This window comes from Urtica dioica, chromosome 1, assembly GCF_054948205.1.
Source record: "Urtica dioica subsp. dioica isolate 48M chromosome 1, U.dioica_male_clone48M_v1_H2, whole genome shotgun sequence".
Taxonomy (NCBI): Eukaryota; Viridiplantae; Streptophyta; class Magnoliopsida; order Rosales; family Urticaceae; genus Urtica; species Urtica dioica.
This window is the reverse complement of record NC_142756.1, coordinates 20489025-20561113: the sequence shown is the minus strand read 5'-3', so window position 1 is coordinate 20561113 and position 72089 is coordinate 20489025. Positions and strand designations below refer to the sequence as shown.

Below are 72089 nucleotides of genomic sequence, written 5' to 3'. Positions count from 1 at the left end.
ACTTAGCTTCCAGTTTAACTATTCCTATCGATGTGATTCGTGACAGTGACCTCATGGACCCAAATGAACAAAGCTTGAGCTAAACACTTGGACTCAAAAGTTCACAAACCTTTTCCAAGTTTAGCTTAATGCCAACTGACTCCACTAAAGAGCTGACACTGAAAATCTCTCGGTTCAAATGAATTTATTTTCTACTCAAGAATTCGACCTAATTATGATGAGCGGATCCATTGAATATTATCTATGTTTACCTTTCATGAATGTCATCAGCTAGTCGGGATTTACTAAATTACCATTTTACCCTTCTAGCTGTTATTTCCTCAACTCATTTGTCGCTTGTGAATAAGTTAGAAACAATGTATTGACGAGGAGCTAACAAGTCACATTGTTTCATCCAAAAGAGTCAGGACTCAATTTGGACACTGGCCAGTTCATTTATTCACACTCCAAGGAACAAAGCATGAGGTGACATACATTGCATTTCAGCAATCTTGTACATGAATTCCATATCTATGAGAACTTCACAAAGTTACTCATGACAGACTCACAACTTAGTACTTCACCAATAGGCCTTGTTCGGAATCACATAGTGAGTCCGAACTTTGACTTTCTCAAATGAGAATACTAAGGTGTGAAATGGCATGTCTCATTTCAGGATTAAGGTAAGCATGATGCAATTCATACATAGTGACTTCGAGACATAAGAGGTTAAATGGTTTGTTCTTATATTGTCTCTAGAAGTGCACTGGTCAATTCAGTACCTTCGGAAGACACCTAGAAGAACTATAGAGTCCCCAACTCTCAATGCCTCATAACCAGACATCATAGATTCTTCTAAAAATCGTACTGAGGTCAATAGTCCTTTGACCCTAAGATTGCGAATATATCGTTTTAAGCAAACTACGAAGAGTTTGTTCATGCAAATCTACATTTGTCTCTTCGTAAGTTGTTAAGTTTGTTTATGGACTAAAAGACTAAGGTCTTATCATAAAGCTTCAAACAAAGAAAGAATGAATGAACGTTTCAACTTTATTAATGAATGAATAGGCAATTACAAGCAAGAGTCTTCGTAAGACTATATGACATCAAATGTACATAAATAGACACTACTACTCTTCTTGTGGGCACCATTGACAACAGGCGTCTTAAGTGCGCCATGTAGGCGTCTTAATTGCGCCATATAGGCGTCTTACGTTGCGCCATGTAGGCGTCTTACGTGCGCCATGTAGGCGTCTTAGGTTGCGCCATGTAGGCGTCTTAGGTGCGCCATGTAGGCGTCTTAGGTTGCGCCATGTAGGCGTCTTAAGTGCGCCATGTAGGCGTCTTAGGTGCGCCATGTAGGCGTCTTACAAATTTTTTGGTGGAGCGTGTTCTTTTGAGGGTTTCCTTACCATTGCTAGCCCCCCCAAGTTTTAGGGTTATAAGTTTAATTTTTGATAACCGGAAAACTTGCACAAAACGAAATTTGAAATGGAAAACTTGAGTTTTATTACTTTTGCGAAAAATTTGCGAGAAATTTAAAATCCTAAAACATTGGCTCGTAGGCCTTATTGCAATTGGGAAATAAAAGCGATAAAAACGTGGGGAATGCTAGCTACTGGTAGTACTGCCTCAAGTGTTCCGCATTCCACGGGTGGCGAATCGGAGTTCTGTCCGTGTGCACGATGTAGTATGTCCCGTCGTGAATGACTTTTCGGACTCTATAGGGACCTTCCCAGTTCGGGCCTAAGACGCCGGCGCCTTGGACGTGTGTATTCTGGAACACTCGTCTGAGTACAAGGCTTCTGACGGCAAAGGTTCGCTTTTTGATCTTGGAGTCGTAGTATCTTTCGACATTGCGCTTCTGTGCGGTGAGGCGTCTGAATGCTTCTGACCTCTTTTCGTCGATCATATCCAGCTCCAGGCGCATGGCCTCGTTGTTGTTTGCTTCGTCGAACGTATCGACTCGGAACGTGGGTATCTCGGTCTCGACTGGATCCACGGCCTCGACCCCATATGCGAGGGAGAATGGAGTTTCGCCGGTGGCGTTTCGCACGGTCATCTTGTAAGCCCATAGGATGAAGGGCAATTCCTTGGCCCAGGCGCCCTTTCTATCTTCGAGCTTCTTTTTAAGATTTCCCTTGATAGTCTTGTTGACTGCTTCGACCTGTCCGTTTGCCTGAGGGTGACGCGGCGAGGGAGAAGGTCTTGCTGATCTTTAGCTGATCGTAGATATCTCTTACTCGCGTGTTGTCGAATTGGGCGCCATTGTCGGCCACAATCGAGGCGGGGATGTCGTGCCTGCATATGATGTTTTTCCAAATGAAGTTTGTCGTGTTCGCTTCAGGTATTCTGGCAAGCGGATCGTCCTCTACCCACTTAGTGAAGTAGTCAATGGCGATAATGGCATACTCGTATTGCCTTGGCGCTCTAGGGAGCTTGCCAATGATGTCCACGCCCCACTTAGCAAAGGGACGTGGGACAATGATGTTGCTTAATGGGGTCGGAGGCTGTCGCGGAATTTCCTCGAAGCGCTGGCATTTGTCGCAACGCCTTGCCTATTCGCAAGCATCTCGCTTCATGGTAGGCCAGAAATAGCCTTGCTTAAGCGCTTTGAGCGCGAGGGAAGTTCCAGCGGCGTGGTTCCCACAGATGCCTTCATGAATTTCACGGAGGACTTTGGTCGACTCAACGCTATCGAGGCATCGGAGCAGCGGTGTTGAGTAACCGCGCTTATATAGTACGCCCTCACGGAGCGTGTATTTGGATGCTAAGGCCCTCAACTTATCGGCTTCTTTGCGGTCTTCGGGGAGTTCCCCTCTTCGCAGAAACTCGACAATCGAGTCCATCCATGTTGGCTGAGATGCCACCTCTATGGTCCCGATTTCGTCTCAAGAGACGGATGGCCGTGGGAGAGATTCAATGGGTACGTTCCCCAATCCGTCTTCGTCGATGGCAGATCCAAGGCGAGCAAGTGCGTCAGCCTCTAAATTTTGTTCCCTTGGGATTTGGTGAATCTCGAACTAAGAGAAGGCATCGAGTTTGGAGTTTGGCTTAGCCAGGTACGCAACCATATTAGGTTCCTTGGCGGTGTAATCTCCTTTTACCTAGTTTACGATCAACTGCGAGTCGCAGTGTATTCGAAGGTTATGGGAGCCGAGCTTCTGAGCTAGTTCTATCCCCACAATGAGTGCCTCGTATTCGGCTTCATTGTTGGAGGCCTGGAAGCCGTAGTGCAGGGCGTAACGCAATTTTTCACCGTCGGGGTTAATAAGGACTATTCTGGCGCCAGCCCCCCGAGCATTAGATGCTCCATCTACGTATAACTCCCAGATGGGACCCGTCGGGTCTACCTTTCTTTTCCGAGTTAGCGCATCATCATTTAGATCTTTTCTTGCTCTTCCCATATCGGGAGTATAGGAGAATTCTGCCACGAAGTCGGCTAAGGCCTGCCCCTTTATAGCCGTTCTTGGGTGGAACTCAATCCCGTACTCGCTCAATTCTTGGGACCAGATCGCCATACGAGTCGATGTTCCCTTTTGAAGAGCTTTACCGATCGGATGCTCGGTTCGCACCGCGATTCGGTGAGCTTGGAAGTACGACCGTAGCTTCTTAGCTGCCGTTACGAGAGCCAGAGAAAGTTTCTCTATCTCGGTATAGCGCTTCTCCGCGTCAAGTAAGGCTTTGCTCACGTAGTAGACCGGCCATTAGACCTTGTCTTCTTCGCGGATAAGAACAGCACTTACAGCTCTTTCAGAGACGGCGAGATATACGTATAGCATCTCGCCCTCTCTTGGTTTAGAGAGGAATGGTGGGGACCCAAAGTAAGCCTTCATTTCTTGGAAGGCATCTTCGCATTCGTCCGTCCACTCAAAGTTGTCCGCCTTCTTTAGAGCTTTGAAGAACGGTTGACACTTGTCAGTGGCTTTAGACACGAAGCGTGTCAGAGCGACGACCCGACCGGTCAGGCTTTGTACCTTTTTGACTCATCTTGGAGACTTCATTTCAAGGAGTGCCTTGATTTTTTCGGGATTCGCCTCTATACCTCGTCGGCTGACGATGTATCCGAGGAATTTCCCGGATTCAACCCCGAACACACATTTGTTGGGATTGAGTTTCATTTTGTATCGGCGGAGGATCATGAACATCTCCCTTAGGTCGTGTACGTGATTGGTTGCCAGTAGGCTTTCAACGAGCATGTCGTCTACGTACACTTCCATTGTCTTGCCGATTTGATCGGCGAAGATCCGATTTACCAAGCGCTGGTATGTTGCTCCCGCGTTCTTAAGGCTGAAAGGCATGACCTTATAACAATAGAGACCTCGATCGGTGACAAAGGTTGTCTTAATTTGATCGGGCTCGTGCATTCGAATTTGGTTATAGACCGAATAGGCGTCCATGAAGCTGAGAAACTCATGGCCAGCCGTGGCATCCACCAGTTGTTCGATACGCGGGAGTGGAAAACAGTCCTTAGGGCAGGCTTTGTTAAGATCTTTGTAGTCTATACAAATTCGCCACTTCCCATTACGCTTTTTCACCATTACCACGTTGGCGACCCACTTGGGGTACTTAGCCTCTCGAATGAAGTTTGCGGTGAGGAGTTTCTCGACCTCTTCATTTATGGCTAGGTATCGTTCAGGGTTGAACGTTCGTCTAGCCTGCACTTTTTCGGCGACCTTTGGGTCGTCGTTCAATCGGTGCACTATTACCTCGGGATCAATTCCGGGCATGTCCGCATGAGTCCACGCCAAGACATCCCTGAATTCTCGGAGGAAAGCAGTAAGCTGAGTTTTGATGGCGAGTGGAAGCCGGATGCCGACCTTTACAACCTGATCAGGCTTAGATTCGTCCAGGACGATCGGCACAAGATCATCGGAGGTTTCCACCATGAGTCTTTCGACTTCATCCCGGGGGTCAAGTTCTCCGAACTTCCTTGCGTCCCTTGGGTCGCATGGGTAATTGTCTTCCAGTTGGAAGATTGTGTTGACTGTTTTTCCCGCGGATTTACCATCAAATCCTTGCACGTAGCATATTCTGGCTTGGGATTGGTCTCCGGCCATAATGCCAATTCCCTCCTCGGTGGGGAATTTCACCAGTAGGTGGTACGTGGAAGTGATTGCCCTTAGCCGGTTCAACGTGGGTCGCCCGATGATTAAGTTATAGGGCGACTCCTGATCGACCACTAGGAATGGGACCATGTGAACGGCCTCAATTCCTCCAGGGGTCCCAAAGGTGACCGGCAGGTCGATGATGCCCTCGGTCATAACCTTTTCCCCATTGAACCCAAACAAGGGCGTTTGGGTCGGAGTCGGGCGCAGCCCCCCGAGTTTCATGCACTCTAGGGTGGACTTGAAAATTATGTCGGCAGCGCTGCCGTTGTCGATGAGAACCCTTTTCACCAAGTAATTGGCCACTTGGGCTTTGAGCACGATTGCGTCATTGTGCGGATGCACAACTCGCTTGGCCTCTTCATTAGTGAAGTACATCGTCTCGTGAGGCACGGACGGAGGTTCTTCATATGTGAAATTAACGTGCATAGCAGCGTCTTCTTGATCCACGGCCCTAAGGAACTTCTTCCGTTGTTGGGCTGAATCTCCATCTTGTGGTCCTCCCAATATGGTGGTTACCACGTGGAGCTGTAGATTGGCGTTGGCAACAGCCGCGGTTCGGTCGGCAGAAGCGGCTGTTCCTCCTCCCTGACCAGACTGTTGTCTATTCGTGGTGGGGCCCGCAGCGCTAATCATGCATAACACGAACTCTTTCAGCTCACCCCGTTGGATCAAAGCCTCGATTTGCCTTTTAAGGTTGTAGCATTCTGAGGTCAAATGACCGTATTCCCTATGGAACTCACAATATCTAGATCGATCGCGAGTTGCGGGATCCTTTTTCATAGGAGCCGGGGGCGTGAACTTGTCACGTGCTAGAGCCAGGATCCGTTCTGGCACCGTGTTCAGCGGTGTGAACGACGAGTACCCTTTGAAGTTTTCCGCAAGTCGCGGCTTCTAGGGTACAGGGGGTTGGTTATTAGAAACCTGGTTTCCCTTGTTTCGCCTTTTACGAGGTTCGTTTTGCTCGTGGCTAGGTTCTTCCCGACGTCGAGAACTGTGATTGTTACTCTTGCGGCCGTCGAGGTAATCTTCGACTCCCATGAAGGTCTTAGCTCGAGTCATTAACTCGGCCATGGTAGAAGGAACACTACCGACGACTAACTTGAGGAAGTCACTTATGCGCAAGTCTTCTATGATAGCGGCAATTGCGTCACCGTCATCAAAGCGGTCGACCTTGTTTGACTCTTCAGTGAATCGGGCGAGGTATCGTCTAAGAAACTCGCCACTCTCTTGCCTGATTGACCACAGGTACATCTTGGTCTGCTTTTGGACCATAGACGTAGCAAACCGTGCTAGGAACATGTCCTTCGGGTCTTTGAACGAGTGGATGCTTCATGGCATTAAGTTCTTGAACTACTCAAAACCGGGTACGGTGAGGGTTAATCTACAAGCCTGGCACATGGCGCCAAGAGAAACACCCTGCATCGTCATCCAGGTTTCATAGTGCTGGATGTTGTAAGCAGGATATGCTTTCCCATCATATGGAGTGAGGTTCGGGAGTTTGAAGTTCCCCGTACAAACCTCAACCAGTATCTGAGCCGTGAAAGGCAAGGAATTCTCCTCAACGACCCCATAGGTGCTTCCACCTATTTTATGTATTCTCGGAGATCTCGCACCTCATTTCGAAGGTTGTGGATCTTAGTGACCACATCGAGACCGGTCATTGGAGTCACCCCTTGTTCGGGAGAAGTCATCTGTCGCCTTTCGTTAGACCCTTGCCCTGCGCGGCGATTCCCGTTAGTTGGGGCTGCCACAGGATGTTAGTTCTAGAGCTTAGCCGCTCTCTCAGATCGTTGCCACGCCCGATGCGTTGAGCAGTGAGGCGGTCCCTAAGGTCAGGGCTGGTCGTACGAAGGCGCAGGCTTCGTCTGCGATGGCGCGCTCTCCGCGTGCCCTGACTTTCTGCAACATTCTCCCTTAGACCTAGTCGGTCGAGGGCTGAACGCCGGGAATTCCCCTCTTGGGAAGCTGGCGGCGCGTCGCCTGTCCGGGGTAAGGGATTCGATGGACCGGCTTCAAACACGGTGGGGGGTCCCCCGTCCTTTGTGAGAGAAGTCTCGATATCCTTCGAATCACCAGTGCCCTCTTTGTCAGGGTCGCGATCGCGGCTTTCCTCGTTGAGGTTCTTAGGATCCCTGTTGGGGATTACTGTTTCATGCGCAGGTTGCTTCGCAGCCTGTTGGCTGTGGTACCTTGCGTTCCTCGCCTTTAGCTGGCGGATACTCTTGTCCAGTTCCATGATGCGGTTGTCCCTGCTATCAGGAGATGGAGATGGTGAGCAGGTCGAGCTCTCTTCGTGGAGCGACTCTTCGTCACCATGCGCTCGGGAGCGCAAGAAGTACTTCTTGGTCCCAGTGACGTTATCGGGGTTGTTCCCGCCCTCAGAACGCACGGGTGGTTCGATACTCATCCTTTCTCAAGTTAGAGGAAATAGAGTTTGCAGAAGAGAAGAAGAAGATGAACAGAAGGGATTTCGGGCTGAACAGGTCGCGAAGTCCCCTCCTTCTAGCGCCAAAATGTTGTCGCACGAAAATGAACAACTATTGAAAACCTCGGGCGGTTCGATCCAAGGCCGGAACAAGTGATCGCACCCGGGCCAAGAATGTGAACTCGAAAGTCTCGAGCTAGGTTTTCTCCGATCAACCCGCCTCTCGGGAGAGGTAGGGGGTGAGGAGGAGGAGTGACCGTGCCTTGGGTGTCGGCTGCCTACGTACCCGTTTGTGGGATCAGGTCAAAACGTAGTTCAGGCGTGTAAGACGCAGTATGAGGCATAGAACCTTGGTGGAGAAGCGTACTCGACGAAGGAGACGGCGCGCGGAGGAGTACTCAGCGGCGTCTCAGAACTTTCGGAGATCGCCTGTGCGTCTAGCGTGTTAGACGCGTAGAGGGACTCTAGTCGAGAACCTTAGGGGCGTGCTTGAGCACCGAGGGTCGTACGGTCAGAGGGAGCGACGTCTGGGAAGTTCCCGTGAGTGCTTCGGAACCTCTGAGAATGAGAGAAACTGGTGAGAATGCTTCAGGCCAAAAATGGCATCAATAGAAGCAGAGGAGAGTGAGAAATCGAGCGTATTGATAGGAGATGAAGGGATGGCTTCCCCCTCAGTGAGAGGGGGTTTATATAGGTGTTTGGGAACCCTAAGGGGGTCCTTTGGCGCCCATGTGGGACTAGGAACGCGCCCCTTTTCAAGAGGAGGCGCACAAAGGAGCAGCGGCGCACGATGCGCGGCGCACGACCCGCGGCGCACGGCGCACGACGCACAACCCGCGGCGCGCGGTCTGCGCCGCTCAGCGCGCGGCGCGGCCTTGTCCGGGCGCGGCGGGCGGTCTGCGCTGCTCAATGCACGGCGCGGCCCTGCCGAGCGCGGCGCGCGCTGGGCTTCGTCTTTGCGGGCTTTTCGCGATCGTCTCGCTTCCGGGCCCGTTGAGCTATTGTGGGCGTGGTATTTCGGGTTTACGACACAAATGTTTGTTCGACAAATAGGACTCGAGTCGAGGCTCGACTCGAGGAGCCGACTCAAGGCTCGACTCGAGGAGACTGACTCAAGGCTTGACTCGAGGAGCGAGGCTTGACTCGAGGACACTGACTAAAGGCTCGACTCGAGGAACGGAGCTCGACTCGAGGAGACTGAATCAAGTCTCAACCCGAGGGGCGAGGCTCGACTCGAGGAGCCGATTCAAATCTCGACTCGAGGGGCTAGGCTCGACTCAAGGAGTCAAGAGTTTGGGCGAGGGCTTGAAGGCTTGCCACTCTTCAGGACCTCCGGCCTGACCATCGGCCCTTTGAGCGACGTGCCTTCTCGGCCTCTCGGGTTTTCCGAAAACGACCGACAACAGAAACCTTCTCACCAGTCGCGATGCTTAAATCCATGCGCATACTTCTATCCATTGATGCAGCTCTCGACTATGAGTTCTGGCAAATCGATGTCAAGACCGCATTTCTAAACGGCAATCTTGACGAGCGCATTTATATGGCTCAACTAGACGGTTTCGTGATAGAAGGTCAAGAGACCAAGGATTGTGAGTTTCTTAATTCCATTTATGGATTAAAGCAAGTATCTAGTTCATGGAATATTAGATTAGATGAAACTTTGAAGAGCTTCGGTTTTGAGTAGTCAATAAATGAGCCATGTGTTTACAAGTTAATACACGAGGGAAAAGTTGTGTTTCTGGTTGTTGTCAATGGTGCCCACAAGAAGAGTTGTAGTCTTTATTTTGAACATTTGATGTAATAAAGTCTCATGAAGACTCTTGCTTGTAATTGCCTATTCATTCATTAATAAAGTTGAAACGTTCATTCAATCTTCCTTGTCTGAAGCTTTATGATAAAACCATAGTCTTTTAGTCCATAAACAAACTTAACAACTTACGAAGAGACAAATGTAGATTTGCATGAACAAACTCTTCGTAGTTTGCTTAAAACGATATATTCGCAATCTTAGGGTCAAAGGACTATTGACCTCAGTATGATTGTTAGAAGAATCTATGATGTCTGGTTATGAGGCATTGAGAGTTTGGGACTCTATAGTTCTTCTAGGTATCTTCCGAAGATACTGAATTGACCAGTGCACTTCTAGAGACAATATAAGAACAAACCATTTAACCTCTTATGTCTCGAAGTCACTATGTATGAATTGCATCATGCTTACCTTAATCCTGAAATGAGACATGCCATTTCACACCTTAGTATTCTCATTTGAGAAAGTCAAAGTTCGGACTCACTATGTGATTCCGAACAAGGCCTATTGGTGAAGTACTAAGTTGTGAGTCTGTCATGAGTAACTTTGTGAAGTTCTCATAGATATGGAATTCATGTACAAGATTGCTGAAATGCAATGTATGTCACCTCATGCTTTGTTCCTTGGAGTGTGAATAAATGAACTGGCCAGTGTTCAAATTGAGTCCTGACTCTTTTGGATGAAATAATGTGACTTGTTAGCTCCTCGTCAATACATTGTTTCTAACTTATTCACAAGCGACAAAGGAGTTGAGGAAATAACAGCTAGAAGGGTAAAATGGTAATTTAGTAAATCCCGACTAGCTGATGACATTCATGAAGGGTAGCATAGATAATATTCAGTGGATCCGCTCATTATAATTAGGTCGAATTCTTGAGTAGAAAACAAATTCATTTGAACCGAGAGATTTTCAGTGTCAGCTCTTTAGTGGAGTCAGCTGGCATTAAGCTAAACTTGGAAAAGGTTTGTGAACTTTTGAGTCCAAGTGTTTAGCTAAAGCTTTGTTCATTTGGGTCCATGAGGTCACTGTCACGAATCACATCGATAGGAATAGTTAAACTGGAAGCTAAGTCAAAACAAGAACGAAAATTGTCGAAAGGGTATTTTTGTCTTTTGAGACATAAGGATGAAATGGATGTCAATAAATTTTGAAAAGTTCATTTGATGACTTAATGTCACTCGGCCATAATATGATTAATTGGGCCTTGTGAATTAATTTCGTTTCATAAGAATTTTATTGAAAATTCTTAATGGGCTTTTCTCATGTTGTTATGAACAAATGAAGAAGCTTCTAGAAGCTCCTTCTAGAGACATGTTGGGCGCCCATAATACCCAAAGAAAGAGAGTTTATTTTGTGCATAAATGTATATAGATACTTGCCAAAAGAAAAAGAGGAAACAAATTTGCATAAGGATGCTAAAGAATTTCGGCCAAGTAAGAAAAAGGCAAGGCAAGGCACATAAAAGGAAACAAATCCAAGCCTTCTAGAAGGCTGCCTTGGCCGTGTGGAATAAGAGGGAAATGGGCAATATTTGCTCATGAATATGTGATATTCTATAGAAGAGGAAACTACCTTATTGAAGGTGAGACCTCTCCTATAAATAGGAGCCTCATTCCACACATTTCATTCATCCAAAGTTTTAGAGATTGAGAGCTTCTCTCTCTAGACTTGGCCGCCCCTTCCTCTCTCTCTCTCTAGTTTATATTTTCGATTTTTCTTGTCTTGGCACCTAGGTCCTCACTCGACCAAGTGTTTAGCTCTACGACTTCGAGACTTGTTCTTAAGTCGTAGTGTTTAAAAGTGCCCACTCACTGATTCCTTCTTTTCGAGTGATTTAGTGATAGAAACTTTCGTGGTTGCTCGAGGTGCCGAGGAAAGAAAGAGAGACGTGCTGCGAGGGGAGACGAGCGTTGCAACTTTCCAAAAGCTTCTACAAGGTTCAAGCTTCAAGAAAGGTTAGTAACTTTAATAGCTCATATTAGTTTTTATTTACATGTACATGCTCTTGTCTAGGTTAGTAAAAACTAGTTTTACTTAAAAAGAAAATTTTTAAAATTCCGCCGCTTAACGAAGCGTTAAACTTTTTCTTAAACCCTAGATCGATTCCAACACTGGTATTCTATGTTGACGATATATTACTCATAGGCAATGATGTGGGTAAATTATCTAAGGTTAAAATCTGGCTAGCAAAGCAATTGGATATGAAAGATCTAGGAGAAGCCACGTACATTCTGGGGATTCAAATCTTTCTAGATCAGAAGAACCGGACTCTATCGCTCTCTCAAGCATCTTATATTGATAAGGTGATAGATCGCTTCTCGATGCAAGACTCCAAGAAGGGCCACACACCCTTTAGCCATGGAGTCTCACTCTCTAAGGACCAATCTCCCAAGACTGCACAAGAGATTGAGGACATGAGAAAAATTCCTAACGCCTCAGCCGTGGGAAGTCTCATGTATGCTATGCTTTGTACTAGACCAAATATCTTCTTTGCAGGTTGTGTAGAAGCCGTTTTTAGTCCAACTCTAGACTTGAGCACTGGATTGCTATTAAGCATGTTCTTAAGTATCTTCCGATAACTAGGAACTTCATGCTTACATATTCAGGTACTGACCAGACTATGACGGGATATACCGACTTCGATTTTTAAAAGATTAAGGATTCAAGGAAATCAAGTTCAGGTTCTGTGTTCATCCTAAATGGTGGATCTATTGTTTGAAGGAGTATCAAGCAATCTTGCATTGCTGACTCCATAATGGAAGCAGAATATGTGGCTGCTTGTTAAGCATCCAAAGAGGCAGTATGGCTTATAAAATTCCTTAAGTATTTGGAAGTCGTTCCAAAAGTCGACAAGCCCATGACATTTTAATGTGATAATAGTGGGGCTGTCGGTAACTCAAAGGAACCTCGAAGTCATAAGCGCTCTAAACATATTGACAGGAAATACCGTTTGATTCGAGAGATCGTGAAGCGCGGAGACGTGGTGGTGAAGAAGATCTCGACGATGGACAACTTGGCAGATCCATTCACAAAGGCTTTAGCCAACGAGGTCTTCACTAGCATCAGGACGGATTAGGCATTAAGGACTACTCACATCTCTTCTAATCAAGTGGGACTTTGTTGGCATTGGTGCACACAAGAAGTGTAGTAGTCATAACTTGTATACATTTGATGTAATGAAGTCTTACGAAAACTCTTGCTTTGTAACTGCTGAATAATTAATAAAAGTTGAAACTTTCATTCATTTTTCCTTGTCTGTTTGAAGCTTTATGATAAACCTTAATCTTTAGTCCTTAAAAAAACCTAACAACAAATAAAGAGTCAAATATAGATTTGCATGAACAAACTATTCATGGTGTTCTTAAAACAGCATATTCACAATCTAAGGATTAAAGGGCTATTGATCTCAGTATGATTGTTAGGAAAGTCTATGATGTCTGGTTATGAGACATAGAGAGTTGGAGTCTTTATAGTTCTTCCTAGGTATCTTCTGAAGACACTAAATTGACCAATGCACTTCTAGAGACATTGTAAGAACAAACCATTTAACATCTTCTGTCTCAAAGTCACTATGTATGAATTGCATCATGCTTACCTCAATCCTGAAATGAGACATGTCATTTCATAGCTTACGTACTCTCATTTGAGAAAGTCAGAGTTCTAGATTCACTATGTGATATAGACAAGACCTATTGGTGAAGTACTAAGTTGTGAAGATGTCATGAACAACTTTGTGAAGATCTCATATATATGGAATTCATGTACAAGATTGCTGAAATGCAATGTATATCACCTCATACTTTGTTACTTGGAATGTGAATAAATGAACTGGCCAGTGTCAAGATTGAGTCATGAATCTTTTGGATGAATCAATGTGACTTGTTAGCTCCTCGTCAATGCATTGTTACTAACTTATTCACAAGTGATAAAGGAGTTGAGGAAATAATAACAAGAAGGGTAAAATGGTAATTTTATAAATGCCATCTAGTTGATGATATTCATGAAGGTAAACATAGATTATATTCAATGGATCCATTCATCACAATTAAATAGAATTTTTTTAGTAGAAAATATATTCATTTGAACCGAGAGATTTTCAGTGTCAACTCTTTAGTGGAGTCAGTTGACATTAAGCTAGAACTTAGAAAAGGTTTCTGAACTTTCGTGTCCAAGCATGCTAGCTCAAGATTTGTTTATTTGGATCCATGAGGTCACTACCACAAGTGATTAGAGTAGGATTGGTTAAACTAGAAGTTAAGTCAAAACAAGTTCAAATGTTGAAGTAGACAAGTTTTACGAAAATAGTCTAGAGGGTAATTTTTTCCACGAGGATATAAGATGGTATGAATGACAATAAATAAGTTTTTTGACATTGTCATATGATAACAATGAAATAGTCCACGCGGCCACAATGAAGGTATTTAGGCCTTGAGGATTGAATTTCATTTCATGGAATTTTACGTGAAAATTCTACATGGGTTTATCTTATATTGTCATGAACAAATAAAGAAACATCTGGAAGCATGTTCTAGAAGCTAAATTTCATGCATACCATAGACAGAAAGAGGAAATTATTTTGTGTATTGATGTATGAAGATACTTGCCAAATGAAAAAAGAGGAAACAAATTTGCTCCATGATGCAATAGACTTGGGCGGCCAACTAGGAGAAAAGAGGAAACTTGTTCCAACCTTGGTATTTTGATAGGAATGGGAAATAAAGATTATGCTCATGAATATTTGATATTCAATAGAAAAGGCAATCCCTCCTTCTATGAATACTCCACCTCATTCGCGATGTTGAAGATAAGTTCTTTAGACCTAGTGTTTTATTTTAGCTCGTTGGCTCCAAGACAAGTTCTTGAGCCGCAGTGTTAAAAGTGCCCACACACTAAATCCTAACTATACTCGAAAGGCTATACTCATAGAAACGTTCGTGGTTACTCACAGGTTCAATAAGACTCAAGGGAGGCCAACTTAGCGGGGAGACGAGCAATTCAACCTTTCCAAAGGGTTCTCAACGCTCAAGCTTCTAACGAGCTTGGTACCGAGTATAAACTCATAGTAGTTTTTAAATTTTAAATTATACGCTCATGCACTTTGTCTAGGTAGTAAAATCGTTTTACTTTTTTAAAGAATTTTTTACATTCCGCCGCTTGCTAGAAGCGATAAATTATTCTTAATCCTAGTCTTTTGTTGTTCCAAAGGTTATAGCAGGGTATTTGTGTAGCCTTACGGACAACAAGTGGTAGTTAGAGTGTGCACACATTAGTCATGCTCTAGAACTACTTAGATTTGCATCCTGCATTCGTATTTGCTTGTTTGCACGTCACGTGATATCACATGACATTAGTTTGCTTTTCTTTCCTAAGTTAGGTTCCCACATGTTGAGTCAGTCGACTCATAGTTTTATGACCCTTTGTAATGTAGAGAATGGCAAAGGCGGCGATTTGAATGACGGAACTGAAGATGAAGACCGGACGTGTATTTCTTAACCTATGGGCTAATGGGAACTCACCCCAGATCAAGCTCTTCTATAATAGTATCTTGTTGAACCGTTTCCGTAATCTAAGCTCCTAAACTATCTCCTATAAATATACGTAAAACCAGGAGCTTGTAACTATATAAAAGAATCGTTGGGAGACTTAAGTTCGAATTGAGAATAACGAAAAATTTCCCCGAGTTTTACATATAACCACTTTTGATACTTATGTATTATCGTATTATGTTTGATATAAGTACTATGGTTATTATATTTATTTAATTATGTATCTGCTTGATACTATATATTGATGTGGTGATTATATGATATTCGACTTGATCGACGTCACAGCTCGTGTGCAAGCGGGCGCTCGCAGGTCGTGACAAGTTTTGTGGTATCAGAGCTTAGGTTTAGCCTTTTCTATAGACTTGAGATACGTGTTCTGGTGCAGATTTTGATGTTATGCTAGTGCTTATCGTTGACCTGTCTCTTGATAGGTACGGATGGCGCAACTGGAGATTCACTCGTATCACGACGCATTGCTGTGTATTCCTCCCTCTACTCAGATTTTCTGTGGATAGGGGTACGCTGACTTGGACCCACTGGATCGGCCTCACCATCAAATGGATGGGCCTCATTTCCATGCCTTATAGGTTTTGTACGAGTGTCGACCCCAGACTTCTGTCAAGATTGGTAGACGTTCTAGCTTGTTATGAGAGGAGTTGTCGTGCCTTAGGGGCACCAAGATCAGTGGGAGGAGGTCGCTCATGAGTTTTATTATATATGCTTTGAGTCGATCCGCCAGTACGAGGATCGCTTTGCGGACGAGATCGTTGGCGCTTGTCCGTTTCAGCTCGAGAATTAGGAGCAGTAATTAATTTTCTATCGGGGTATACATCACGAGTTCCGGTACCCAGAACTATTCCGTGACTATCCTTCGATTGCTGTTCTACGACACCAAGTCGAGTTTCTGGCTGAGACCCGTGGTGGTACTCGAGTACCCTTAGCACGCCAGCGGTTCCACCACCAGTTGTCCAACCGCCAGTCGCTCCGCCCGTCATTGAGGTGGATTCTAATGATGAGGATGAGGAAGTCGACATGGACGAGGGTGATTTTGAGGTCGATGTGTTGTCAATGGTGCCCACAAGAAGAGTAGTAGTGTCTATTTCTGTACATTTGATGTAATATAGTATTACAAAGATTCTTGCATGTAATTGCTTATTCATTAATAAAAAGTTGAAACGTTCATTCAATCTTCCTTGTCTGAAGCTTTATGATAAAACCCTAGTCTTTTAGTCCATAAACAAACCTAACAACTTACGAAGAGACAAATGTAGATTTGCATGAACAAACTCTTCGTAGTTTGCTTAAAACGATGTATTCGCAATCTTAGGGTCAAAGGACTATTGACCTCAGTACGATTGTTAGAAGAATCTATGATGTCTGGTTATGAGGCATTGAGAGTTGGAGACTCTATAGTTCTTCTAAGTATCTTCCGAATGTACTGAATTGACCAGTGCACTTCTAGAGACAAGATAAGAACAAACCATTTAACCTCTTATGTCTCGAAGTCACTATGTATGAATTGCATCATGCTTACCTTAATCCTGAAATGAGACATGCCATTTCACACCTTAGTATTCTCATTCGAGAAAGTCAGAGTTCGGACTCACTATGTGATTCTGAACAGGGCCTATTGGTGAAGTACTAAGTTGTGAGAATGTCATGAGTAACTTTGTGAAGTTCTCATAGATATGGAATTCATGTACAAGATTGCTGAAATGCAATGTATGTCACCTCATGCTTTGTTCCTTGGGGTGTGAATAAATGAACTGGCCAGTGTCCAAATTGAGTCTTGACTCTTTTGGATGAAACAATGTGACTTGTTAGCTCCTCGTCAACTACATTGTTTCTAACTTATTCACAAGCGACAAAGGAGTTGAGGAAATAACAGCTAGAAGGGTAAAATGGTAATTTAGTAAATCCCGACTAGCTGATGACATTCATGAAGGGTAGCATTGATAATATTCAGTGGATCCGCTCATTATAATTAGGTGAATTCTTGATTAGAAAATAAATTCATTTGAACCGAGAGATTTTCAGTGTCAGCTCTTTAGTGGAGTCAGTTGGCATTAAGCTAAACTTGGAAAAGGTTTGTGAACTTTTGAGTCCAAGTGTTTAGCTCAAGCTTTGTTCATTTGGGTCCATGAGGTCACTGTCACGAATCACATCGATAGGAATAGTTAAACTGGAAGCTAAGTCAAAACAAGAACGAAAATTGTCAAAAGGGTATTTTTGTCTTTTGAGACATAGGATGAAATGGATGTCAATAAATTTTTTGACAAGTTCATTTGATGACCTAATGTCACTCGGCCATGACTTGATCATTGGGCCTTGTGAATTAATTTCATTTCATAAGAATTTTATTGAAAATTCTTAATGGGCCTTTCTTATGTTGTCATGAACAAATGAAGAAGCTTCTAGAAGCTCCTTCTAGATAAGAAATGGGCGCCCAAATACCCAAGAGAAAGAGAGTTCCTTTTGTGCATTAATGTATGAAGATACTTGCCAAAAGAAAAAGAGGAAACAAATTTCCCATACTTGTATAGGGAATTTCGGCCAAGGCAACCAAGAGAGAAACAAAAGAGGAAACTAATCCCTTGTGGATGTGCATGAGGTGGGCGCCTATCTTGGATAGGAATGGGCAATAAAGATTGCTCATAAAGGCTTGGAAAATAAGAGGAAACTACTTCTTTCCAAGGCAAACCCTTCTCCTATAAATAGGACCCTCATTCCTCTCATTCTATTCATTCCACATAAGTTAGAGATTGAGAGCTTCTCTCTCTAGAACTTGTGGTTGCCGCCCCTCTTCTCTCTCTCTCTAGTTTCTTTTCGATTTTTCTTGTTTTGGCACCTAGGTCCTCACTCGACCTAGTATTTAGCTCTGCGACTTCAAGACTCGTTCTTAAGTCGTAGTGTTTAAAAGTGCCCACTCACTAATTCCTTTATTTCGAGTGATTTAGTGATAGAAACTTTCGTGGTTGCTCGAGGTGCCGAGGAAAGAAAGCGAGACCTGCTGCGAGGGGAGACGAGCGTTGCAAACTTTCCAAAAGCTTCTTCAAAGTTCAAGCTTCAAGAAAGGTTAGTAAACTTCTTAGCTCATATTAGTTTTTAATTACGTGTACTTGCTCTTTTGTCTAGGTTAGTAAAAAACCGTTTTTACTTGTAAGAGAAAAATTTTAAAATTCCGCCGCTTACCGAAGCGTTAATTATTTACTTAAACCCTAGATCGATTCCAACAGGATGAAGACCTAGAGGAAGACCCAGAAGAGGATCCCGCAGATGACGACCTAGAGGAGGACTCGCCTCGGATCGCTCCGGTTGCATGAGCATAGAGGACGCGAGTGGATAGTTAGTCAACAACAATAGAAGTACCCTTTTTGTTTTGTCTTGGAGGGTTATAGTTCTTCTTATTGGAACCCGTCCGACTAAGCCTCGGAGAATGCTAGTCTCTTTTGGGAGTCTATAGCGATAGCTACCATGTGATGTGTAGATGGAAGTTGTATGCAGGTTGTAGATATCTTTTGACTTGGTGTAGATATGAGACGTGAGTATGAAATCTCGTTTTGAGTTACGGTGTGTTGATATGTTTTATGTTCTTGCATTCTCCATGTTGTGACTTGGATGTTGACCATGCCCCTCTTCTATGTGTAGAATTGAGAAAGAATGGGCCCTAGACGAGACCCGTCTAATGTCGAGAATGTTACAGCGACGGATCTCGCGGAGATCAGACGCGCGCCGGAGAGACAAGCAGCCGACGTGACTCAAAGAGATGAGATGAATTAGAGGTCCTCGCAATAACTAGATGTGCATAAACGCACGATCACAGAGCTCCTAACAAGGTTGAATGCGCCGCCTCAACAGTACCCAGCCCCTCCAGTTCACGGAGAACGGCGTGAGAATCCACCGCCAATATCTGTGGATCCTCTTGAGGAGCGCAGTTTTTCAGATTCATAACGTCGTTCCTCCAGTGGGCGTGCCTATGTACGAGAGGTTTCGTGAACAGAAGCCTCCAACGTTTGACGGCCATGTTGATCCAGCCGCGGCAGAAAACTGGTTCAAGAAGATTTATCAGATCTTAAACTACATGCAGCTGTCAGATACAAAGAGAGTGGCTTGCGCCGTGAATCCACTCGAGATGAGGCTAGGGGCTGGTGGGAGGTGATGGCGTCGTCTGAGGATTTCCACTCGAGGACGTGGATCCATTTTCCTCAATCTATTCCACGGGAAGTATCTGTTGTCAATGATGCCCACAAGAAGAGTAGTATTCACTACTTATGTACATTTGATGTAATAGAGTCTCACGAAGACTCATGCTCATAAGTGCTGAATAATTAATCAAAGTTGAAACGTTCATTCATTCTTCCGTGTCTGTTTGAAGCTTTATGATAAACTATAGTCTTTAGTCCTTAAACAAACCTAACAACAAATGAAGAGTCAAATAGATATTTGCATGACCAAACTCTAAATGGTTTGCTTAAATCAATCTACATATCAAAGGGCAATTGATCTCAGTATGATTGTTAGGAGAATCTGTGATGTCTGGTTATGGGACATTGAGAATTGGAGACTCTATATTTCTTCCTAGGTATCTTCTGAAGGTACTGAATTGACCAGTGCACCTCTAAAGATAGAATACGAACAAACCATTTAACCTCTTATGTCTCGGAGCCACTATGTATGAATTGCATCATTCTTACCTTAATCCTGAAATGAGACATGTCATTTCATAGCTTACGTATTCTCATTTGAGAAAGTCAGAGTTCGAATTCACTATGTGATAACGGCCGGCTCTTGGCCTCCCCTCGGCGCAAGGCCGGCCCAGGGCCGTCACTCGGCTGATGGTTGGCCCTGGGTCGCCACTCGGCTGGCCTTGGGCCGTCACTCGGCCAATGGCCGGCCCAGGGCGGTCACTTGGCCAATGGCCAACCCAAGACCGTCACTAGGCCGATTGTCGGCCCTGGGCCATCACTCGGCCAATGGTCGGCCTAGGGCCGTCATGTTGTCAATGGTGCCCACAAGAAGAGTTGTAGTCTTTACTTTTGTACATTTGATGTAATAAAGTCTCACGAAGAATTTTGCTTGTAATTCCTTATTTATTAATAAAAAGTTTAAACGGTCATTCATTACTCCTTGTGTGAAGCTTTATGATAAAACTTTTGTCTTTTAGTCCATAAACAAAGCTAACAACACATGAAGAGACAAATGCAGATTTGTATGAACAAACTCTCCATGGTTTGCTTAAAACGATATATATTCGTAATCTAAGGATCAAAGGACTATTGATCTCAGTATGATTGTTACGAGAATCTATGATGTCTGGTTATGGGACATTGAGAGTTGGAGACTCTATAGTTCTTCTAGGTATCTTCCGAAAGTACTGAATTGACCAGTGCACTTCTAGAGACAAAATAAGAACAAACCATTTAACCTCTTATGTCTCGAAGTCACTACGTATGAATTGCATCATGCTTACCTTAATCCTGAAATGAGACATGTCATTTCACAACTTACGTATTCTCATTTGAGAAAGTCAGAGTTCGGACTCACTATGTGATTCTGAACAGGGCCTATTGGTGAAGTACTGAGTTGTGAAGATGTCATGAGTAACTTTGTGAAGTTCTCATAGATATGGAATTCATGTACAAGATTGCTAAAATGCAAAGTATATCACCTCATGCTTTGTTCCTTGGAATGTGAATAAATGAACTAGCCAGTGTCCAAATTATGTCTTGACTCTTTTGGATGAAATAATATGACTTGTTAGCTCCTCGTCAATACATAGTTTCTAAATTATTCACAAGTGACAAAGGAGCTGAGGAAATAACAGCTAGAAGGGTAAAATGGTAATTTTGTAAATCCCGACTAGCTGATGATATTCATGAAGGGTAAACATAGATAATATTCATGGATCCACTCATTACAATGAAGTTAAATTCTTGAGTAGAAAATAAATTCATTTGAACCGAGAGATTCTTAGTGTCAACTCTTTAGTGGAGTCAGTTGACATTAAGCTAAACTTGGAAAAGGTTTGTGAACTTTTGAGTCCAAGTATTTTAGCTCAAGCTTTGTTCATTTGGATCCATGAGGTCACTATCAAAAATCATATCGAGTAGAAATAGTTAAACTAGAAGCTAAGTCAAAACAAGAACGAGACAAGTTTTAAGAAATTGTCTAAAGGGTATTTTTGTCCTTTTGGACATAGGACGAAATGAATGTCAATAAATTTGTTGACATTGTCATATGATGACAAATGGTTTAAACCACTCGGCCATATTGATAAATTTGGGCCTTGAGGATTAATTTTAGTTCATAGAATTTTGCTTGAAAATTCTTAATGGGCTTTTCTTACATCGTCATGAACAAATAAAGAAACATTTAGAAGCATATTATAGAAGGCCAATTTCGTGCATACCATAGAGAGAAAGAGGAATTTATTTTGTGCATTCATGCATGAAGATACTTGCCAAAAGAAAAAGAGAAAACAAATTTCCTCTAAGGGGAAATAAAGTGGGCGGCCAATATGGGTCAAGGGAGGAGCAAAAGAGGAAACAAATCCAAGACCTTCTAGAAGGTGTTGGACGTGCAAGGCAAAAGGGAAAAAGAGGAAATAAGATTTACTCATGAATGCTTGTAAAAAGAGGAAACTACTTCTTTCCAAGGCCAACCCTTCTCCTATAAATAGGACCCTTATTCCTCTCATTTCATCCATCCCACATAAGTTAGAGATTGAGAGCTTCTCTCTCTAGACATTGTGGCCGCCCATCCTCCCTCTCTCTCTAAGTTTTCTTTCGTTTTTGTTTTGGCACCTAGGTCCAAATTTGACCTAGTGTTTTTAGCTCTTCGACTTTGAGACTAGTTCTCGAGTCGTCGTGTTTAAAAGTACCCACACACTAATTCCTTTCTTTCTCGAGTGATTTTAGTGATAGAAAATTTTGTGGTTGCTCGAGTTCCATAGGACAGAAGAGAGACGTGCTGCGAGGGGAGATGAACGTTTCAACCTTCCAAAGGCTTCTCAACGTTCAAGCTTCTCAAAGGTTAGTGAACTTATAATGCTCGTTTATAATTTTAAATTATATGTACTTGCTCTTTGTCTATGTTAGTAAAATCGATTTACTTGTTTTAAAGAAAATTTTTAAATTCCGCCGCTTGCTCGAAGCGTTAAACTTTTTCTTAACCCTAGATTAATTCCAACACGTGGACGGCCTTGGGCCGTCACTCGGCCGATGGCCAACCCTGGATCGCCACTCGGCCAGCCTTGGGCCATCACTCGGCCAATGGCCGGTCCAGGGCCGTCACTCGGCCGATGGCCGGCCTTGGGTTGTCCCTCTGCCGGCCCGGGCCCGTCACTCAGCCAATGGCCGGCCCAGGGCCATCACTCGGCCAATGGCCGGCCCACGGCCGTCGCTCGGCCGATGGCCGGCCCAGGGTCGTCACTCAGCCGGCCTTGGGCCGTCACTCAGCCAATGGGCGGCCCAGGGCCGTCACTCAGCCGATGGCCGGCCCTGGGTCATCACTCGGCCGACCCTGGGCCGTCACTCGGCCAATGGCCGGCCCAGGGCCGTCCCTCGGCCATTGGCCGGCCCAAGGCCATCACTCAACCGATGGCCGGCCCTGGGTCATCAGTCGGCCGGCCCTGGGCCGTCACCCGGCGATTGGCCGGCCCAGGGCCGTCACTCGGCCGGTCCTGGGTCGTCACTTGGCCAAGGGGCCTACAAATGCTCCTTGGTCGCCTTTAAATATGAGGCTCAACCCTTCGAGTCAGGTATCTAAAATGGAGTGCCGAAACGCTGCTGAACTCGTACTTCACTCGTTTCTCTCAAGCGTCGGCCCTCTAAACACTAAACCCTCTATCTTCCACCTCAAGCCTCCTAATGTTGAGCGTCGGAGAGGTAAACAGAGGCACCACCTCTGTTTCCCCTTTGTAGTTCATCATTTCCTTCTTTTCCATGACCCACGATGGACGTGGCAAACACCATTCATAGCTAGAGAGAACTCGGGACACCGAGTTTGAGACGCTCGAGGCGGAAGCGACCACTTTGTCTGGCCTTGGGTCGAACCGTTTGGGGCTCCTAAATAGTTGTCCGAAAACGAGCGACAACATTTTGGCGCTAGAAGGATGGGGAGTCTCGGCCTTGGCGACGCCCTCCCTTCCAGCATCTTTTCTTGCAACTGTTACGACTCTCGAAAGATGAGTAAATTCCCAACCACTTATGCAGCCACCCGAGCGACTGGCTCGAGGTACGGCCTCAGAAACCTCGCACACTGCCTAGGAGGGCAGCCTCGTCATAACGAGAGCCAGCCCTAGGACCCGGCGGCCAACCCCGAAGCCGTCCTCCGCGTGGAGATGGCTCGGAGGCTCGCCGAACTCCTAGACCGCCCCGGCGTGGACAACACGCTTATCGTTGACCTTCTCAGCTACGATGTCGAGGGTGGTCCAAGCCATGGCGACTCCGACCCCGACTATGAGGGGGGGTCTAGGACTGACGAGGCGACCCCTAGCCTCATACGCTCCCGGTCCGAAAGGATGAGGGATGCCTCGGTCGGGCCAGCACCGTCGACGCGCCAATGCTCCCGCTCCAATTCTCGGGGGTTTGCCCCCTCGGGCTCAAGAGGCGGCCGGACACGGCCCCCCACCGGGGAGAGAGCCGCCCCCAGAGATGATGGGGACGACAGCCGGGATGCTCGCTGTTGTCGCTCGTTTTTTGACAACGATTTAGGAACCGGAAGTGGTTAGGCCCAAGGCCGGACCAAGTGGCCTCGCTTCAGCTCGAGCGTGTCGGAATTGGTATCCCAAGTCGTCCCTTAGCTGTTGGTGATGTCTATCTCGTCCGAACACCTGAAAAGACAAGAAGAGAGGTGTGAACTACAAAGGGAAAACAGAGGGGGTGCCTCTGTTTACCTCTCCGACGCTTAACATTAGTAGGATTGAGGTGGAATATTGAGGGTTTAAGTGTTTAGAGGCCAAGGATGAGCGAAATGAGCGAGGTACGAGTTCTACAGCATTTCGGGACTCAAAATTGGATTACCTGGATCAGGGGAGAGACCCTTGTATTTATAGGCGACCAAGAGGCGTTCTGAGCAACCCCTTGGCCGAGTGGACACATTTGGCCCGGCCATTGGCCGAGGCAAGCCTTGGGCCGGCCAATGGCCGAGTTTAGCCTAAACTCGGCCATTGGTCGAGGCTGGCCCTTGGGCCGGCCAATGGCCGAGGATAATTTGGCCCGGCCATTGGAAGAGGCTGGCCCTTGGGCCGACCAATGGCCGAGAATAACTTGGCCCGGCCATCGGCCGAGACTGGCCTTTGGGCCGGCCGATGGCCATGTATAATCTGGCCCGGCCATTGGCCGAGGCTGGCCCCTGGGCCGGCCAATGGCCAAGGATATCTTGGCCCGGCCATTGGCCGAGGCTGGCCCTTGGGCCGGCCAATGGCCGAGGATATCTTGGCCCGGCCATTGGCCGAGGCTGGCCCTTGGGCCGGCCAATGCCCGGGTATGGCTTTTGGCTCGGCCATTGGCCAAGGCTGGCCTTTGGGCCAGCCAATGGCCAAGGATATTTGGGCCGACCATTGGCCGAGGCTGCCCTAGGGCCGACCGACGGTCGGGGCAAGTCGCCCGTGGTCGTTTGACGTCGTTTCGCCTTTGTTCGGCCGCGATCGGGGTCGGGCCGATAACACTCGCCGGGCGACCTGTTCAAGGGTTGCCTCGCCCCGCGAAGCGCAAATGGGGGACCTGAGGTAAGGTTTGACGGCTCAGAGGAACTCCCGAGGAGAGGACCTCCGTCAAAGGCTCAACTCTTGGCCGACCTCAAGCCAACGCCTGGGACCAAGCGTCCAATGGACGTCAACAGACGACTCCCGCGGCACCGGCGGTCAGGCCGGCCAACGGGCTTGACATGGTGACAATGATACAAAGCCTCTAAAATCAAATCATCGAGATGAGGGAATCGGGAGGATAGAGGCCGTATGGTGGGATCGTGGAGTAGGGAATTTTAAGCTACCATTCATCCCTCCTTACGACGGACGGACGGACCCGAACTTCCACATCCAACATTACAAGACGTGGATGTCAATGCAGGGACAGTCGGATGCCACCCTGTGCCAAGCATTCAGACTGACCCTCATCGGGTCGGGATTTGAGTGGTTCTGAAGCCTGAGGCCGGGAAGCATCTCGGCCTTCCGAGCCTTGCGAGAGGCCTTCCTCGCTCGGTTTGCCACTCTAGTGGCACATAAGAAATCAAAGACATACCTCTTAACCATCCGATAGGGGAGAGACGAGACCTTGAGGCAGTATCTAGCTCGCTTCACTAAAGAATCCAACAAGGTCGAAGGATTCGACGACATGGACGCCATCACGGTGATCACGGAGGAAGCTCGCACGAGCGACTTCCTCAAGTCTATTTTCGGAAAGGTCTCGAGGGATATGGCGGAGCTCATGTCGAGAGCCCACACTTACATGGGGATCAAGGACTACCTCGATGGCCGAGACAGTCAGAAAGCTGGGGGACAAGGCGGTCGCCGTTGCGATGATCAAGACGGGGATCGTCCCGACCCTTGAAAGAGGAGGAATAAGGGAGGCTAGGCCCCTAACGATCGCTCCCTCCCCGGGCCAAGGCCCTCACATGTTGACAGCTTCCGGAAGTTTTCAGCTTTCACCCCCCCTCAACACTCCGCAAGACCGGATCCTGGCTTTGCACCGCGACAAGCTAGGAAGCCCCGCTCCTCTCACGAAGGATATCGCGAAGCGGGATCGAAGCAAGTTTTGTGAATACCACCAAGACCACGGGCACCTGACGTCCGAGTGCTACCAGCTCAAACATCAGATTGAAGCCCTTATCCAAGATGGGAAGCTGAAGGAATACGTCCTCAAAATGTTCGGGACGGCCGCAGCGGGCGGAGAACGCCCGTGACATGAAAGGAAGGGTCAGACGACGGTAACCGTCAATGACCGAATGGCGAAAAATGAACCGGAGAGCTCACAAATGCACGTTGTGGGCTCGATAATGGGAGGGCCAGAGTTTGGGGACTCAAGCACGCAAAGAAAGAAGTATGTGCGGGAAGTCTCTCAGGGGAAGATAGCTCATCATATCAACTACACGTACGAGGTTCCACCTCCGGCCCCCTTTGAATCCATGTTCTTCACCAGCCAGGAGGCAGTGCGTGTACTCCACCCGCACAATGACGTGATAGTCGTCTCGGCCCCAGTCGCTAACAACCTCATCCGGAGGATCCTGATTGACAATGGCAGCTCGGCCGACATCATTTTCAAATCAGCTCTGGATAGGATGAAGCTTACCGAGCTGAGACCGACCCCGATCTCGACCCCACTCTTCGGCTTCTCCGGGGAGAGGGTCATGACAGAGGGCACCATCGACCTCCCAGTTTTCTTCGGGACTCCTGGGGGGATCGAGGTCACCCACATTGTGTCTTTCCTAGTTGTGGATCAGTCGTCCGCTTACAACATCATCATAGGTCGCCCAACTCTCAACCGGCTGAAGGCCATAACTTCCACCTTTCATCTGATAATGAAATTCCCGACTGAGAAAGGAATCGCCATAATGTTGGGAGACCAATCGATGGCAAGAATGTACTACATCCAGGGGTGGATGGTAAGATGAAGGGAAAGATGATGAGCACCGTCTTCCAACTCGGGGACAAGTTCCCATGCCAGATCGAAGAAGGAGGCCCCTACGAGGAGTTTGACCAAAGGGACGACGTCGAGCGTCGGAAGACCTCATTCCCATTGTGCTGGACGACGCCAAACCTGACCAAGTAGTCAAGATAGGCGCCCAGCTCCCGACCGAGATCCGACTCCAACTTGCGGCCTTCATCCTCGAGTTGAAGGACGTCTTCGCGTAGATACACGCCGACATGCCGGGGATCGACCTGATATAATGGTCCACCGCCTCAATGATGACAAAAGTGTGACCGAACGCGTCTATCCGAGACGAGTGTTCAGTGGGGAGAGATACCAAGACATTGGTGAAGAAGTTGACAAACTTCTCGCCGTCAACTTCATAAGGGAGGTGGAACACCCCTAGTGGGTGTCCAATGTCGTCATGGTGAAAAAGTCAAACGGGAAGTGGCGGATCTGCATCGATTACAAAGATCTCAACAACGTCTACCCGAAAGACAGCTTTCCTCTATCGAGAATTGAACAACTCGTGGATGCCATGGCAGGCCACGAGCTGCTAAGCTTCATGGACGCCTATTCGTTGTACAATCAGATCCGCATCCACGAGCCGAATCAAATCAAGACCACCTTCATTACGAACCGCGGACTCTATTGCTACAAGGTCATGCCTTTTGGCCTCAAAAATGCGGGTGCCACGTACCACAGGTTGGTAAATCGAATGTTCGCCAACCAGAAGGGCAAAACAATGGAGGTCTACGTGGACGACATGCTAGTCAAAATTCTCAAAGCCCACGACCACATTCGAGACCTTAAGGAAATGTTCACGATCCTGCGGCGCTACAAAATGAAGCTCAATCCCAACAAGTGTGCTTTCGGGATTGAGTCCAGAAAATTCCTGGGCTACATGGTGAGCCACCGTGGGATCGAGGCTAATCCCGAAAAAATCAAGGCGATCATGGAAATGAGGTCGCCACAGAAGGTCAAAGAAGTACAAAGTTTGACGGGAAGAATCGCTGCCCTAACATGATTCGTGTCAAAGGCCACCAATAGGTGCTAACCATTCTTTTAGGCATTGAAAAAGCCTGATGGATTCGTGTGGACGGAGGAGTGCAAAAAAGCGTTCAGAGAAATGAAGACATAATTCAGCTCCCCTTCCTTCCTTGCAAAACCGAAAAACGGTGAGACCTTGTATGTCTATCTCGTGGTTTCCGACAGGACCGCGAGCGCGGTCCTGATACACGAGGAAGATAAGGTCCGGTGGTTAGTCTACTACGTTAGCAAGGCGCTCCTCGACGCCGAGACTCGATACTCGGAAATCGAGAGATTGTCCCTCGCCCTTGTCATGAGCGCGAGAAAATTGCGCCCTTACTTTCAAGCACATTCGATCGTGGTCCGCACGGGACATCCCATCGAAAAGGCTCTACAAAAAGGGACCTCGTCATGAATGGCCATATGGTCCCAAGAGCTGGGTGAGTACGGGGTCGAGTTCCAACCGAGAACCACTATCAAAGGCCAGGCCCTCGCCGACTTTGTGGCGAAATTCACCGGCACGTCCTCAATAGACGAAGACAAGGAAGACAAGGAGAATGACCACGATGGGTCATCAAAGAAAAGGACCAATGACCCGATAGGGCCGGTCTAGAGAGAACTCGGGACACCGAGTTTGAGACGCTCGAGCCCGAACGTGACCACTTGGTCCGGCCTTGGCTCGAACTGTTTGGGGATCCTAAATAGTTGTCCGAAAATGAGCGAAAACATACAAGGTTGCTGAAAAGCAATGTATATCACCTCATGCTTTGTTCCTTGGAATGTTAATAAATGAACTAGCCAGTGTCCAAATTGAGTCGTGACTCTTTTGGATGAATCAATGTGACTTGTTAGCTCCTTGTCAATACATTGTTTCTAACTTATTCACAAGCGACAAAGGAGTTGAGGAAATTATAACTAGAAGGGTAAAATGGTAATTTTGTAAATCCCATCAAGTGCACGCCAACAACGTACTTGATATGGTCATTACGAGTTCTTAGTTATGTCGTTTGGATTGACAAACACGCCAACAACGTTCATGAATTTGATGAATCCAGTATTTGAGGACTTTCTGGATAAGTTCGTGATCGTGTTCATCGATGACATTCTCATCTAATCGAAGACTAACGAAGAGGATGAGCAACATCTGGAGCTAGCGCTAAGCAGGCTGAGGGAAAAGATGTTAGGAATTCTTGCCCACAAGAGATAATGAATATATCATAAATGATTACTAAATAGAATAATGGTTTACATTATTATCAACATATCATTCATGGGTTAAGCTCTGAATATCAGAATCAATAGCAACTATCATCCGTAGCCTCTGTATTAAACTGAGTCACGTGCTGGGCACCTGAGTTCGAGCGGTGAGCTAAACGTGGTCGTTGACGGATACACGCCTGGACAGTTGTGTCTAAAGTCATATATGTGAAACACTAGTGAAGGTTGATCATGACGTGCGAGCATTCAGCACTTGTGGTAAGTGCACAATCCGGACATGCTTTGGTTGTAGATGTATCGTTGAGGTACCGTTATGACACACTAACTGAGGTCGCTATGATGGTCACTGTGAGACTTGATCTAAATCCTGAAGTGATCATGGACACTGGATCATGTTATCGCGCTCTTTGACTCATTCGCTAAAAGCCTACTATCATGCTAATCACAGCTTATGTCTAGGGAGTTTCGGAGCATGATTCGAGTGGGAAGTGGTTGACAGATACGGAATCTAGCCTTCCTGAAAGAAGGTCAATGTTCACTCACCTAAGGGTTGATTCCAGAACCGATAGATTTTCGGCACTTCCAAACTATGTACGTTCGGAAGAATCTTTAGCTCGGGAAGCAACAATGCTTAGGGTATATAAGCATCAAGAAAGATATAACTGATTAATTGACCTTTCTCGATACGGGTTGAACCTGGAGGATCTTGATCACGTACTGACTAGATCAGTGGACACTCGTCATGATAAGTAAATATAATTATAGTATAATAGAGAGTTCAGTCTTGGCGTACCTAAGTGGAGTCTAACCAAGATTAGACAAATCAATGTGAAAAAGAGAAATGACTTTTTCTTCTTTTCATCAGATTTGTTAAGCTTCTATTACTAGGTCCATAGTCTCCAATTCGGCTTCGATAAGACGAATAAAGAATCTCTAATAGTAATTGTTGGTGATTATTGCACCTTAAATAACCAATTAAATGCGGATAATAATAATTACACTAACAAGAGCTAATTATTAACATGGTTATTAAACAAGATCTAGATTACTAAATTAGTTAAACATAAAAAAAACGTCATCAAGAACCATATCAGATAAAAGACGAGTTTAAGAAAACTTATAGATTTTGGCTCACGAACCGAAAGCTTTCACAATCCGTTTTCGTCTTGAAAGTACAAGCCTCCACACGATCAGATCTGGAACTCCTTCAAGGACTCGATGTGATGACACCAAAGTCTTCCGAAACGTAATCTTCGAGGAGGATAAGACAAAAGACTGGGCTTCGTTATATCTCATTAGATCTGGAAACGGGGTGTTTCCGATCTTTTTCTCTTATTTCTAAGAATGGAATTGAAGCAATTCCGAGGAGATTACGGAGAAGCAAGCACACAGCCACAAAGGAGAGTGTGTGGGCGTTTTTAGCTATTTGGCTAAGTTAAAATTAGCTTCTCAGTAGCCATCTATATATAACGGTTTAAAAGGTATCTTTATAGAATGTTCCAGATATTCTAATAGATTATATTACCTTTTATTGTGTTCACACTAGTGGATTAAATCTCAGCCCTTGGATCTCAACAAGTGAATCCTATTTTTTTCTCATCCGTTAGATCAATATCTAGGATTTTATTTTATACACTAGTATAAAATATTTGCTGTTAAGAAAATTTAGGAAAATATATTCTCATAAATATTCTCCTTATATTTAGCCTGAATATTAGGAGAAAATGTAGGACAATCATATCTCCTATATATTCTCCTATATTTTAAAAACAGAAAAAATACCGGTTGTTAGCCAACTACAAAAGTCGCCTACTACAGTTTAGGGAGGCCCAAATTTTTGCTTTTTCAAGGCCCAATAGATTTAAACCCATATAACACATATTTACTTATCCAACAATAAATATAAAGTTTATTTACTTGATCTAGCAACAAATAAACAACATCGTCATAAATATTTATTTAATTCCCAAAATACCTTTTTTGGAATTTAATGTTGCAATTACTATTACAGCAAGTGAGATTATAATAATAAAACATACTATTATATTAACGTTCTTATCCTCCTTTATCGAAGCCGAATCGGGGATGATGGACCTAGTAGTAGAAGCTTAACAATCCCGATAAAAGACAAAATATTTCTTTCTCTTTTCGAATCAAATTGTCTAGTCCCTTACAATACTCTACCGTGTAATCCAGGACTAAACCCAACTTTGATACTAGAATTATATTTACTCATCGTAATGAATGTCCACTTATTTAGTCAGTACGTGATCATGACCCTCCAGGTTTTTTGTCACGACCCGCGACCTCTCGTCGGCGGCTCACGGGCCGAGACGGTGGGGTTACGTCTCAGATTTTAACATCAATATATAACAATATATCTCATATCAGCGGAAACAGAATCAAATCAACATAATAACCATAATACTTATATTAAACATAACACGATCATATATAAGTACTATAAATGGTTATACGAAACCTGGGTAAATTTTTCGCTGTTTAACTTTAGGAATTAGAGCCTTATAGCGACTCTTATTTATACACAAGCTCCCTAATTTTAAGTATATATACAAGTGATAGTTTGGGGATCATAGTTTACGAAAGGGGTTCAACAAAATATAGATATTATTATAGAAGGATTTGAACCCGGTGAGTTCCCATTAGCCCAAAGGTCAAGAGATACACGTCTGGTCTTCATCTACGACTTCCTTATTCACATCGGTGCCTTGCCCTTCTCTACATTACCAAGGGTCATAAAACTATGAGTCGATTGACTCAGTAAGTGGGAGTCTAACCTAGAAAAATAAAAGCGACTAATGCCATGATATAACATGTGACGTGCAAACAGGCACATAAGAATGCAAGGATGCAAATCTAACAAGTTCTAGAGCATGACTGATGCGCGCATACTCTAACTAATACTTGTCGTCTTTAGGGTTACACACATCCCCCGCTATAACCTTCAGAACGACAAGAGACCAGCCTTAGACTTCGAGCAGCAGTCGTCCGGCGGCCTAAGAGTTTTAACATCTGTCTGGGATCCACTAATGGTACCACTTCATTCGACGTCGGCGCCACCCCCAGGCCCTCATAGCCCGTCAAGGTCTTTAGGCCTTCATAGCCTGGCAACAAAGTCGGGTACGACTCTTGGTCGACTCCCCGCTCTTCAGGCCTTCATAGCCTGGCAACAAAGTCGGGTACGACTCTTGGTCGACTCCCCGAGATATGAGTACTCAGCGCCATCCCCCAGGCCCTTATAGCCCGTCAGGGTTCATTTCCATTTGGTACCATCGACACATCAATTCTTTAGTGTTCGGGTACTCTGTAGCACTCAGAGTACACACCTATGCTACTTACAGGAGAGCGACTCGGGTTAAATCCCGAAAGAATTATCATTCCACTTTTATGCTCGTTAGTGTTTTAAGTTGAAGACTCGGAATATGACTCCCGATACTTCTACCCTCGGCTCGAATCCGAGAGTCCAACATGCTCTCCTGTCACCTCAGATCTAGCTAAACTCTATGGTTAGCAGAGGGATCTAACTACATCAAAGTAGCAACGTGGCTGGTTCAAGTTAGCATTTGAACCTATGGGTATAAACCCAACTAAATTTTCCAAAAAGAGTGGCTGAAGCCTTAATCTTTGGTGTTTATGTCTTTTAAGGATTTTCCTACTCTTTTATTATTAACACGTAAATGCACGTAAACAGGATTATTCCCTTGGTAAGTAGTTGACTTATGTCTCCACACTTACCTGGGATACTGTGATAGAAGCTCGAAGACCTCTGGCGATGTCTTTCTTTTCACGTTCTCTGAGATACTTGACACTTGCCGAAACGTCTAAAGAACTAGCATCCGAGGTTGAAAGTCCGTTAGTTATTGGATTCAAAATTACTTGAAAAATAAAGGGTCCAGTGTCGGGATTAGATTTGAGTCGGTTCGGAATTCGATAACGAGTTACTTCCTTAAATCTAAACTCTTATCAATTTCCAAAATTCCAAATCCGACATCTCGACTCAAAAACCTGAACCCAAACAAGTCACACGACCAAACACGAATCCAACTAACTAGTCACAAAATTCTTAGACTTGTCATTAAATCCACATTCCAAATTCAATTCTCACGTCTCAAAATCCCTAACAAACTAGAATATCTCAACATCACAAAACAACCAAAGAAAATTACCTAGCCAAACAAGTCTCACGGCCAAACAAAAGAATGCTCACGGCCAAAGGCACACACATGGCCCAAAATATTTCAAACTCACGTTCATAATTCCAGCTTCAATACCCTGTTTTCAAAAATTCATAACTCACTCAATTCTCAACGGATTTACACGTTCTTGGTCATTTTAGAAACCTCATGACGTCTATTATCCAAGAAAAATATCAACAAATCCAAGTTAAATTGGTACCGAACTGCCCACGTCAATTTACAGAGGCTGTTCACAGCGAACTCAAAATCCTCAAATCATTCAAAATCGACTCAATTACACAAATCCGAGCTAGGAACATCATTAACCAAGTCCAACAACCAAATAAAACCCATCAATTCCACTGATTTTAGCTCGGATCAAAAAGCCCCAAATCAAACTTCTCAAAACCCTAACTTGAGTTTTCCAATTCAGCCATATCAATTCTTACCTCTAATCTGCTCTCCGGTGTGTTCTCACTTTGTTCCCGGTGTCCTTTCTCGGTCAGCGGCCACGGCGGCTCGACGGCGGCGAATCTTCTCCTCGGCGAGGCGCGCGCGCGGTGGCTGGTCTCGGGTTGGTATCGCGCGAGGAAGATGAAGGTGAGCGAGGAGAGGAAGAAGAAAAGGTGAGAAAATGGTGTTGAGGGTTGATCGGCTGAGAAAACTCGAGTGTTGTGGTGTTGCCGAATTTTTTTTTTTTCCTTTTGCAGGTGAAGCTCGCGTGGAGAAGATGAAGTGAAGATTCCTTATATATATGTTTTTTTTTTTCTCGCGTGGGTTGGTGTGGTTTGGCCGACCAAGTGATATACATCACTTAAGATAAGATTTCACTTCTTTGATTGATGACGTGGCCAACCAATCCTTATCCTATTATTCACAAACCAATCTATTTTCCTTGTTTTCTTTCAAATGGGTCCCTTAAAAATCATTACAACCAAGTCCTCTTCATATAATTATTTAATTAAACCCATAACCGAATGGATTATAATTATATGATTCGAACCGAGAATTTTCTCGTTCGTTCTAAATTAATTAAAATATATTTAAGGTTTCTCGGAATTAATTCTCGTTCTTGAGAATTTATTTCCTAAATTAATTTCCGGAATATTTCCTCGGAAATAATTTATTAGTCGAGATAAACTCGATAATTCCTTTATTTATTCCGAGATTTCTCCTTACCTTAATATATTTTAAATTAAGTCGAGAAACTTATACGTCCATCATTCACTCAAACATAATTGTAACAAACGGAAGCTCGTTTATTTTATTCATATCCACAAGCTGAGCATTACAAAAGTTTGTATATTACATTTTTCATGTATCGAGATAGGTCAATTTGTTCAGTTATACCTTTCTAATTACATATAAGCCCTAAGCATCGTTGTTTCCCCAGCGAAAGATTCAACCGAACGTAAGCCAACTTCGGAAGTGCGAACACTCAATCGGTTCTGGAATCAACCCTTAGGTGAGAGAACATTCACCTTCTTTCAGGGAGGCTGGATTCCGTATCTGTAAAACACTTTCTCTTACAATCATGTCCTGACTTCCCAAGACACCTATTTAATCAGCGTCTAACTAGCCTTTAATGTGGTGAGTCAAAGAAGTCGGTAAAATGATCTAGAAGTCCATGATTACTTTTGGATATTAGATCAAGTGTCACTGTGACCATCATAAACGGCCTCAGCTAGTGCATCATAACGGTCCTTAAACGACGCATCTATCCAAACCAAAGCATGTCCAGGTCGTACACCTTCTGCAAGTGTATAATGCTCCCACTGAGTGATCAACCCTCACTCATGTTCCACATATATGACTTTAGATAAGGCTTTCCAGGCACATATCAGTCATCGACCAAGTTTTAGTTCACCGCCCGATCTCGGATGCCCAGCATCCGATTCAATTTGATACGGAGACTATGGATGGTAGTCGTTATTGATTCAAAATGTTATCAGACCTCAATCCACTAATCATATGATGCTAATAAAGTAACTATTTATCTTATTAAGTAATCATCATCTTCTAGTGGGTAATATTCCTAACAATAATAAGTTTCATTATTATAGATCTCAAAGCTGTAATGGTGATTGACAGCGTTAAATTCAGAAAGTGGGTATTTGCTGAATTAATAAAGTATTTATAGTAGAATTATTTATTTATTGTTTGATCAAGTAAATAATCAATTAATCCATTATTTATTTATTGTTGGACCATGTAAATAAATAATTAATTGGGTTTTAAGCAATTAGGCCTTGCAACATGTGAATGTCGAATTTTTGGAATTGGCAAGTAGGAAGTCGCGCAAATCCACGTGCCATAAAATTCATTTTCTATTTATTAGTATTTACCAATATTTTCTCTTTAAATGTTTAAATTAAGGAGAGAGAATAATATTTAAAAGGAAATAAGATATTGTCCTTAATTCTCTCTCATGAATATTTAGAGAGAATATATTTAAAAGAAAATAAGATATTTCATTTATTCTCTCATTAATAAATATTCTCTATTTAAACAGAAAATAAAATCTCATAGATGTTGATCTGATGGCTAAGAGAGAAAGTAGGATTCATGAGATGAGATCAAATGTGCTGAATTAAATCCATAGTGTGAACACAATAAAATGAAATAATATATTCTGGTAGTTACCATGAATATCTCCTCGCACTACTATAAATAGAGGTTCATGAGAAGAGAAAAATAAGGTTTTTGAAACAGCAAAAATTCGCCCATCCCCCAGTGTTTGCCGTGCTCTCTCTCTCTCTCTCTCTCTCTCTCTCTCTCTCTCTCTCTCTCTCTCTCTCTCTCTCTCTCTACCCCTTGCAATTACTCAATTCCGTTCTTAGAAAAAAAAAGAGTGAGATCTTGAAACAACATTGTTTCTAGATCCAGTGAGATTGTAGAGTGTGGTCTCACGCCGTCTTTCTTTATTCGCCCGGAGATTACGCCTCAGAAGACTACGGTGTCATCAAAAGGAGTACGGGGATCTGAAAGCTTGAAGAAGGAGCTCTAGGCGTTTTGAAGATGGATTGTGAAAGCTTGAAGCTTCAGTTCGTGAGCCCAACCCGTAAGTTTTCTATGAATTTTATTCTTTGTTCTTATCAGTTTCTTGACATGTTTGAATGCTTTCATAAATTAATTAATAACTATATCTAGATCTTGTTAGATAACCATAAAAATTAATTAGCTCTTGTTAGTATAATTAATAAATTTCGCAACTTATATGCTTATCAAGGTGAGCAAATCACCAACAAAAGCGATTGTACGCTAAGCTCTCGAATTGTGAATTTTGGTTGAAACATGTTGTATTCCTCGGCATGTTGTCAGTAGCGCTCGTATCATGGTAGATCCTACCAAAGTGGAAGTGGTGAGGCAGTGGAGTCAGCCAAAGACGGTCAGTGAAATAAGGAGTTTCTTGGGTCTTGTTGGCTGCTATAGGAAGTTCGTGGTGGGATTCTCTAAGTTGGCCATACCTCTGACTCAACTAACTTGTAAGGGACATAAGTTCCTCTGGACCGAGACATGTGAAAAGAGCTTCCAAGAGCTGAAGAACAGGCTGAAAACCGTGCCAGTACTCACCATTCCACAAGGAATTGATGGATTCGCCATTTACTGCGATGCGTCTAAGCAAGGTTTGGGCGCACTTTTGATGCAACATGGGGAAGTCATCGCATACGCCTCGCGACAACTGAAAAATTATGAGACTTGGTATCATACTCATTATCTAGAGCTTGCCGCGATAATGTTTGCGCTCAAGATATGGCGACATTACATGTATGGAGTCAATTGCGACATCTATACAGATCACAAAAGATTGAAGTATCTCTTCACTCAGAAGGAGTTGAATATACGACAAGTACATTGAATGGAACTCATGAATGACTACGACTTCGATTTGTATTATCACCCTAGTAAGCCCAATAAGGTGGCTGATGCTCTCACTCGTAAGTCTATGGGATCCTTTGCAAGTCTGATGGAAACGTCTCTCCATCTGAAAGATGATGTGCAGCAATTGGAGCTTCAGCTAATCACAACCAAGTTAGCCACTCTCAGCATATGTCTAGTACTGCTCAAGCAGATCAAAGATGGTCAGTACGCAGATGAATATTTTATTGCGAAGATATTTGATGTTCAAAACGGTAAATAGGGTGACTTCAAGTTGGATGAGAACGGGGTTCTAAGGTGCAACAGAAGAGTTTATGTGCCATCCAATGAGGAAGTTAGAAAGCAGTTATGAAAGAAGGTCACGGGACACCGTATTCGGTACATCCATTTGTGACAAAAATTTATCAAGACTTGAAAAAGATCTATTGGTTGCCATGAATGAAGAAAGATATGGCAAAGTTCGTCCAGAAGTGCCTAACTTGCCAACAAGTCAAGGCAGAACACCATTAACCAGCTGGAATGCTGTAACCATTTAAGATTCCATAGTGGAAGTGAAAGCAGATAATGATGGATTTTGTGTCAGGTTTTCCAAAAACCACAGGAATGAAGCTGACGAGAGCACGTTAGTTGGACCTGAGACGTTAAAGCAAACCACTGAAGCGATTAAGAGAATCCACGCTCAAATAAAAATGTCCCAGAGTCATCAGAAAAGCTACGCAGACAATTGCAGGAGAGAAAGTTTTTCTGAAAGTCTCACCAATGCGAGGTATGATGAGGTTTGAAAAGAAATGAAAACTCAATCCGAGATATGTTGGACCTTTTGAGATCCTTAAGCGTGTAGGCAAAACAGCTTATCGCTTGACATTACCGCCGTCTATGTCCAACCTCCACAATGTCTTCCACGTATCCATGTTACGAAAGTACGTGTTTGACCCTTCGCATGTGCTGGAAGAGCAAGAGGTTGAGATCTCTCCTGAAGTAAGATATGAAAAGCCAATCATTGCGATTATCGATCGCAAGGAGAAAGTTTTGAGAAACAATACCATACCTTTGGTCAAGATTTTGTGGAAGATGCACGTTGAAGAGGAAGCCACCTTGGAGCTCGAGAGTGAGATGCAAAAGAAGTACCCTACTCTGTTTTAAGTTTCAAGGACGAAACTCTTTTAAGGGAGTAGGGATTGTAAAGTATGAACTTTTAATTCAAGTTTAATAAATGACCTTCCGTTGTCGAAATTAAATTCTTGAGTGAATTATGGTCCTATAAGTTTATCAAATTAATTTAAAATATTTTAAGGTAATGGAAAATCTGGGCATAAATAAAAGATTTATCGAGTTTGTCTCGAATTATTAATTATTTTCTGAAGAAATATTACGGAAATTAATTTCATAAATAAATTCTCAAGAACGAGAATTATTTGCGAGAAATCTTAAATATATTTAAATTAATCGAGAACGAACGAGAAAATTCTCGATTTAATCATATAACTAAAATCCGTTCGGTTACGGATTTAATTAAATAATTATGTGATGAATGCAAGGAAAAAAATGCCGTTTTCGTTGCCGTTTCGAGACTCCTGATTTACGGAAAATCGTCATGCCGATGGAAAATCGAACGGAAAAAATGTGGAAAAGGGCAAGTGAAATGTCGTTTTCAAATGCCGTTTTCCATAGAAAACCGACGTGCCGATGGAAAACCGAACGGAAAAAATGTGGTAAAATATATTTAAAATATATACATATACGTATTTTACAATTTTAATTTCATTTATTTATATATAGTGTATTTTGTTATATATGGTTTGATTTTACAAATAATATAATTATTTATAAATTATGTTTACATGATACAATAAATTAATTATGTATGCAATATATGTTGTAAACTAAAATTATTCATATAGTAAAAGTCTAGAACAACTAAATTGACCGATTTAATAGTAAAAAAATGTAGTATGACATTTGTATATTCTCTGAATCTTATAAGAATTTAAATCTATTTTTTATGATAATTATTACTAATAGCTTATTATATACATATATTAATATTCATATCATTTTAGAGAGTTACAATAAAAAAATGAAATGAGTTGGGCTAGACTTACATTACATTTCAGGGGCTGATATTCATTTATTTGTAAAGGAGAAGTAAATTTGATTGGGCCACATATTATAAAATTGATTGGGCCAGACTAGTTTTAGGGGTTAATACAAAAACCTAATCATTTCTCATACACACGCCGACACAGACACAGAGCCGACTTTAAGCTTCGGCATCAATGGTGTCTTTCACATGTAAATTCCGAATCTAGGGTTTCCAAAACGACTTGGAAATTCCTTCAAATCGGTGGAAATTCGTCGACATATTGTTGATTTATACCTTCAGCGTGACGAAAATGGTGGAAAGTCGCTGATAGACGTGGAATTCCTCCGACACCCGAGTCGTCTCCTCCACATCCGCGAGTCGTTTTTTTTTTCTTTTCCTTCGAATTTCTTCGACTTTCCCGGATAAGAAGATGGTTTTATACAAAGTTTGGAACGACAACTACCGGCATAAAACGACGGAAACGAAATGTCGTTTCGTGGAAATTCCAGCGACATCAAAGATGGAAACGACAACTTTCTCTTCCGCTCGCCGTTAACCCATGGAAATGGAATTTCCAGCCGAAATTCCTGGAAATCCGGTGACATTTGATTCCTTGGATGAATGATATAATTGTAACAATATACATGACCTATTTGAAAGGAATTTTGAAATGGGGGTTAGTTTGAGGTTCTGAGAAGAGAATAATTTATTGAATAATTTCGGAAAACTTATTCATATAAATAAAAATCTTTTTTTATCTCTCTCGTCCTGATTCCATCTTCGACCTTCTTCTTCCTTCCTTCGTCTTTGGTGCGCGATTTCTTGGAAAAGAAAACCTGACAAACCAAAAAAAATATAAACGAACAACAACAAGAGCAAAGAACAACCGCGACCACCTCAATCATCATCCCTTCCATCTTTCGTCTTCTTCTTCCTCGCTCAGCCTTCTCGCTCGACCCAGCCACGCCACAAATCGGGAAAAGCGTGAGCAAGCCCTGGCATGAAACGGACAACGCACGCGAACCCGGCCACCGGAGAATAACGAGTGGACAACCGTGAAGCTATTGGAGGTAAGGATTGACGTTTATTCCTCCAATTTCCTCTTCGAATTCTTTCTAGGGTTTAAAACCCCTCTTTCTCATTTTCTTCTCGGCCGCGTGTTTCGGGAGCTCCGGCGAACGTCTCGGACGGTAAGAGGAGCTAGGATTTTGTTCGAGTAGTTTGATTCCTCAAGTAGAGGTAAGGATTTTCTCTCTCAGTTGAAGAATTCGGGAATTAGGGTTTATGAAATTGGAATTGGGGCTTTGTGATTCTGAGATTGATTTGATGATTCTTGGATAGATTTTATGCTCGGATTTGTGAGTGAAATTGATTCCTCCGATTTTTTTTTTAATTGGAATGATTTGGTGATGAATTCTGGTTTGGCCATGTGAGTATGCCCGTGTGCCTTAGAAAAGAGATTTCTAGATTTTGTGGTTTGAGAATTCAGTGATGATTCGATTTTTTTGGCTAAGAATTTATTGTGTTGTTTGAGGTTGTTTCCTCTTGTTGATGGTTGGCCAAGACTGTTTGTTGATATGTTGGCTTTGTTCTTGGCTTATTGGCTGATTTGTTATGTTGGGTCGGATTGGGTTCGGCCAGGCTATGACTGGAGTCACTCATTGATCGGAGTTCGATCGAATTGTGAATAACTTAACCGGATCTGAGAATTTTATTACGTGTCGTTTTGGTTTGAATTTGGTTAATGTGATTTGACGAATTAGTGTTCGATATTCGTTTAGTTTTTTTCGGTTTGGAAATTACTTGGTTTTTTTTATTGAGGATTATGGTTCGTCGTTTAGTGTCGGAGTCTCATAAATCTCTTGGATCACGAAGTGAGACCGAGAATTCAGATTTTAGGATTCAAGTCGGAATTTGGTATGATAAATTAACTCGATGCTCGTTTTTTAATTTCGCAGCTTATTCGCATATCGAGTCGAGATGAGCAAGAGTCGACGCAATCGAAAACATCGAAGCCGGAAAATAAAGAGTTCAGAAAAGAGTAGATCTCGGTGTAACTCGTGATTCGTATTAATCGCTTTGTAGCGTTTAGAACTCTTGAGTTAGATCGTCGACCTAACTATTTGGATTTATTTTAAATAATTGTTAATTATTTATTTTAATTGCGTTCGGGAATTTAATTTCAGTTGTTATTTTGGAATTCTCGGTTTGTATGATTTCGGCTTGATTATTTATTTGAGACTCGTTGAAAATAATTGTTGGATTTTATTTCGTTCTATTTCTTATGTACGAAAGCGTACGGGTCTTAAATAAGGTTAATTTCCGAAAGATCGGAGGAGTAATAAATTAAATTCTCAAAATCCGAACCGACTCTCTACGAATCCCGACAAGGAACCTTAATCTTTTCAACATTTCTGAATGAATAACTAACGAAGTTTCAACTTTGGATTCTAGTTCTCTCGACGCTTCAGGACGTGCCAAGAGTCTCGAGAAGCACGTGAGGTAAGGCAAGTCCTCAAGTCAATAAGTTTTCCGACGAGCTATTCCGGGTAATTGCGGAGACCTTTGTCAACTACTTACTGTTGTCGATCGTTTTCGGAAAGCCCGGAAAGCCGAGAAAACACGCTGCTCGAAAGGAGGTCCTGAAAAGCGGCAAGCCTTTCCTCGCAAGTCGCCAGCAAGCCCTCAATCCTTCGAGTCGAGCTTCGCTCCTTGAGTCGAGTCGCTCTCCTCGGGTCGAGTTTCGCTCCTCGAAATCGAGTCATTCTCCTCAAGTCGAGACTTGTTCCACGGGTGAAACCGAGGAATATTCTCTTCGAGCCGAGCCTCGGGTCATTCTCCTCGAGTCGAGAATCGCTCCTTGAGTCGAGCCTCGAGTCACGAATCAAATCCCACTCGTCGAATAGATGCTTTCATATTTCGCGCGACAAGCGCAATATTCGAAGCCCAAGACGTCCCAACGAATGAAGACCGCGAAGGCCCACGAAGACGCAGCCAGGCGCGCGCCGCGCCCAGTGCGCCGCGCACCGCGCCTGGCTAAGGTCGCGCCGCGCGCAGTGCGGCACATCCCACGCGCCGCATGTCGCGCGCCGCGCAAAGGCTGCACGCCTCCGCTTGACGGTGCGCGCGCCCCTAGTCCCACATGGACGATAAAGGAGCCTCTTAAGGCCCTCAAACACATATGAATACCCGCTCTCATTGAGGGGGAAGCGATCCAATAATTTCCTATCGATACGCTCGAATTCTCACTCTCCTCCGCTTCTCTGGATGCCATCTCTGGCCTAAAGCGCTTCTACAAGTTTCTCTTGTTCTCAAAGGTTCCGAAGCACTCTCGGGGACTCCCGGACGTCACTCCCTCTGATCGAACGCTGAAGCTAGTGCCAAGGCACGCTCCTAGGGTTCTCCACTCAGAATCCCCTACGCGTCTAACACACTAGACATGTTTGCGATCTCCGAGGTTCCGAGACGTCGCCGAGGACTCCTCCGCGCTCCGTCTCATTCGTCGAGGACGCTTCTCCTCCAGGCTCCGCGCCTCATATTGCGCTACACATGCACTGAACAACGTTCTGACCTGATCCCACACACGGGTACGTAGGCAGCCTATACACGAAAGGCACGGTCACTCCTCCTCCTCACCCCTTCCCTCCTTTGAGAGGTGGGTTGATTGGAGAAAACCTAACTCGAAACTTTCGAGTTCACACTTTTGGCCCGGGTGCGATCACTTGGTCCGGCCTTGGATCGAACCGCCCGAGGTATATAATCGTTGTTCATTTTCGTGCGACAACATTTTCGCGTTAGAAGGAGGGGACTTCCCGACCTATTCAGCCCGAAATCCCTTCTATCCATCTTCTTCTTTTCTCTTGAAGACTCGACTTTCTCGGACTCGCGAAAAGATGAGTAGTCAGCCACCTGTGCGTTCTAAGGGCATTAACAACCCCGATAACGTCACTGGGACCAAAAAATATTTCTTGCGCGGTGACGAAGAGTTGCTCCACGAAGAGAGTTCGACCCGCTCACCATCTCCATCTCTAGATAGCAGGGACAACCGCATCATGGAGTTAGAGGAGAATATCCGCCAACTAAAGGCGAAGAACGCGAGGTACCACAACCCACTGGCTGCAAAGCGACCTACACATAACACGGTAATCCCCAACGGGGATACTGAGAACCTCAATGAGGAAAGTCACGACCGCGACCCTGATTACGAGGGTACTGGCGATTCGGAGGATATCGAGACTTGTCTAACAAAGGACGGGGGACTCCCCGCCGTGTTTGAAGTCGGTCCTTCGAACCCCTTCCCCAGGACAGGTGACGCACCTGCGGCTTCCCAAGAGGGGAACTCCCGACGTTCAGCCCTTGACCGACTTGGCAAAGGGAGAGTGTTGCAGAAAGTCAGGGCATGCGGAGAGCGCGCCGTCGTAGACAAAGTCCGCGCCTCCGTACGACAAGCCCTGATCTCAAGGACCATCTCACTGCTCAAGGCATCGGATGTGGCAATGATCTGAGAGAGTAACTGAGCTCCAGACCCAACATCCCGCTGACAGTCCCGACTAATGGGAACCGCTGCAAGGGTCAAGGGTCTAATGAAAGGCGACAATTGACTCCTCCCGAATAGGGAGTTACTCCGACAACCGGTCTCGATGTTGTCACTATGATCCACAATCTTCGAAATGAGGTACGAGATCTCCGGGAATACGGGATAGGCGGAAGCACCTATGGAGTTGTTGAGGAAAATTCCTCGCCTTTCACGGTTCAGATATTGGCTGAGGTTTGTACGGGGAATTTTAAACTCCCGGACCTCGCTCCCCATGATGGAAAAGCAGATCCTGCTTACCACATCCAGCACTATGAAACCTGGATGACGATGCAGGGTTTCTCCCCTGGCGCCATGTGCCAAGCTTTTAGTCTTACCCTCGCCGGCCCCGTTTCGAGTGGTTCAAGTGACTTCCTCAAGTCAGTCGTTTGCCGTGTCCCTTCTACCATGGCCGAGTTGATGACTCGAGCTAAGAACTTCATGGGAGTCGAAGATTACCTCGACGGCCGCAAGAGCAATAATCAAAGCTCTCGTCGTCGAGAAGAACCTAGCCACGAGCAAGGCGAACCTCGTAAAAGATGAAATAAGGGAAATCAGGTTTTCAATAACCAGCCCCTTGTACCCCAGAAGTCGCGACTTGCGGAAGACTTTAAAGGGTATTCGTCGTTCACACCGTTGAACACAATGCCAGAACGGATCCTGACCTTGGCACGTGACAAGCTCACGCCCCCGACTCGCGATCGATATAGATATTGTGAGTTCCATCAGGAATACGGTCACTTGACCTCCGAATGCTACAATCTTAAAAGGCAAATCGAGGCTTTGATCCAACGGGGTGAGCTGAAAGAGTTCGTATTACGCATGATCAGCGCTGCGGGCCCCACCACGAAAAGACCACAGTCTTGCAAGGGAGGAGGAACAACTGCTTCTACCGACCGAACCGCGGCTATTGCCAACGCCAATCCGCAACTCCACATTGTGACCACCATACTGGGAGGTCCGCAAAATGGAGATTCAGCCCGACAACGGAAGAAATTCCTTAGGGCCGTGGCTCAGGAAGACGATGCCATACACATCAACTTTACATATGAAGAACCTACGCCTGTGCCTCACGAGACGATGTATTTCACCAACGAAGAGGCCAAGCGATTTGTGCATCCGCACAATGACGCGATTATGCTCAAAGCCCAAGTGGCCAATAACTTGGTGAAAATGGTTCTCATCGACAACGGCAGTGCTGCTGACATAATTTTCAAGTCCGCCCTAGAGCGCATGAAGCTCGGGGGGCTACGCCCGACTCCGACCCAAACGCCCTTGTTTGGGTTCACCGGGGAAAGGGTCATGACCGAAAGCATCATCGATCTACCGGTCACCTTCGGGACCCCCGGAGGCATTGAAGTCGTTCACATGGTCCCATTCTTAGTTGTTGATCAGGAGTCGCCCTAAAACTTAATCATCGGGCGACCCACGTTGAAATTCCCCACTGAAGAGGGAATTGGCATCATGGCCGGAGACCAATCCTAGGCCAGGATATGCTACGTGCAAGGAGTCGATGGTAAGTCCGCTTGAAAAATGGTCAACACAATCTTCCAACTGGAAGACGATTACCCATGCTACCTAAGGGACGCAAGGAAGTTCGGAGAACTTGACCCTCGGGACGAAGTCGAGAGACTCAAAGTGGAAACCTCCGAAGATCTTGTCCCAATTGTGCTAGACGAATCTAAGCCCGACCAGGTTGTAAAGATCGGTACTCGACTTCCACTCGCCATCAGGAATCAGCTTATTGCCTTCCTCCGGGAATTCAAGGACGTGTTTGCATGGACTCATGCGGACATGCCCGGAATTGATCCGGAGATAATAGTGCACCGATTAAACGAAGACCCAAGAGTCACCGAGAAAGTGCAGGCTAGACGAACATTCAATCCCGAGCGATACCTGGCTATAAATGAATAGGTCGAGAAACTTCTCACCGCAAACTTCATCTGAGAGGCTAAGTACCCCAAGTGGGTCGCCAACGTGGTAATGGTGAAAAAGCCTAATGGGAAGTGACGTATTTGCATAGATTACAAAGATCTTAACAAAGCTTGCCGTAAGGATTGCTTCCGCCTCCCGCGCATCGAACAACTGGTCGACGCCACGGCTGGCCATGAACTCCTCAGCTTCATGGAGGCCTATTCGGGTTATAACCAGATTCGAATGCATGAGCCCGATCAAATTAAGACAACTTTTGTCACCGACCGAGGTCTCTACTGTTATAAGGTCATGCCTTTCGGCCTTAAAAATGCGAGAGCAACTTACCAGCGTTTGGTTAATCAGATCTTCGCCAATCAAATCGGCAAGACCATGGAAATGTACGTGGATGACATGCTCGTCAAAAGCCTACTGGCAACTAATCACGTACACGACCTAAGGGAGATGTTCACGATCCACCGCCGGTATAAAATGAAACTTAACCCTAACAAGTGCGTGTTCGGGGTTGAATCCAGAAAATTCCTTGGATACATCGTCAGCCGACGAGGGATAGAGGCGAATCCCGAAAAAATCAAGGCACTCCTTGAGATGAAGTCCCCAAGAGGTGCAGAGCCTGACCGGTCGGATTGCTGTTCTGACACGCATCGTGTCAAAAGCCACCGATAAGTGTCAACCATTCTTCAAAGCTCTAAAGAAGACGGACGGCTTTGAGTGGACCATCGAATGCGAAGAAGCCTTTCACAAAATGAAGGCTTACTTCGGGTCCCCTCCATTCCTCTCCAAACCAAAAGAGGGCGAGATGCTGTACGCATATCTCGCCGTCTCCTGAAAGAGCCGTAAGCGCTGTTCTTGTCCGCGAAGAAGATATGGTCCAATGGCCGGTCTACTACGTGAGCAAAGCCTTACTTAACGCGGAAACGTGCTACACCGAGATAGAGAAACTTTCTCTGGCTCTCGTAACGGCAGCTAAAAAGTTGCGACCATATTTCCAAGCTCACCCAATCGCGGTGCGAACTGAGCATCCGATTGGTACTCCGAAAAGAAAGGTTGACCCAGAGGGTCCCATTTGGGAGTTATACGTAGATAGAGCATCTAATGCCCGGGGGGCTGGCGCCGGAATAATTTTGACTAACCCCGACGGGGAAAAGTTACGATACGCCCTACACTACGGCTTCAAGGCCTCCAATAATGAGGCCGAATATGAAGCTCTCATTGTAGGGATAGAGCTAGCGCAAAAGCTCGGCTCAAAAAACCTGCGAATACACTGCGACTCGCAGTTGATCGTGAACCAGGTTAAAGGGGATTATACTGCCAAGGAACCTAATATAGTTGCATATCTGGCTATGACAAACTCGATGCCTTCTCTTGGTTCGAGATTTACCAAATCCCGAGAGAACAAAATTCAGAGGCTGACGCACTTGCTCGCCTCGGATCTGGCATCGACGAAGACGGATTGGGGACCATACCCATCGAATTTCTCCCACGGCCATTCGTCTCCCGAGACGAAGTCGAGACCATAGAGGTTGCGTCTCAGCCTACTTGGATGGACCCAATTATCGAGTTTCTGCGAAGAGGGGAACTTCCCGAAGTCCGCAAAGAAGCCGATAAGCTGAGAGTCTTAACGTCCAAGTACATGCTTCGAGATGACATACTCTATAAGCGTGGTTACTCAACGCCGCTGCTCTGATGTCTCAATACCGTCGAGTCGACCAAGGTCCTCCGCGAAATACACGAGGGCATCTGTGGGAACCACGCCGCTGGAATTTCCCTCGCGCTCAAAGTGCTTAAGCAAGGCTATTTCTGGCCTACCATGAAAAAGGATGCTCGTGAGTGGGTGAGGCTCTTCGACAAGTGCCAACGCTTCTCCGAGATCCCGAGGCAACCACCGACCCCTCTAAGCAGTATTATTGTCCCACGGCCCTTTGCTAAATGGGGCGTGGAAATTATTGGCAAGCTCCCTAGAGCGCCAAGACAGTATGAGTACGCTATAATTGCCATGGTGCTGCTACAATTGGTGGCGAACTCGCTTTGGGAAAAAATCTATTAGTAGCTTATATGCCGTGGAAAGGTTACAATTCTGAGGATGCCGAATAGCCATCGTTGTGCTCTCAGTTTTTTTTAACCTGATAGCTTTCCCTGCGCAGCTTAGGTGGAAGGCCAAGAAAGCCCCCTTCCGGGGGGGCCCGAGCCATCAGTGAGATACCACTCTGGAAGAGCTAGAATTCTAACCTTGTGTCAGGACCTACGGGCCAAGGGACAGTCTCAGTCGCATTCTCGCACATGCATAGGTGATAGTGAGATCCTGGGCCAAAGACCATCCTTTTCAGCCCTTTCCTTTCATCCTTCGGAACGGAGTGGAAGGAGGGAAGAGGTTCTCGAACGAGGAAAAGGATCCAATGACTTTAAAAGAATTGAACGGGGAGCCGTATGAGATGAAAATCTCATGTACGGTATAGACTACTTCAACAAGTGGGTAGAGGCCGAGCCGCTCGCCAGAATAACTGAAGCGAATACAACAAACTTCATCTGGAAAAGCATCATATGCAGGCACAGTATCCCCGTCTCGATTGTGACCGACAATGGCACACAATTTGATAATGCGGGAGTAAGAGATATCTGCGATCAACTAAAGATTAATAAGACATTCTCCTCGCCGTGTCATCCTCAGGCCAACGGCCAGGTCGAAGCAGTCAACAAGACTATCAAGAGCAATCTTAAAAAGAAGCTCGAAGGCAAAAAAGGCGCTTGGGCCGAAGAGTTACCATTCATCCTATGGGCTTACCGGACGACCGCGCGAAACACCACCGGCGAGACGCCATTCTCCCTTGCGTACGGGATCAAAGTCGTGGTGCCGATCGAAACCGAGATCCCCACATTCCGAGTGGAGACATTCAAGGAAGAAAACAACGACAAGGCTATACGCCTGGAGTTGGACTTAATCGACGAAAAGAGGTAAGAAGCGCTCAACCGCCTCGCTGCATAGAAACGCAAGGTCGAAAAATACTACAACTTCAAGATCAAAAGGCGAACATTTGCCGTCGGAAGCCTCATACTCAGACGAGTGTTTCAGAATACACAAGTGCAAGGCGCCGGTGTCCTAGGCCCAAACTGGGAAGGCCCCTATAGAGTCCGTAAAGTCATTCACGACGGGACATACTACATCGAACACACGGACGGAATGCCAATCCGCCACTCGTGGAATGCGGAGCACTTGAGGCAGTACTACCAGTAGCTAGCGTTTCCCACATTTTATCACTTTAATTTCCCATTTTCAATAAGGCCTACGAGCCAACGTTTTAGGATTTTAAACTTTTCGTAATCGTAATAAAATTCGAGATTTCCCTTTCAAAATTCGTTTTATGCAAGTTTTTCGGTTATCAAAAATGAAACTTATAACCCCAAAACTCGTGGGGCTAGCAACGGTAAGGAAACCCTCAAGAAAACGCACTCCACCAAAAAATTTGAAATCCCAACCCAAACACAAACGGGAAAGAGGACACTAAGACGCCTACATGGCGCAACTAAGACGCCTACATGGCGCACGTAAGACGCCTACATGGCGCAACTAAGACACCTACATGGCGTACCTAAGACGCCTACATGGTGCGACCAAGCCGTCTTTAGGGACGCACCTAAGACACCTACATGGCGCACGTAAGACGCCTACATGGCGCAACCAAGCCGTCCTTAGGGACGCACCTAAGACGCCTACATGGCGCAACTAAGACGCCTACATGGCGCACATAAGACGCCTACATGGCGCAACCAAGCCATCCTTAGGGACGCACCTAAGACGCCTACATGGTGCAACTAAGACGCCTACATGGCGCACGTAAGACGCCTACATGGCGCAACTAAGACGCCTAGATGGCGCAACTAAGACGCCTACATGGCGCACCTAAGACGCCTACATGGCGCAACCAAGCCGTCCTTAGGGACGCACCTAAGACGCCAACATGGCGTAACAAAGACGCCTACATGGCGCACGTAAGACGCCTACATGGCGCAACCAAGCCGTCCTTAGGGACGCACCTAAGATGCCTACATGGCGCAACTAAGACGCCTACATGGCGAATGTAAGACGCCTACATGGCTCAACCAAGCCGTCCTTAGGGACGCACCTAAGACGCCTACATTGCGCAACTAAGACGCCTACATGGCGCAACTAAGCCGTCCCTCGAGACGCGAACAACTACGATGTCTACATGGTGTAACAAAGATGCCTACATGGCGCACTTAAGACGCCTACATGGCGCGCCTAAGACGCCTACGTGGCGTCATGGCATGACTAGTTCGCAGTTGAAACGAACGCAAACAGTTCAAACGGTCGGTATCTGAGGCGAAACCCTGCTAAGACAAAGGAACTGCCGAGACCATTGGTAGAAGATGCATGTCCATCAAAGCACGCCATAACAAAAAATGAGCAAATACGTTCATAAAAGAAAATAATGTTTTATAAAAAAGAGGGCAACAGCCCCGAAAATCATAGAAAGCAAGCGCTAAAGCAAGTGCGCTGAAAGGAAATTCCTAGAAGAAAGCATCCGCTAAACACTTGCGCGAAAAAAATAAAAAAGAGTAAAAAATATTTTCACTCGGCGGGATCGTCACCAAAGGGTTCGACCCCGTCGAGCGGTGGGAACTGCGAGTCGAAGAAGTGAAAGGTGACTCCCCGAGAAACATTCTCGGTAGCAGTTGCATCCCTACACTCCACTGCCGCCGTGTGCCTGGCCTCTTCGATCCCAACATCGAAGTTGTCATGTAGGTCATATTGGAATTGATCTAGGGTTTAAAAAAAGTTTAACGCTTCACGTAAGCGGCGGAATTTTAAAAATTTTCATTTGACAAGTAAAACGATTTTACCAACCTAGACAAAGAGCAAGTACACGTAAATAAAAACTATTATGAGCATGATAAATTTACTAACCTTTTTAGAAGCTTGAACGTTGAGAAGCTTTTGGAAAGTTGCAACGTTTGTCTCCCCTCGCAGCACGTCTCTCTTCCTTCCTCAGCAACACGAGCAACAGCGATAGTTTCTATCACAAGAATCACTCGAGAGAAAACGAATTAGTGAGTGGGCACTTTTAAACACGACGACTCGAGAACATGTCTCAAAGTCGAAGAGCTAAAATGCTAGGTCAAATGAGGACCTAGGTGCCAAAACAAAAACGAAAAGAACTTAGAGAGAGAGAGAGAGAGAGAGAAAGAAAGAGAGAGGATGGGCGGCCAAGCTACAGAGAGAAGCTGTCAAATCTATAAAACTTGGAATGAATGAAATGTGAAGAATGAGGACTCTATTTATAGGAGAGGTCTCACCTTCAATAAGGTAGTTTCCTCTTCTATAGAATATCACATATTCATGAGCCAATTTCCTTTTCTTCCTCTTATTTCACACGGCCAAGAGGATCCAAGCATATCCTTAGATTTGTTTTCTCTTTTATTTGCTTCTCCCTTGACCCGTTTAGCCGCCCACTATAATTTCCTCTTAGGAGAAATTTGTTTCCTCTTTTTCTTTTGGCAAGTATCTTCATACATTTATGCACAAAATAATCTCTCTTGGACATTAGGGCTGGATGAAATTTGGTCTCCCATTCACTTGGGTTGGACGGCCAAAAGCCTTCGAGAAAGGCTTTCTAGGTTTTTCTTTGATTGTTCATGACAACATAAGAAAAGCCCATTAAGAATTTTCAAGTAAAATTCTATGAAATGAAATTAATTCACAAGGCCCAATGAACACATCATGGCCGAGTGATCTAATCTCATCATATGACCATATCAAAAAAAAAATTATTGACATTCATTTCATGCCATGTCCAAAAAGACAAAATTACCCTTTTGACAATTTTCGTAAAACTTATCTCGTTCTTGTTTTGAATTAGCTTCTAGTTTAACTATTCCTACTCGATATGATTTGTGACAGTGACCTCATGGATCCAAATGAACAAAGCTTGAGCTAAATACTCGGACTCAAAAGTTCACAAACCTTTTCCAAGTTTAGTTTAATGCCAACTGACTCCACTAAAGAGTTGACAATGAAAATCTCTCGGTTCAAATGAATTTATTTTCTAATAAAGAATTCAACCAAATTATGATGAGTGGATCCACTGAATATTATCTATGTTTACCCTTCATGAATATCATCAGCTAGTCGGGATTTACAAAATTACCATTTTACCCTTCTAGCTGTTATTTCCTCAACTCCTTTGTCGCTTGTGAATACGTTAGAAACAATGTATTGACGAGGAGCTAACAAGTCACATTGTTTCATCCAAAAGAGTCAAGACTCAATTTGGACACTGGCCAATTCATTTCTTCACACTCCAAGGATCAAAGCATGAGGTGATATACATTGCATTTCAGCAATCTTGTACATGAATTCCATATCTATGAGAACTTCACAAAGTTACTCACGACATCTTCACAACTTAGTACTTCACCAATAGGTCCTGTTCAGAATCACATAGTGAGTCCGAACTCTGACTTTCCCAAATGAGAATACGTAAGCTGTGAAATGACATGTCTCATTTAAGGATTAAGGTAAGCATGATGTAATTCATACGTAGTGACTTCAAGACATAAAAGGTTAAATGTTTTGTTCTTATCTTGTCTCTAGAAGTGCACTGGTTAATTCAGTACCTTCGGAAGATACCTAGAAGAACTATAGAGTCTCCAACTATCAATGCCCCATAACCAGACATCATAGATTCTCTTAACAATCGTACTGAGGTCAATATTCCTTTGACCCTTAGATTGCAAATATATCGTTTTAAGCAAAATACGAAGAGCTTGTTCATGCAAATCTACATTTGTCTCTTCGTAAGTTGTTTATGGACTAGAGACTAAGGTTTTCTCATAAAGCTTCAAGTAGATAAGGTAGAATGAATGAATGTTTCAACTTTTATTAATGAATAAGAAATTACAAGAAAGAGTCTTCATGAGACTATATTACATCAAATGTACACAAATAGACACTACTACTCTTCTTGTGGGCACCATCGAAAACAAACTCCCACTTGACTCAAAGAAGATGTGACTAGTCCTTCATGCCTAATTCCTCTCGATGTTGGTCAAAGACCTTGTTCGCTAGGGCCTTGGTGAATGGATCTGCAGGTTGTTCACCGTTGTGATCTTCTTCACTTTCACGTCTCCGCGCTGCACGATCTCTCGAATCAAATCGTATTTCCTCAATATGTTGGTCGACGTTTGGAACAACTTCCAAATACTTAAGGAATTTTCTAAACCATACAGCCTCTTTGGATGCTTCACAAGCAGCCACATATTCTGCTTCCATTGTGGAGTCAACAATGCAAGATTGCTTAATACTCCTCCCCTCGACAACTCCACCATTTAGGATGAACACAGATCCCGAAGTGGATTTCCTGGAATCCTTATCCGCTTGAAAATTGGAGTCGGTATATCCCATCATAGTCAGGTCAAAACCTGAGTATGTAAGCATCAAGTTCCTAGTTCTTCGAAGATACTTAAGAACATGCTTAACACCAATCCAGTGCTCGGGTCCAGGATTTGATTGGAAATGGCTAACTACGCCAACGGCAAAACAGATGTCGGGTCTAGTGCAAAGCATAGCATACATGAGACTTCCTACGGCTGAGGCATAAGGAATTTTTCTCATGTCCTCAATCTCGTGTGTAGTTTTGGGAGACTGGTCCTTAGAGAGTGAAACTCCATGCCTAAAGGGTGTTTGGCCCTTCTTGGAGTCTTGCATCGAGAAATGATACATCACCTTATCAATATAAGATGCTTGACAGAGCGACAAAGTCCGGTTCTTCCTATCTCGAAAGATTTGGATCCCTAGAATGTATGCGGCTTCTCCTAGATCCTTCATATCGAATTGCTTTTCCAGTCATACCTTAACCTCAGATAAATTACCCACATCATCGACATATAGTACCAGTAACACAACTTTACCTTCGTGTATTAACTTATAAACACAAGGCTCATCTATTGACTGTTCAAAGCCGAAGCTTTTCACAGTTTCATCGAATCTAATATTCCATGACCTATATGCTTGCTTTAATCCATAAATGGACTTAAGCAGCTCACAAACCTTGGTCTCTTGACTTTCTTCCACGAAACCGTCTGGTTGAGCCATATAAATGCGCTTGTCAAGATTGCCATTCAGGAAGGCCATCTTGACAGCCATTTGCCAAATCTCATAGTCGAGAGCTGCAGATATGGATAGAAGTATGCTGATGGATTTAAGCATCGTGACTGGTGGGAAGGTTTCTTCATAGTCAATCCCTTCTTGTTTGGTATAACCCTTAGCCACAAGTCGTGCTTTGAACGTCTCGACGTTCCCATCTGGACCCCTTTTTCTTCTTGTATATCCACTTACACCCTACGGGTTTAATCCCTTCCGGAAGGTCTACAAGTTTCTAGACTTTGTTGACATACATCGAGTGCATTTCAACTTTCATGGCGTGAAGCCAAAGGTTTGATTCAGAACAAGCCATTGCTCGGCTATAGGAAACAGGGTCATCCATGTCAGAGACGGTTACGAGAGTGTCTCCATAGGACATGTTCCTGTCAGGCTTTTGAGTAGTCCTCCCACTTTGTCGAAGTATTACTTAATGAGATTCTGAAGAGTTAGGTTGTGTTTCGGTTGGGGTAAGAACAGTTCTTACAGATGAGGTAGAAGCTTCCTCACCCAACTTTTCTTCAAGCATAATTTTGCTTCTAGGTTTTGCATCCTTCATAAAGTCCTCCTCAAGGAAACAAGCATTCGTGCTAACGAAAGTCTTATCGTCCTCGGGACTATAGAAAGTAAAACCTTTGGTTTCCTTTGGATATCCAACGAACAAACACAATTCTGACCTACTAGCCAACGTGCTAGTCTTTTGCTTCAGCACGTGTGCAAGGCAACCCCAAATTTTGATACGGCCAAGATTTACTTTACGGCCAGTCCATCGTTCATAAGGAGTACCAGGAACCGTTTTGGACGGATTTTGCTTCAGAATGTAAGCGGCTGTTTCGAGGGCATATCCCCAAAAGGAAAGAGGGAGTGATGAGTAACTCATCATTGATCTAACCATCTCCATAAGAGTTCGGTTTCTTCTCTCTGATATTCCATTTTGTTGAGGTGTGCCAGGTGCGGTAAGATGAGAAGCGATACCTTCTTCTTTAAGAAAGTCATCGAACTCTCTAGACATATACTCACCACCTCGATCGGATCGAAGGGTTTTGATCACTTTGCCAGTTTGCTTTTCCACTAAAGCCCTAAAGACCTTAAATACGTTAAAGGTCTCGGATTTGTGTTTGAGCAAATAGACAAAACCGTATATTGAGTAATCATCGGTGAAGGTAACGAAGTATTCGTATCCACCACGTGCCTGTTGACTGAGCGGACCACATACATCTGAATGTACTAGTTCCAGCAACTCAGTGGCTCTTCGACCCTTATCGGAAAAAGGTCGCTTAGTCATTTTTCCTTCTATGCAGGATTCACAAGTAGGTAGTGAACCTATTGCAGAGGCTTGGAGTGGACCGTCCCTCACAAGTCTCTTAATCCTATCTAGACTGATATGACCAAGTCTTAAGTGCCATAGGTATGTTGATTTTGTTAGATATGAGAATTCAGAAAGTTTGATCGTCTTTGGCTCCCTAATTAGATCGTTATCTATTTCGGTGTCTAAAAGAGAAGGTTGAGTGGGATAGATGTAGAAAAGAGCATTCTTCATACATGCATCAGTGACAAAAGAATTATCAGGAGACGAAATACGAATTCCATTCTTAATGAAGCGGAGACCCGAGCCACTTCCTCCGCCAAGGAGTCGCGCTCGCGCACCGCTTGGACACCGGCAGCCTCGCTCGATGAAAGATGACCCTGAAGAATGCCCACTTCTTCTGTACGCGACTCCAACTGGCGTCGAAGGTCCCGCACCTTGCTCCGGAAAACTTCCGTCGATCAAGTCTCCACTTCGAGAGCTTGACGTTCCGTCGTTAGCTCCTCAGCTATTTCACCACGGTTGATTGAGCACGGTCGCACTTGCCTCGGGTAACTCCCAACTCCACGCGAGCCTCTTGGAGTTGTTCGCGGAGACTCGCAAACTCTACCTTTGAGTGAGAACCTCGCTCGGCATGGGCTAGCTGAGATTTCGCTTGAGCAAGCTCCTCCTGGGGAAGGCCCATGCGTCGAATAAGATCATGGAGAATCCTCTCGCCCCGGGTCGCGCGCGCAAGTACTTAAGACTGCGAAAGGACAAGTCAACAAAAAACGAGATCCTAGCAAATTAAAGTGAAAGGATAAAAACAGAGAAAACTTACTCTCTGTGCGTCGAAGCGTCGTGGCGGAAGAATTCCACATCGCTGCTGGCCACGATGCCCTTCCACATTTTCATCGAAGATTGCGCAAGCCCCTGTGAACACTCCCCTCTGACCTCCACAACCTCTAGCTCGATCATCGAGTTCGCGCGCTTCGAATCCGAAGACGTGTCAAGAAGAGCTGAGGAAGTAGGTCGCTTCAAAGAAGTGCGGGGACCACCCTCCGCCGAGTGACCAACGTCGGACTTCTCTCGGGCGTTCCGCGCCGCGATCCGGGAACGGACTGCCGCCAACGACTTCGGGTCTCAAGAAGCCTTCGCCAGGCGCACCCGAGCCCTCGCCCTAGCCGAGGAAGCTACAAAAAAACAAAGTCAAAACTCTAGACTAAAACAAAAATAGAGAGAGCAAACGCCAAAAGTAACTGGAAGACCGCCGCTTGAGGGGGATGACACGGCGCTAGGGGCACTCTTCGCCCGCTGATTATCATTACGGCCGAGAGGAAAAGGCGGGAACCACCCGGTAGACGCCATTAGCTCAGGCAAGCGGAATCTCCGACATTCCCTGGATCTCCTTCACAAAGTCGAGATCGTTAGCTCCCGCATCGGCAAAAAATTCGGTCAAGGGACCAAACCGTAGCGGCGCATCCCCAAAGCCCTCGGTTGAGATCCACACCCACGCTCTCCGGTTACGCTTCTCCGAGTCTGTGATCAGCTTAGTGTTCCGGCGATCATGGGCCATGAAGAAACTGGGTTGCCCGGGCGCAGGAAAGACCGCGACAAGGTTGCGAAAATCGCTCACGATCATCTCTCGCTCAGTCTGGCAATGCCACTCCATGTGACACATCGCTACCATGCGGTAAAACGCCGGGCTCATCTGACAAGCATACACCCCCAATCGCGCGAGGAGCTGCTGGACGATGGGCTGGAACGACAACCGCAACCCGCAGTTGAGACTCGCGACCGAAACTGCGGCGAATCCACGGCGTGGACGAAAAGGATGATCGTTCGGCAAGGGACGGAGAAGCACCACGGACGATGAAATGGCGTATGCCTCCCTGAGGTCGATGAATGTTCGGTAGGTGAGCGAGCTCGAAGCATCGACCCCTGAACAATCAAAGCCCTCGGGAGCAGCAAAGCCCTGCTCGGGATACCACTCCGTCCTAGCAAGTGACCTCGCTGACACTATCGTTTCCGTGTTAGGGGTCTAAGACTGAGCACCTCCTGGCTCCATGGGAGGGCCTCCACACTCCAATACGGCTGCGGCAGTCGCCAGTGGCCCTTCAGGACACTCCGGTGCGAGGCCATCGGCCCCCGGACATGTCTCTGAGTCACCTCCGGGATCTTCAGACTATGGCCCAAAGTCATCCACACAGTCAATCTCGTCGAGGACCGATTCTAGCGGAGTCACCGCAGCCGCGCCAGCAACTTCTCCCGGCACGCCATGAACGTCCAAGACAGACTCTGGCACGTCGGAACGGGGCTTGTCGCGCGCCCTCGCCGACGAAGTTGATCACGAGGCGAGGCGCAACTTCCCCGGACGTAGGGTGATCGGTGTCCCCATCTAAGTCGTGCCCAGTCGGCGCACACTCCTCACGAGGCTGAGGAATGGGCGCAGTCGCGCCCAGCTCGCCTTCTTCAAACCACTGCTCCACTCCACATGGATTCTCCTCCACGTGCAAAGAAACCTCCCTTAATCCCGCGAAGAGGTCATCCTCTACATGCTCAGAGTCATGAAACAAGAGAGAGAAATCAATATCGGGATCCTCAGTTGAGAAGGCGGAGGGAATATCCATAATGCAAAAGTGTAGAGAAAAGAAAAAAAAAGTGTAGAGAAAGAGAGAAAAAAATAAAATGGGAGAATGAAAAAAGGGAGACCACTATTTATAGACTTCTGGGGGGGTAGGAGTCCAAATCCTACTCCCGCAAGGACAGAAAAAGGAGAAAAACCCCCAAAGAGTCGGATTTCCCCATGCAAACACGTCAGCCCCGCGCACGGGGCGCGCGCCGCGTGGGATGCGCCGCACGGACCGCGTCATGCCATCTGGGGCGTGCGCCGCGCGGTCCCGCCTAAAAAAAAGAAGAAAATATGGGCGGCAACGAGGACTTTAAAATGACATTTCCTCAAACACCCAACCAAAAAACTTAAAGTTCATCGCCAGGATCCTCCCGAGCGACGAACTAGGGGGGATAATGTTATCAGTCGTTTTCAGAAAGCTCGGAACGCCGAGAAAACACACCGCTCGAAGGGCCGATGGTCAAGCCGGAGGTCCTCAAAAGCGGCAAGCCTTCCCTTGCAAGTCGCCAGCAAGCCCTCAATCCTTTGAGTCGAGCTTCGCTCCTCGAGTCGAGTTGCTCTTCCCGAGTCGAGTCGCTCTCCTCGAGTTGAGCTTCGTTGCTAGAAGTCGAATCATTCTCCTCAAGTCGAGCCTTGTTCCTCGGGTGAAACAAAGGGATATTCTCATCGAGCCGAGCCTCGGGTCGTTCTCCTCGAGTCGAGAATCGCTCCTCGAGTTGAGCCTCGAGTCACGAATCAAATCCCACTCGTCGAATAGATGCTTTCATATTTCGCGCGACAATCGCAATATTCAAATCCCAAGACGGCCCAAGGAACGAAGACTGCGAAGGCCCACGAAGGTCGCGCCGCGCGTAGTGCGGCGCATCCCGTGCGTCGCGGGTCGCGCGCCGCGCGTTGTGCGCCGCACAAAGGCCGCGCACCTCCGCTTGACGATGCACGTGCCCCTAGTCCCACATGGACGATAAAGGAGCCTCTTAAGGCCCTCAAACATCTATAAATACCCCCTCTCATTGAGGGGGAAGCGATCCAATAATTTCCTATCGATACGCTCGAATTCTCGCTCTCCTCTGCTTCTCTGGATGCCATCTCTGGCCTGAAACGCTTCTATAAGTTTCTTTCATTCTCAGAGGTTCTGAAGCACTCTTAAGAACTCCCGGACGTCGCTCCCTCTTATCGAATGCCAAAGCTAGTGCCCAGGAACGCTCCTAGGGTTCTCCACTCAGAATCCCCTACGCGTCTAACACACTAGACGTGTACGCGATCTCCGAGGTTCCGAGACGTCGCCGAGGACTCCTCCGCCCTCTGTCTCCTTCGTCGAGGACGCTTCTCCTCCATGCTCCATGCCTCATATTACGCTACACATGCCCTGAACTACGTTTTGACCTGATCCCACACAAGGGTACGTAGACAGCCTATACACGAACGGCACGGTCACTCCTCCTCCTCACCCCTTCCCTCCTCTAAGAGGTGGGTTGATTGGAGAAAACCTAGCTCGAGACTTCCGAGTTCACACTTTTGACCCGAGTGTGATCACTTGTTCCGGCCTTGGATCGAACAGCCCAAGGTATATAATCGTTGTTCATTTTCGTGCGAAAACACTTACCAAGGGAATAATCATTTTTACGTGCATTTATGTGCTAGTAAACAATAGTAGGTAAAAGCCTTAAAAATGAATAATCTCAAGGATTAAGGCTTCGGCCGCTTTTCTTGAAATCTTAGTTTGGGTTCGCTCGATATGTTCAAACATAGATTTGTGAAATCCTCTAAGTTCTGCGCTTGACCCGTTAGAACGGGGGATACAAGAGAGCAGTGATCAACTCTCGGATTCGAGTTAATGGTAGAAGTACCGGAATCATGTCCCGCGTCTTCAACTTAAAACACTAACGACCATAAAAGGGAAATGATGTTTCTTTCGGGATTTATCCCGAGTCGCTCTCCTGTAAGTAGTATAAGTGTGTACTCTGAGTGCTTCAGAGTGCCCAAACTATAATGAATTGTTGTCAGTTGTACCTACAAGTCATTGACTTGTATCGAGGACCATACTAGTCGGGATGGCGCTGAGTACTCAAACAGAGGCCCACTGAGTGCCTTGTACCTCCAATGAGGTTGCTATTGGAATTGATCTAGGGTTAAGAAAAGATTTAACGCTTCGAGCAAGCGGTGGAAAATAATTTTTTTTTAAACAAGTAAAACGATTTTACGAACCTAGAAAAGAGCAAGCACATGCTATTATTAAAACTATCTAAAAGCGATTGCACGTTTACTAATCTTTATTGAAGCTTGATCGTTGAGAAGCTTGTGAAAGTTGAATTGCTCGTCTCCCCACGCAGCTCGCCTTTCTCCGTTCTTCGGGAACTCGAGTAACCACGAAAGTTTCTATTACATAAATCACTCAAGGTAAGAAGGAATAAGTGAATGGGTACTTTTAAACACAACGACTCAAGAACAAGTCTTAGAGTCGAAGAGCTAAAACAAACGCTAGGTCAAATGTGGACCTAGGTGCCAAAACAAAAACGAAAGGAACTAGAGAGAGAGAAGGAGTTGGGCGGCCACAAGGTCTAGAGAGAGACGCTCTCAATCTCTAAATTATGTGGGATGAGAAACAATGAGAATGAGGGCCCTATTTATAGGAGAGGGATTACCTTCCATAATGTAGTTTCCTCTTCTATAGAACATCACATATTCATGGGCAAATATTGCCCTTCTTCCCTTTTAGTCAAATAGCCAAGCTTCCTTCTAGAAGCCATGGATTTGTTTCCTCTTTTGCTTTCTCTCTTTCTTTGGCCGAAATCTCTCTTTCCATGTAGAGGAAATTTGTTTCCTATTTTTCTTTTGGCAAGTATCTTCATACACCAATGCACAAAATAATCTCTCTTTCTCTTGCTATGTTGGACGGCCAAGGTATCTAGAAGGTACATCTAGATTTTTCTTCATTTGTTCATGACAACATAAGAAAGGCCCATTAAGAATTTTCAAGTAAAATTCCATGAAATGAAATTAATCATCAAGGCCCAAATTTTTTAACTTGGCCATGTGGTTTAATTCATTGTCATCATATAACAATGTCAAAAAACTAATTTATTGACATTTATTTCGTAAAACTTGTCTAGTTCTTGTTTTGACTTAACTTCTAGTTTAACTAATCGTACTGAATATGACTTGTGATAGTGACCTCGTGGATCCAAATGAACAAAGCTTGAGCTATTATACTTGGACTCAAAAGTTCACAAACCATTTCCAAGTTTAGCTTAATGTCAACTGACTCCACTAAAGAGTTGACACTAAGAATCTCTCGGTTCAAATGAATTTATTTGCTACTCAAGAATTCAATTAATTGTGATGAGTGGATCCACTGAATATTATCTATGTTCACCCTTCGTGAATATCAACTAGTCGAGATTTACAAAATTACCATTTTACCATTCTAGCTGTTATTTCCTCAACTCCTTTATCGCTTGTGAATAAGTTAGAAACAATGTATTGACGAGGAGTTAACAAGTCACATTGATTCATCCAAAAGAGTCATGACTCAATTTGGACAATGGCCAGTTCATTTATTCACATTCCAATGAACAAAGCATGAGATGATATACATTGCATTTCAGCAATCTTGTACATGAATTCCATATCTATTAGATCTTCACAAAATTACTCATCACATCTTCATAACTTAGTACTTCACCAATAGGTCTTGTTCAGAATCACATAGTGAATCATAACTCTGACTTTCTCAAATGAGAATATGTAAGCTATAAAATGACATGTCTCATTTCAAGATTGAGGTAAGCATGATGCAATTCATACGTAGTGATTTCGAGACATTAGAGGTTAAATTATTTGTTCTTTTCTTGTCTCTAGAAGTGCACTTGTTAATTCAGTACCTTCATAAGATACCTAGAAGAACTATAGAGTCTCCAACTCTCCATGTCCCATAACCTGACATCATAGATTCTCCTAACAATCGTACTGAGATCAATAGACCTTTGATCCTTAGATTACGAATATATTGTTTTAAGCAAATCATGAAGAGTTTGTTCATGCAAATCTACATTTATCTCTTCATATGTTGTTAGGTTTGTTTAAGGACTAAAGACTATAGATTATCATAAAGCTTCAAACAAACAAGGAAGAATGAATGAACGTTTCAACTTTTATTAATGATTCAGCAGTTACAAGCAAGAGTCTTCGTGAGATTTTATTACATCAAATGTACATAAGTAAAGACTACTACTCTTCTTGTGGGCACCATTAACAACAAACTCCCACTTGACTCAAAGAAGATGCGAGTAGTCATTCATGTCTAATCCCTCCCAATGCTGGTCGAAGACCTTGTTAGCTAGGGCCTTAATGAATGGAATCGCCAGGTTGTCCACCGTTGAGATCTTCTTCACCTCCATGTCTCCGCACTGCACGATCTCTCGAATTAAACGGTATTTCCTCTCAACATGTTTAGAGCGCTTATGGCGTCGAGGTTCCTTTGAGTTAGCGACAGCCCCACTGTTATCACAATAAAGGGTCATGGGCTCGTCGACGTTTGGAATGACTTCCAAATACTTAAGGAATTTTCTAAGCCATATAGCCTCCTTGGATGCTTCACACGAAGCCACATATTATTCTTCCATTGTGGAGTCAGCAATGCAGATTACTTAACACTCCTCCACACAACAGCTCCACCATTAAGGATGAACATAGATCCTGAAGTGGATTTCCTCGAATCCTTATCCGCTTGAAAGTCGGAGTCGATATATCCCGTCATAGTCAGGTCAGTACCTGAATATGTAAGCATCAAGGTCCAAGTTCTTCGAAGATACTTAAGAACATGCTTAACAGCAATCCAGTGCTCGGGTCTAGGGTTGGATTGAAAATGGCTAACCACGTCAACTGCGAAGTAGATATTAGGTCTAGTGCAAAGAATAGCATACATGAGACTTCCAATAGCTGAGGCGTAAGGAATTTTTCTCATGTCGTCAATCTCTTGTGCAGTCTTGGGAGACTAGTCCTTAGAGAGTGAGACTCCATGCCTAAAGGGTGTTTTTCCCTTCTTGGAGTCTTGCATCGAGAAGCAATGCATCACCTTATCAATATAAGATGCTTAAGAGAGCGACTAAGTTCGGTTCTTCCGATCTCAAAATATTTAGATACCTAGACTGTACGCGGCTTCTCCTAGATCCTTCATATCGAATTACTTTGCTAGCCAAATCTTAACCTCAGATAATTTACCAACATCATTACCTATGAGTAATATATCATCGACATACAGTACCAGAAACACAACTTTACCTTCATGTATTAACTTGTAAACACACGGCTCATCAATTGACTGCTCAAAACCGAAGCTCTTCACAGTTTCATCGAATTTAATATTCCATGACCTAGATGCTTGCTTTAATCCATAAATGGACTTATGCAACTCACAAACCTTGGTCTCTTGACCTTCTTCAACGAAACCGTCTAGTTGAGCCATATAAATGCGCTCGTCAAGATTGCCATTCAGGAAGGCAGTCTTGACATCCATTTGCCATATCTCATAATCGAGAGCTGCAGCTATGGATAGAAGTATGTGGATGGATTTAAGCATCGCGACTAGCGAGAAGGTTTCTTCATAGTCAATCCCTTCCTTTTTGGGTATAACCCTTAGCCACTAGTCGTGCTTTGAATGTCTCGACATTTCACTCCGGACCCAGTTTCTTCTTGTATATCCACTTACACCCTATGGGTTTAATCCCTTCGGGAAGGTCTACAAGTTTCCAGACTTTGTTGACATACATCGAGTGCATTTCAACTTTCATGGCATCAAGCCAAAGTTTTGATTCAAGACCAGCCATTGCATGGCTGTAGGAAGCAGGGTCATCCATGACAGAGACGCCTACGAGAGTATCTTCGTAAGACATGTACCTGTCAGGCTTTTGAGTAGCCCTCCCATTACGTCGAAGTACTACTTGACGAGGTTCTGATGAGTTAGGTTGTGTTTCAGTTGGGGTAAGAATAGTTCTTACAGATGAGGTAGAAGCTTCCTCACCCAACTTTTCTTCAAGCACAATTTTGCTTCTAGGTTTTACATCTTTCATAAAGTCCTCCTCAGGGAAACGAGCATTCGTGCTAAAAAAGTCTTGTCGTCCTCGAGACTATAGAAGGTGAAACCTTTAATTTCCTTTGGATATCTCACAAACAGGCACAATTCTGACATACTTGCCTACTTGATAGTCTTTTGCCTTAGCACATGTGCAGGGCAACCCCAAATTCGGATGTGGCCTAGATTTACTTTACGGCCAGTCCATCGTTCATAAGGAGTACCAGGAACTGTTTTAGCCAGAACTTGGTTCAGAATGTAAGTGGCTGTTTCGAGGGCGTATCCCCAAAAGGAAAAAGGGAGTGATGAGTAACTCATCATTGATCTAGCCATCTCTATTAGAGTTTGGTTCATTCTCTCTGACACTCCATTTTTTTGAGGTGTGCCAGGTGCTGTAAGCCGAGAAGCGACACCTTATTCTTGAAGAAAATCACCGAACTCTCCAAACATGTACTCACCACCTTGATCGGATCGAAGGGTTTTGATCTGTTTGCCAATTTGCTTTTCTACTAAAGCCCTAAAGACCTTAAATACGTTAAAGGTCTCGGATTTGTGTTTGAGAAAATAGACAAAACCGTATCTTGGGTAATCATCGGTTAAGGTAACGAATTATTCGTATCCTCCCCGCGCCTGTGTACTGAGCGGACAATATACATCAGAATGTAAAAGTTCCAACAACTCAGTGGCTCTTCGACCCTTAGCTGAGAAAGGTCGCTTAGTCATTTTTCCTTCTATATAAGATTCACAAGTAGGTAGTGAACCTATTGTAGAGGCTTGGAGTGGACCGTCCCTTACAAGTCTCTTAATCTTGTCTAGACTAGTATGACCAAGTCTTAAGTGCCAGAGATATGTTGATTTTATTAGATCGGAGGATTCAGAAAGTTTGATCCTCTTTGGCTCCCTAACTAGATCATTATCTATTTCAGTATCTAAAAGAGAAGGTTGCGTGGGATAAATATAGAAAAGAGCATTCTTCATACATGCATCAGTGACAAAAGAATTTGAAAAAGAAATACGAATTCTATTCTTTATAAACTTCAAACAATAATCTTGCTCAAAAAGTCGAGCAACAGATATTTAGGTTTTTCCCAAAGGAAAGAACATAATAAACATTATTCAAATTTAAAGTGCGATCTTCAAAAGACAACGTCACGGATCCCACAGCCTTCACAGACACTAAGCTCCCATCACCCCACTTGAAGCAGAAGTTGCCTTCCTCTAAGCTTTTGCTTTTCCTTAAACCAGTCAAGGACCAGCAAATATGGTTAGTAGCGGCGGAGTCAAGAATCCATGATGATACATTAACAGCTATTAAGCAAGCTTTGGTAACAAGTATAATACCTTTGTCCTTAGTTTTGAGGTAGGCAAGACAGTTCCTACGCCAGTGACCAAGCTCATTGCAGTGGTGGCACTTGTCGTTAGACTTGTCCACCTTAGGAACCTTTGGCGTCTTCTTCTTCTTTTGAACCTTAGGTTGGTTCTTCTTCTCGGCCTTGCGAGGTCTCTTCTTAGATCCAGAGGTGGAGGCAGTAGCATGTACCTCTCCTTGAGTCCTCTTTTTCTTGGTGAGTCCCTCAGCGGTGTGAAGCTCTTTCATAAGCTCGGTAACAATATACTCTAGCTTGTTCATGGAGTAGTTCAGCTTGAAGGTATCAAAAGACTCTGGGAGAGTTTCCAAGAGCATATCTATTTTTGTCTCCCCATCAATCTCAGATCTAAAGATTCCATTTCGTTTAGATAACTAATGATCAGCATCATATGATCTCTAACGGGAGTTCCAACCTTCATGCGATAGTTCATAAACTGTCGGACCACTTGTTGCCTTGCTTGACGCCCTTGCCCTCCAAACATCTCATGGAGATTGTAGAACATGTCGGCGATAGTCTCGATGCCACGATGTTGTTGTTGCAACACATCGTCCATTGATGCTATGATATAGCCCCTCGCAATCTCATCGGATCGGAGCCAGGCTGCTAGGGCGTCTTTTTTCTCTTGTGTCGAATCATCATTCGGTTGAGGACATGGGGTGGTGAGTACCCATTTGTGCTTGTCCACGGTAAGGACTATGTCGAGGTTACGTTTCCAATCGACGTAATTTTCCCCTTCGACTTTGTTCGAGGAAAGGATGGTTGAGAGAGGGTTGAGAGACATTATGCTGAAAAGTTAAATCAAGTTTATGATTAGTCTTTTGGTTTAGGAATTATGTTTGTTTAAGTTTTTAGGATGAACAAGACAAGAAAAATCCAAAGGTGTTATGAACGAAATGACACTTTACTCCTTCGAGGGAAGGCCGCAACGAGTCTCCTTTCATAAGTAAATGACTCATCATTAATGCATAGCCAAGATGTCAATACATCATATTTGACTAGCCACCTTATAAAAAAGGTTGATCACTCACATCCTTTCACATGGCCTCGAGGGAGGATTACTATGGATTGAGTCTAAGTGTGTAACCAACCACTTAGTCCAAAAGATCGACTTTGAAAAACAATCCACCAAGGGGAGGTCTTGTCTCATTGTATCACTCTCGGACTTAGCTCATTGAGCAGCGCCGTTGAGTACTCTCATTTAAGAGAAGGCTACGAGGGTGACTCTTAGTCTGGCAACAATTACACTTTTCATTAGTGTTGGGGATCGTGGGTTGTAAACAACAAGTATAACCCTCCCACTTAGTTTTAGAAAAGGCACAACGTCTCTAATACATTTCGGAAACATGCTTTCCTAGTCCTTAGAGAGATAGAGTGGACTTCTAGAAAGGAATCCTAGATCTTCATGTTCAAGGAAGAGTAGTGTTAGTGCATAAAGGCACAACGTACATACTCGGACATTTTCCTATTTTCTATTAGGGAAAGTGCATGAGGGAAGTGTGAACTTCAACTCACTCGAACACTTGAAAGTTTGAGATTACACATCTTTATTTTTTTCGGCTCGTCTTCGAGGAGAGAACCCACTCAAATTTTCAAGAACATATAGATTTTGAACATATGTGGTATAGATATAGTCTTGAAAACATTTTGAAACCTTATTTGGATGACAAAATATTTTCAAGTTTGAAAGTGAAAATGGTTATTCAAAATTCAAATTAGTTTTGTAAAATTCAATTCCAATTAAATTTTAAAAAATCAAAACATTTTAATCTTTCACATTATGTTTATTATCTTATAAATAATAATTTTTCTCAAGAAAATTTTCTCATTAGAGTTTTATAACTCATGGAGTGGGGTCCGAAATCCGGAATTCAAAAATTCTAAAAAACTGGACTTTCGGAACAGCCGTGCACCTCGGAGTAAAATCACCATAACTGAGGGCTCCGACATCTTTTTGACCTAAAACAAAATGAATTGGAAAGAGGACAAATAGACCTTTAATTTGATTCAAGAATCATTAAAGTTCGGACTTGAGTGCAAAAGAATCGAGTGTAACGGAATGTTTTAGAGAGTTGTTAAAGCTTTTATATGTGTTTTATTAACATGGTAATACAATAGTATAAAAGTAAATAACAACAAACATAAAACGAATCGAGTAAATAAACGAAACTAGCAAGACAATATAATTAGTCACAAAATTACCCGAAATTTCTCAAACTTTAAAAACACGTTTTTCATTATAAAAAAATAAAAACTTTTAGAACTGATTCTAGTGTTATAATAACATCCCAAAGTCATATAAGATCAACACGATTTGTAATTTAAAGGCACGAGCAATAAATTAAAAAAATCTAAGGTAACAATCCTAACTTGTCAAAAAACGAGTAATCTTTCGAAAACGATTTTCAAGCTCAAATATTCTACGATCAACCCCAAATCACAATTCACATAATCATATATTGAATTTTACGAAAAACATAATCACATGTAGTTTCATTCAAACCATATTAAATTTAATTACAAGAACGAATCAATTAATTAAGTAAATCAACTAGCTCTGATACCACTTGATGGTGATTATGCATCCATATAACCATGAGGAAAAAACTAATTACGCTACTTAGATCATTAATTAAGATTATTTAAAAAGATCGAGATTTACTTTAATTAATATTTAATAGGAGAGTAATATCAAGCAACCAAATTAAACAGAAGAGTCATTAGAAAAAATAACGGGTTTCTCCTCAGCTACAGAATCTTCAAAGCGTTCTTCAAGATTCCGTTCCGAGTTCCTTCGACTCTTTCTTCAAGCTTTATCTTCCACGATCAGATCTTCGAGAACGGTTTTAGTACTCTCGTCGTATGGCACTCAGAAGATGACACCTTATTCTTCCGAAATGTAAACTCCGCACGAATACGAAGATAGTGTGGGCACACTCTGAATCTCACTACGACTCTAATTTATGATTTCAGATCGTACCATGTTTATGGGAATGGAATCACGGAATTCAGACGGAGAGGGAGAGAGGGGGAGAGAGAGAGAGAGAGAGAGAGAGAGAGAGAGAGAGAGAGAGAGAGAGAGAGAGAGAGAGAGAGCAGCCAACACAGAGAGAGTTGGTCAATTTTTTAGCTATTAGCTTGAGTTATTTTTGCTTTCTCTTAGACCCCTATTTAGGAAAGAGATATTCCTGGAATCTTCCTGAATATTTTATTTTCCTTTATTCACTCCTTAATTATTTAAACTCGACCATTGGATCTCAATCATGAATCCTACTTTTTCTCTCATCCATCAAATAATATCTATGATATATTATTTTCTGTTTGAATAAAGAATATTTATTCATGAGAGAATAAAAGGTAATATCTTATATCCTTTTAAATATATTATCTCCTACATATCATGCGAGAGAATAAAGGATAATATATAATTTTCTTTTAAATATTATTCTCTCTCATTTATTTAAACAACTAAAGAGAAAATATTGGTAAATACCAATACTCAAAAAAATAAGCCAACTAGCCTCAGTGTGCCTAGTTAAATTCGACTTTGACAAATAGTGCAAGGCCCAACTAAAAATCCAATTAATTATTTATTTACTTGATCCAACAATAAATAAATGATTAATTAATTCATTATTTACTTGATCCAACAATAAATGATCAATTCTACCATACATAGATTTTAATTAAGCAAATACCTGTATTTATGAATTAATGTTGCCAATACCTTTTACAACTTGTGAGATTATAATAATGATATTCATTATTACCAGAGAGTTCTTATCCGTATTTAAAAGGCGAAATAGTCATTTCTCTTTACAATCGATTTGCTCAATCTTGTTGAGTACTCCACAAATAAATCCAAGACTGCACTCTCCTTATTACTAAAATTATATTTTACTCATCGTGACAAGTGTCCCCTGATATATTCAGATCGCGATAAAGATTCTCCAGGTTTAACCTGTACCGAGAAAGGTCAATTATTATTTTATACCCTCCATGATACTTATAAGCCCTAAGCACCGTTGTTTCCCAAGCAAAATATTCTTTCGTATGTTACTTACTATGAAAGTGCGCACTATCTATCAGTTTTAGAATCAACCCTTAGGTGAGTGAACATTTACCTTCTTTTAGGAAGGCTGGATTTCGTATCTGTAAATCATTTTCCGTTCAGATCATATTTCGAATTCCCCAGACATAAGTATCCCAGCGTCTCAGTAGCGCTTTAACGAATGAGTCAAAGAACCCGGTGATATGACCTAGAAGTCTATGATCACTTCAGGATTTAGATCAAGTCTCACTGTGACCATCATAGCGTCCCTGGTTAGTGGGTCGTAATAATCTTTAGACGACACATCAACAACCAAAGTTTGTCATAGTCGTACACTTAGCACAAGTGCGGAATGCTCCCACGAAGTGATCAGCCTTCACTTGTGTTCCACATATATGATTTTAGATTCAGCTACCCAAGCATGAATCAATCATTGACCATTGTTTTAGTTCACTGCCCCAACTCAGATGCCCAGCATGTGATTCAGTTTAGTACGGACATTATGGGTTGATGAATGTTTGATAATTCTTTTATTAGAAATAACGCTTTCAATTCAAATAGATAAATGTCATAACTTTATTTTATTAATAATTTCAACGAGAGTTACAAATAAATCTTCTCATGTGCAAGAATTCCTAACAGGTCCAATTGTTCATACTTAACTACAAAATAGGAATGAATATATGAGAATAAGGAAACCCTAATGGCTTCTTAAAGTATCTCCATCCTACTATTATAAATAGGAGTCATGGAGGACACAAAGAGACACACGTGATACACGAAAAACAAGAGGAAAATTCGAAAACACTCTCTCTCTGTGGTGGCCCTTTTTTCTCTCTCATTCTCCCTTGCAATTCGTGAGTCCAATCCCAAAAACATGACATGACCCGAACTCCTAAATCGGTACTCGTTGTGAGATAACGAGAGAGCCCATACTTTATTCTTGTTTATTCGGAGATTACGACTTGGAAGATTATCCATTAGAGATCCAAACGACTGCATGAAGTAACATTCATGTTCTTTTTTATTTTGTTATTGTGTATATTGTTTTAAATAGCCACAATTCCTAATTTAAAGTTTTATTCCTAAGCTTGCTAAAAATCGAAGTGGAGCAATCGAAACGGGCGCACAAATTCCATTGTGTGCCTCCATGTATGAGGTCTTTCATCGCCCCCAATGCGACCGACACATGGAGCAACGACATCAACAAGTCCATAAGAAAATGCGTGGGAGGAGAAAGAGTTCTCGTTCCGTACAATTTCTAAGCGCATTAGATGCTTGTAGTTTTCGAACCTTGGACTTGTAGCTGTATCCTCTTTGATCCGTTAAAGATGCATAAAGAGCCTCATCCCGACTTAAAAAAGTTGACCGCAACGTAGACTATCTTAACTAGTTATAAATATAATTAGTAAGTATAAAAATGATGAAGTGATATGATTTATTTTCTTTGTTGAGTCATAGGGTTTGCATAAGTTTAAAGCTTGAGCTTGCAGTGGCTAAAGGAAATGGAGCACTTACAGTGTCAGAAGGACATCCAAAATAACCCAAAAATATGGAGTGCTGATATTATACTTTGCTATATATGCGCAACATCGTCGAGGAAAGTATTCAAAAGTTATAATAAAAAAATTACACAAGTTGATATTGATCTAGTTAGAGAAGAATGAGTGAATTATTACCTCATTTGTTGATTTTGGAGACTCTTAGAAGTCAATTGGTGTTTTTTAAATATTAAGTTTTGATGGACATAATTGGTTGGACCTACTTTTGTTGAGGATATAAAACGTCTAGGACAAATAACACTTCTCGATGCGACTTTTATCGTATCCAATGGTCTAAATATCGCATCCAATGATCAAAATGGATGCGACAATAGTCCGCATCCGATGATCATGGATGCGACTAGCCGCATCCAAAAGTCCATGCTTTTGGATGCGACTTTGCTGATGTGACTAGTCGCATCCATTATCGCATTAAAAAATCTAGCGGGATATTTTATTTGGAGATTCCTATCCGGCCATAATGCGGGAACGTTTTGTATGCGACTAGTCGCATCTAATTCGCATCCGAAGGTATACAAAAATAATGAAATTAAACACAAATGCGACGTCATTAAATGAACAAAAAAATGGGGGGAATTTCAGCCTGCGTTTAATTTCGACTTTCGGATTCGACTCTGTCGCATCCGAAACTGCGTCAATACAATTGGATGTGACTCTTTCGCATCTAATGCTCAAAATTCCACTTAAATCACCGAGATTTTTTTGCCTTTTATTGACTCATTAGGATGTGACTAGTCGCATCCAAAGTTGTTGGATTGCGACTTTTGGATACGACTAGTGGCATCCGATGGTCATCCGTACCAGAAAGTCTTATTTGCCCTAGTGAACTTGGTCCTATTTTTTTTTTATTATGGAAATAGTATAGTTCTCATTGTTTGATGGACGCAATAGTGTAGAACATAGTAGTTTAGTCCAATTTTGTTGATGGATGTAGTTATGTCCTCATTTTTTTGTATGAGATATTTGGATATGATTATTGAATGATAGAAGTGAGTATAGATATATTGATTTGGATACGTGTATGGATATGGAGATTTTTTAATATTTGCATACTTTTTGAAACTGCAAAACAGCGGACATTATTGCATGAAAATAAGAAGGAAAAAAAAAACAAAATATCAGGAGAATCAAATTCATGAAATAGAATCCCGCCGCAACGATAAAAATATCGATCGCGACGGGGGTATTTTTTAAAATTTGTTAATTAATAGCCATGACGGTCTTTTCAACGTATAAACAACATATTCTCGTCGTGGAACAAACAATGACGTCATGTATATACGTTGCGACGGAACAAAATCTTGTCTCACCGAATATTAGAGGTATCTTCCATGACGATTATTATTCCGTCGCTGAATCTTTGTGAATTTGCACACCAAGTCGTTACGACTGACAAAAATCATGACACGGCGAGGGATAAACATTATACGACGGTTAATAACCGTCGTGGAATACCCATGACATTTTGTTTGATAACGTCGCGATAGAAGAAAAATCACGTCACGATGACAAAAAAATCTTCAATGACGATTATTCTTCATATTATTCTAAATGTTGTCAC

The 72089-nt window shown here is 43.9% G+C and overlaps 2 long non-coding RNA genes across 2 annotated transcripts; one reads left to right on the top strand and one right to left on the bottom strand.

The window, feature by feature from the left end:
- Nucleotides 1-30529: 30529 nt before the first annotated feature.
- Nucleotides 30530-34028, bottom strand: LOC149407749 (uncharacterized). Its single transcript, XR_016297092.1, has 3 exons — nucleotides 33389-34028; nucleotides 32500-32593; nucleotides 30530-31482 (listed from the first exon to the last, which is right to left on the bottom strand). It is a non-coding gene; the product is annotated as an uncharacterized LOC149407749 (long non-coding RNA).
- A 5644-nt stretch (nucleotides 34029-39672) lies between these two features.
- LOC149407748 (uncharacterized) lies at nucleotides 39673-41135 on the top strand. Its single transcript, XR_016301480.1, has 2 exons — nucleotides 39673-40140; nucleotides 40860-41135. It is a non-coding gene; the product is annotated as an uncharacterized LOC149407748 (long non-coding RNA).
- The last annotated feature ends 30954 nt before the right edge of the window (nucleotides 41136-72089 follow it).